Genomic DNA, 72089 nt, shown 5'->3' on the forward strand with positions numbered 1-72089 from the left:
TTCACTTCCCAGATGGTTGCAATGACAGGGACTGGGCCGGACTCGAGCCCCTGCCCGTATGGGATGACAGCATTGCAAGCAGCAGCTTAACCCGTTATTCTAAAAGGACTATTTTATTAAACAATAACATAGCACAGAGCCTAAACAAGATAATGGACTATGCCGGATATATATATATATATATATATATGTATATATATATATATTTTATTTATTTGACAGGTAGAGTTAGAGACAGAGAGACAGAGAGAAAGTTCTTCCTTCCGTTGGTTCACTCCCCAAATGGCCGCTATGGCTGGCGCTGCGTTGATCCAAAGCTAGGAGCCAGATGCTTCTTCCTGGCCTCCGATATGGGTGCAGAGGCCCAAGCACCTGGGCTATCCTCCACTGCCTTCCTGGGCCACAGCAGAGAGCTGGACTGGAAGAGGAGCAACTGGGACTAGAACTGGCACCCATATGGGATGCTGGTGCCGCTGGCGGAGGATTAACCAAATGAGCCAAGTTGCTGGCCTAGGCTGGATATATTAGAAAAAAAAAATACACTGCTGTGTATTACCATCACTGCTGTGATGGTAATGCTGATAATTTAGATATGAAGGTGAGTAAAAAAAAGAAATTAAGGTGAGTTCCTAGACTTTAATAGCTTGATTTTCTGTACTGAAGACATAAATTAAGAAGTTATTGGTTTACAATATCTGTGGTGTTTGAAGTAGTATGACTTAATAAAATCTCCCAGGCTGTGAGAATACTGATAGTTAAGTGAAGGCAGTTATGATGTGTTGTTGAGAATCACAATGATATCAACAGAAAATCTGTAGAACTCAACTTGTCCAGGAACCAAGGGAAGAAGGACTAAGCCAAGTTTCTGTAACTGGAACAAATTACTTAGAATATGTACTCTATTTGCTGCTAGACGTTCAGGAATCTGATGTCATTGGTCCAATTCTGAAAGCAGAGAGCTATCTATGTGACTGAGAATAAAGTCCCAGCACCCCGGCAGGAAGAGTTCAGATTGGTATCTAAATAGACTTAAATAAACTACTTATATACCTGAATTGGCATGGAATTCATTGTTCTTTATATCTATTTTGTGGTTAGGAGCATATTGAGCACATTTCTTTAAAACATGTTCTTGGGTGGGCAGCCCTGTGGCATAGCGGGTAAAGCCACCACCTGCAGTGCTGGCATCTCATATGAGTGCTGGTTCAAGTCCTGGCTGCTCCACTTCCAATCCAGCTTTCTGCTATGGCCTGGGAAAGCAGTAAAAGATGGCCCAAGTCCTTGGGCCCCTGCACCAGTGAGGGAGACGTGGAAGAAGCTCCTGGCTCCTGGCTTCAGATAGGCACAGCTCTGGCTGTTGCAGAGAGTGAACCAGCAGATGGAAGACCTCTCTCTCTTTCTTTCTCTGTCTCTCCTTCTCTCTCTGTGTAACTCTGACATTCAAATAAATAAATAAATCTTTTAAAAAACTACATCCTCTTAATTTTGGGGGGGATATTTATTTATTTTGAAAGTCAGAGTTACAGAAAGAGAGGGAGAAAGAGAGAAAGGGAGAGAGAGAGAAAGAGAGTGATTTTCTAACTGCTGGTTCACTCTCCAGATGGCCACAACAGCCAGCACTAGGCCACAACAAATCCAGGAGCCAGGAGCTTTATCTTTGTCTCTATATTTGGTGGCAGGGGCCCAAAAATTGAGCCTCTTCCACTGCTTTTTTCAGGCCATTACTAGGGAGCTGGATTGGAAGTGGAGCAGCTAGAATACCAACTGGTGCCCATATGGAATGCCAGAGTGGCAGGTAGTAGCTTCACCTGCTACTCCACAATACCAGCATCCATTCTTTCATTTAATAAATATTTTCCTTATGATTAAAAATATTTTACATGTTTGTTGATTTAATATAATTCAGTATTACAGAAATGCCATGAATTTATTTGAACAAGATGTTTAATCCTAGATTAAGGCATACCTTACATGCTAATAGAACATCAATTATTAACTATGATGAATAACAGCATAGTAAATCTCCTGTAGCAAAATTTGTAAACTTCTACGAGGTATTTCTTCATGGAAAATGCCTAAATGGAAGCCGTTTCAAGGTTATTAAACATATTTCAACCTTAGAAAAATTACATTATTGCAGTAATTTATACTTACCACATACTACCTAGGATGTAACCTAAGACCTGAAGCCATCAATTTACCAGAGAAAAATATGCGAGAAATGCTGCAAGATATTGTTCTGGGCAAAGATTTCTTGGATGAGACCCCAGAAACACAGGAAATAAAAACAAAAATAAACCAAGGGGATTATAGCAACCTAAGAAGCTCCTGCACAGCAAAGGAAGCAGTCAACAATGTGAAGCAAAAACTGACAGAATGTGAGAAAATATTTGCAAACTATGCATTTGGAAAAAGAGTAGTATCCATAATATATAAGAAACTCAACAACAACAATAACAACAGCAAAACAGTCCAGTTAAAAATGAACAAAAACATGAACGGGCCTATTCAAAGGATGAAACATAAATGGCTAACAAACACCTGATAAAAGGCTTAGGATTACTAACCACTGGGGAAATCCAAATAAAAAGCACAAAGCAGTATCACCGTACCCCAGTTACAAGAGCTATTATCTAAAAGTAAAAAAAAAATATTAGCAAAGATTTAGGAAAAAGGTATTGTAATACATGGTTTATAGAGATGTAAACTGGAACAACCTTTCTGGAAGAAAATTTGGACATTCTTCAGAAAACTAAAAAGAGATCAACCAGTCATCAAGCTATACCACTCCCGGGAATGTACACAAAGAAAATGAAATCTGCATATGAAAGAGTTACCTTTGTGTCCATGTTTATAGTAGTGCATGCAATTCACAATAGCTAAGATACCAAATCAAGCCAAATGTCCATCAACTGATGACTGGATAAAGAAACGTTTATATATATATATATATATATATACATATATATATACACACATATACATCTATATGACAGAATATTACTCAGCTGTAAAAACATATAAAATTCTGACTTTTACAACAAAAATGGATATGACTAGAGATCATTAGCTTAGTGAAATAAGACCAAAAAGATCAATATCACATATTTTCTCTGACATGGTTATTATAGAGAGAGCACAAAAAGCTTACTATATGTCTGTGAAATTGACATATTTACATCTGATTATTGTTTATAGCCATTGTCTATATTCCTACTGTGAACAGTTTTTTTTTCACTTTTCATTTGTTGAACTCTTTATTTAGTGTAGCAATAAGTATTTGACTACAAAGTAAATTAGAAAGATATTATCTCAAAAATAAAAAAGAAGGAAACAAATGAAGGAGCAACAAAAGGAAGGTAAGAAGGAAGACAAAAAGGAAAGAAAGAAAGGAGGGGAAGTGAGGGATGTAGGGAAGGAGGGAAGTATCATTATATTCTTAGAATTGTATCTATGAAGTACATTAAGTCTGTTCTTACATTAGTAAAACACTGAACAAATAATATTAGAGACCCATTTTACTTTTTATAGTCCCATTTTGTAGTCCAGTGAAAACAGTGTGGCATATTTTCTCAAGGAAATATATATATATATTTTTTTCTTTATTTAAAGGTAACAAATTTTATGTGTTTCACACATAGAGTTTTTTTTTTTCTTTCCATCCAGTTTTGATTTTATTGTTTAAGATTTCTTTAGTTATTTGGGTCCCTTGTGTTGTCATATGAGTTTTAAGGTAGTTTTTTCCATATCTGAGATGCAGGTCCTTGGTATTTTGATTGGAATCACAACAAATCTGTACATTGGTCTCTGTAGTATGGACATATTAGTGATATTAATTCTTCCAATCTATGAACATGAAAGATTTTTCATTCTGTGAGTCTTTTATTTATTTCCCTAATATTTTGTAATTTTCACTATAGTGATCTTTCATCTCCTTGGTTAAGTGTATTCCAAGGTGTTTAAATGTTTTTAGCTCTTGTGATGGGCTGAACATTACATGTTATTTCACAGCCATGGCATTGTCTGATTACACAGTCTATTGATTTTTTTAAAAAAAAATTATTTATTTGAAAGTCAGAGTTCCACAGAGAGAGAAGGAGAGGCAGAGAGAGAGAGAGAGAGAGGTCTTTCATCTGCTGGTTCACTCCCCAGATGACCACCACAGCTGGAGCTGGGCTCATTTGAAGCCAGGAGCCAAGAGCTTCCTCTGGGTTTTCCCACGTGGGTGCAGGGCCCCAAGGACTTGGGCCATCTTCTACTGCTTTCTCAGGCCATAGCAGAGAGCTGGATCAGAAGCGGAGCAGCTGGGACTCCAACTGGTACCCATATGGGATGCAGGCACTACGGGCAGTGGCTTTACCCACTATGCCACAGCACGGGCCCCTAGGATATTGATTTTTGTGTGTTGAATTCATGTTCTACAACTTTGACAAACTCTGAGTTCCAATAATCTCTTACTGGATTCTTTTGGTTCTCCTATGTATATCATCTGCAATCAGGGACTTCCTCCTTTCTCATTTGCATGCCTTTGATTTTTTTTTTTTTTGTCTAATGTCTCTAAAACTTCCGAAACTTTATTGAATAGTAATTGTGATAGTGGGTACCCTTGTATGGTTTTGGATTAGTGGAAATGCCTATAGTACTTTCCCATTCAATATGATGATGCCTGTGAGTTTGTAGTATATTGCCTTGATTGTGTTGATGTATGTTCTTTCCAAATCCTTAAGATTTTTTTTTAAAAAGGATTTTATTTATTCAAAAGCAGAATTACTAGATTTAAGGAAAGACACATGCACAGAGAGATCTCACATTGCCTGGTTCACTCCCCAGATAAACACAATGGCCAGAGTTGAGCCATGCTGAAGCCAGGAGCTCCATCTGGGTTTCCCTCGTGGGTAGCAGGGGCCCAAGTACTTGGGCTATCCTCTGATGCTTTTCCCAGGCCATTAGCAGGGAGCTGAATTGGAAGCAGAGCAGCCCTGATTCCAAGCAGTGACCATATGAGATGTTGGTGTTGCAGTTGGTAGTGTTACCTGCTATGTCACATTGTTCGACCATGTTTAAAGTTTTAATCAAGAAAGAATGATGTATTTTATCAAATGCTTTCTCTGGATCTATTGAGAGAGTCAAATGTTTTCTATTATTCTCCATTATTGTGATGTATCTTGCTTATTGATTTGCATTTGTTGAATCATCCCTGCAACCCTGGGATGACTCCCACAAGGTCTGGGTGTATAATCTTTTTGATGTATTGTAGTACTCAATTAGGTAGCATTTTCTTGAAAATTTTTGCATCTATGTTCATCAGGATATTGGTTTGTAGTTCACTTTCTTTGCTGTATCTTTTTCTGGTTTTGTAGTTAAGATGATTCTGGCATTATAGAAGGGGTTGGAAGGATTCTCTTCCTTTCAATTGTTTTGAAAATTTTTAGAAGAGTTGGTATTAATTCTTCTTTAATTGATTGGTAGAATTCAGTAGTGAAACCATCTGATCCTAGGCTTTTTGTTGTTGTGATTTTGGGGAGGGTCTTTATTATTTTTTCTGTGTCTATCTTGGTTATTGGTCTACTTTTGTTTTCTATGTCTTTGCATCTTAATTTTTGTCAGGTGTATGTGTCCAGAAATCTATTCATTTCTTCCAGAATTTCCCATTTGTTGTCATATAGCCATTTGAGGTAATTATTCAAGATTCCTTTTATATCTGTGGTGTCTGTTGTGTCATCTTTTTAATGTCATGGTATTAATTTGGGTCTTCTCCAATTTTTGGATTAGTTAGGCCAATGGTTTTTTAATTTTGTATATTCTTTTTAAAAAATGGGTTTTCGACCGGTGCCGTGGCTTAACAGGCTAATCCTCTGCCTTGTGGCCAGCACATCGGGTTCTAGTCCCAGTTGGGGCGCCGGATTCTATCCCGGCTGCCCCTCTTCCAGGCCAGCTCTCTGCTATGGTCCGGGAAGGCAGTGGAGGATTGCCCAAGTGCTTGGGTCCTGCACCCCATGGGAGACCAGTAGAAGCACCTGGCTCCTGGCTTCGGATCAGTGAGATGCGCCGGCTGCAGCGTCCATTGGAGGGTGAACCAACGGCAAAAAGGAAGACCTTTCTCTCTGTCTCTCTCTCTCACTATCCACTCTGCCTGTCAAAAAAAAAAAATTTAAAAAAATTTTTAAAAAAGGGGGGCGGAGCCAAGATGGCGGATAGTGAGGACGTGTGCCTTACTTTGGGAAAATAAACTTTCATAAAAGTGGAACTACTGTAGCCTCAGGAAAAGACTCAAGAAAAAAAATTGCAGAGGAAACGCTTCCGGATCTTGTGGATGAGACACAGAGGACTTACAGGGAACCCACCGCGTGGAAAACCAACCGAGACAAGCTGAGCGGCAGCTGCGGGAGCGGAGCCAGAGCCACAGAATCTCGCCAGCGCGGGAACCCAGGAGGGTAAGACAAAGACCTGAGAAGTCCGAGACATTGGGGGGAGGGGGGACAGAGGCCTCTCCCTTCACTCACCAAGCAAAACAAAGAGCACCGCGATTTTACATATGTAAAGCTCAGCCAAACTCAGTATCTTTAGCGAAACTGGAGAACACATTGAGGGCTGCATAAACTCTTTGTGTGGTCCCAGGGGTAGATCAAACGAATACTCACAGAGGCTAGATTTCAACTACCCTCAACTCCACTCCCAACTGAGTCAAAAGAAAAAAAAAAAAAAGAGAGAGAGAGAGAGAGAGAGAGTATCCCAGCAAGGAGCAAGTATTCTGGGAGAGTCGCTCTTTACACAGCCTTAAACCTCAAGAAACAAGCATAGCTCTCTGGCCACACCCATCACAGCCCCTAAGGCTCCAACTAAACAGACAGCTCACTTAGAGGCATAGTATAACGAGAGAAAAAAAAAACAAAAACAAAAACAAAAACACCACAAATTATCTCCAACATGCCAAGCAAGAAACATAGAAGCGGAGGTACCAAGAACAACGAAAGCACTATGACGCCCCCAGGTGATCAAGACACGCCAATGCAAGATTATGAAGATGAAGAGATAGAGCAAATGCAAGAAGCAGATTTTAAAAAATTCATAAGAACATTAAGAAGTTCTCAAAAACAAATTCTTGAACTACAGAAATCCTTAATGGACAAGATAGAAAATCTCTCCCGTGAAAATGAAATATTAAGGAGGAATCAAAATGAAATGAAAAAATTAGTGGAACAGGAAACTGCGATACTGGCAAAAAACATCAATGAAATGAAGAACTCAATAGATCAAATGGCAAACACATTAGAGAGCCTTAAAAACAGAATGGATGAAGCAGAAGAGAGAATATCAGAATTAGAAGACAGAGAACAGGAAAGGAAACAGTCAAATCAAAGAAAAGAAGAAGAAATCAGAAATCTAAAAAATACTGTCAGGAATCTACAGGATACTATTAAAAAACCCAACATTCGGGTTCTAGGTGTTCCTGAAGGCATGGAAAGGGAGAAAGGATTAGAAGGCCTTTTTAGTGAGATACTAGCAGAAAATTTCCCAGGTTTGGAGAAGGACAGAGACATCCTAGTACAGGAAGCTCAGAGAACCCCTAATAAACATGATCAAAAGAGATCCTCACCACGACACGTCGTAATCAAACTCACCACAGTGAAACACAAAGAAAAGATCCTAAAATGTGCAAGAGAGAAACGCCAGATTACTCTCAGAGGATCTCCAATTAGACTTACAGCTGATTTCTCATCAGAAACCCTACAAGCCAGGAGAGAATGGCGAGATATAGCCCAGGTACTAAGAGAGAAAAACTGCCAGCCCAGAATATTATATCCTGCAAAGCTCTCATTTGTGAATGAAGGTGAAATTAAGACCTTTCACAGCAAACAGAAATTGAAAGAATTTGTCGCCACTCGTCCAGCCCTGCAAACGATGCTTAAAGATGTGTTACATACAGAAACACAGAAACACGGTCACCAATATGAAAGAAGGTAAAGGAAGGAAACCTCACACCAAAAGATCACAGGAATCTCAAACCATATATTAAAAAATATCTTTGGCAAATGGCAGGGCAAAGTTACTCCTTCTCAATAGTCACATTGAATGTTAATGGCTTGAACTGTCCAGTTAAAAGACACCGATTGGCCGATTGGGTTAAGGAACAAAACCCATCCTTTTGCTGCTTACAAGAAACCCATCTATCCAACAATGATCCATACAAGCTGAGAGTGAAAGGCTGGAAAAATATATACCATGCCAACAGAAATGAAAAGAGAGCGGGCGTAGCCATCTTAATATCGGACAACATAAACTTTACCACAAAAACTGTTAGGAGAGACAAAGAGGGGCACTATATAATGATTAAGGGATCCATTCAACAGGAAGATATAACGATTCTCAACGTATATGCACCTAATTACAGGGCACCAGCTTATTTAAAAGACTTGTTAAGGGACTTAAAGGGAGACTTAGACCCCAATACAATAGTACTGGGGGACTTCAATACTCCACTCTCAGAGATAGACAGATCAACAGGACAGAAGATCAACAAGGAGACAGTAGATTTAAATGACACTATAGCCCAAATGGATCTAACAGACATCTACAGAACATTTCATCCTACATCTAAGGACTTTACATTCTTCTCAGCAGTACATGGAACCCTCTCTAGGATTGACCACATACTAGGCCATAAAGCAAGTCTCAGCAAATTCAAAAGAATTAGAATCATACCATGCAGCTTCTCAGACCACAAAGGAATGAAATTGGAAATTGGCAACTCAGGAATCCCTAGAGCACGTGCAAACACATGGAGATTGAACAACATGCTCCTGAATGAACAATGGGTCATAGAAGAAATTAAAAGAGAAATCAAAAATTTTCTGGAAGTAAATGAGGATAAAAGCACAACATACCAAAACCTATGGGATACAACAAAAGCAGTGTTAAGAGGAAAGTTTATATCAATAGGTGCCTACATCAAGAAATTGGAAAGGCACCAAATAGATGAGCTTTCAAGCCATCTCAAGGATCTAGAAAATCTGCAGCAAACCAAACCCAAACCCAGTAGGAGAAGAGAAATAATTAAAATCAGAGAAGAAATCAACAGGATTGAATCCAAAAAAACATTACAAAAAATCAGCCAAACGAGGAGCTGGTTTTTTGAAAAAATAAACAAAATTGACACCCCATTGGCCCAACTAACTAAAAAAAGAAGAGAAAAGACCCAAATCAATAGGATCAGAGATGAAATGGGAAACGTAACAACAGACGCCACAGAAATAAAAAGAATCATCAGAAATTACTACAAGGACTTGTATGCCAGCAAACAGGGAAATCTATCAGAAATGGACAGATTCTTGGACACATACAACCTCCCTAAATTGAGCCAGGAAGACATAGAAAACCTAAACAGACCAATAACTGACACAGAAATTGAAACAGTAATAAAGGCCCTCCCAACAAAGAAAAGCCCAGGGCCAGACGGATTCACTGCTGAGTTCTACCAGACATTTAGAGAAGAACTAACTCCAATTCTTCTCAAACTATTCAGAGCAATCGAAAAAGAGGGAATCCTCCCAAATTCTTTCTATGAAGCCACCATCACCTTAATTCCTAAGCCAGAAAGAGACGCAACATTGAAAGAGAATTACAGACCAATATCCCTGATGAACATAGATGCAAAAATTCTCAATAAAATTCTGGCCAATAGAATGCAACAACACATCAGAAAGATCATCCACCCAGACCAAGTGGGATTCATCCCCGGTATGCAGGGATGGTTCAACATTCGCAAAACAATCAACGTAATACACTACATTAACAGACTGCAGAAGAAAAACCATATGATTCTCTCAATAGACGCAGAGAAAGCATTTGATAAAATACAACACCCTTTCATGATGAAAACTCTAAGCAAACTGGGTATGGAAGGAACATTCCTTAATACAATCAAAGCAATATATGAAAAGCCCACGGCCAACATCCTATTGAATGGGGAAAAGTTGGAAGCATTTCCACTGAAATCTGGTACCAGACAGGGATGCCCTCTCTCACCACTGCTATTCAATATAGTTCTGGAAGTTTTGGCCAGAGCTATTAGGCAAGAAAAAGAAATTAAAGGGATACAAATCGGGAAGGACGAACTCAAACTATCCCTCTTTGCAGATGATATGATTCTTTATTTAGGGGACCCAAAGAACTCTACTAAGAGACTGCTGGAACTCATCGAAGAGTTTGGCAAAGTAGCAGGATATAAAATCAATGCACAAAAATCAACAGCCTTTGTATACACAGGCAATGCCACGGCTGAGGAAGAACTTCTAAAATCAATCCCATTCACAATAGCTACAAAAACAATCAAATACCTTGGAATAAACTTAACCAAGGACGTTAAAGATCTCTATGATGAAAACTACAAAACCTTACAGAAAGAAATAGAAGAGGATACCAAAAAATGGAGAAATCTTCCATGCTCATGGATTGGAAGAATCAATATCATCAAAATGTCTATCCTCCCAAAAGCAATTTATACATTCAATGCAATACCCATCAAGATCCCGAAGACCTTCTTCTCAGATCTGGAAAAAATGATGCTGAAATTCATATGGAGACACAGAAGACCTCGAATAGCCAAAGCAATCCTGTACAACAAAAACAAAGCCGGAGGCATCACAATACCTGATTTCAGGACATACTACAGGGCAGTTGTTATCAAAACAGCATGGTACTGGTACAGAAACAGATGGATAGACCAATGGAACAGAATAGAAACACCAGAAATCAATCCAAACATCTACAGCCAACTTATATTTGACCAAAGATCCAAATCTAATCCCTGGAATAAGGACAGTCTATTCAATAAATGGTGCTGGGAAAATTGGATTTCAATGTGCAGAAGCTTAAAGCAAGACCCATACCTTTCACCTTACACAAAAATTCACTCAACATGGATTAAAGACTTAAATCTACGACCCGAAACCATCAAATTATTAGAGAGCATTGGAGAAACCCTGCAAGATATAGGCACAGGCAAAGACTTCCTGGAAAATACTCCAACAGCACAGGCAGTCAAAACCAAAATTAACATTTGGGATTGCATCAAATTGAGAAGTTTCTGTACTTCAAAAGAAACAGTCAGGAAAGTGAAGAGGCAACCAACAGAATGGGAAAAAATATTCGCAAACTATACTACAGATAAAGGATTGATAACCAGAATCTACAAAGAAATCAAGAAAATCCACAACAACAAAACAAACAACCCACTTAAGAGATGGGCCAAGGACCTCAATAGACATTTTTCGAAAGAGGAAATCCAAATGGCCAACAGACACATGAAAAAATGTTCAAGATCACTAGCAATCAGAGAAATGCAAATCAAAACCACAATGAGGTTCCATCTCACCCCGGTGAGAATGGCTCACATTCAGAAATCTACCAACAACAGATGCTGGAGAGGATGTGGGGAAAAAGGGACACTAACCCACTGTTGGTGGGAATGCAAACTGGTTAAGCCACTATGGAAGTCTGTCTGGAGATTCCTCAGAAACCTGAACATAACCCTACCATACAACCCAGCCATCCCACTCCTTGGAATTTACCCAAAGGAATTTAATTTGGCAAATAAAAAAGACATCTGCACATTAATGTTTATTGCAGCTCAATTCACAATAGCTAAGACCTGGAACCAACCCAAATGCCCATCAACAGTAGACTGGATAAAGAAATTATGGGACATGTACTCCATAGAATACTATACAGCAGTAAGAAACAATGAAACCCAGTCATTTGCAACAAGATGGAGCAATCTGGAAAACATCATGCTGAGTGAATTGAGCCAGTCCCAAAGAGAGAAATATCATTTGTTTTCCCTGATCGGTGACAACTGAGCGCCAAAGAGAAAACCTGTTAAGTGAAATGGACACTATAAGCAACAATGAACTGATCAGCTCCTGTCCTTACTTTAGATGTACAATGTAATACTCTATCCTTTTTAGTATTTGTTGTTGTTGTTGTTGTTCTAGTACTATTGGTTGAACTCAGTAATTAATACACAATTATTCTCAGGTGTTTAAATTTTAACTGAAAAGTGATCCCTGTTAAATCTAAGAGTGGAAAAAGAGAGGGAGGAAATGAACAATTAGGAACATGCTCAATCGGACTGGCCGCAAATGGTGGAGTCAGAAATGTGCAGGGGATTCCAACACAATTCCATCAAGATGGCATGTACCAATGCCATCGCACTAGTCCAAGTAATCAATTTCAGCTCACAATTGATAGCTCCGATAGGTCTAAGAGTCAAAGAGATCACACAAACAAGACAAGTATCTGCTAATACTAACTGATAGAATCAAAAAGGGAGAGAAAGATCCAACATGGGAAGTGGGATACACAGCAGACTCATAGGATGGCAGATGTCCTAGACAGCACTCCGGCCTCAGAATCAGCCCTCAAGGCATTCAGATCTGGCTGAAGAGCCCATGAGAGTATAGCAGGCATGGAAAGCCAAGATATCATGGAAAAAAAAAAAAAAGACCTAAATGAATGATCTCTGTGAATGAGATCCCAGTGGAAAGAACGGGGCCTTCAAAGAAGGAGGTACCCTTCTCCGAAGGGAGGAGAGAACCTCCACTTTGACTATGACCCTATCGGAACAATATCAAAGTCAGCGAAATCTAAAGGCTTCCATAGCCCTGGCAACTCATGACTAGAGCCCAGGGAGATTACTGACGCCATGAACAGGAGTGTCAAATTGTTAAGTCAGCAACAGGAGTCACTGTGTACTTACACCCCATGCGGGATCTGTCCCTAATGTGTCGTCTAAAGCCAAGTGATGCTAGGACTGGTACTGAAAGAGTATTTTTATACTTTGCGTTTCTGTGTGGGCGCAGACTGATGAGGTCTTTGCTAATTATATACTGAAGTGATCTTCTGTATATAAAGAGAATTGGAAATGAAAAAAAAAAAAAAAACAAAACAACCTGGTGTTAAAATGGAAATGGCATAGAAAATTAATTATTTTGAAAAAAAAAATTATGTAGGATCTCTGTCTTTAATGTGCTGTACATTGCTAATTAATGCTATAATTAGTAATCCAATGGTAGTTTTTTCACTTGATGTTGCTATATGGGCAAAATGTTGAAATCTTTACCTAGTATATACTAAACTGATCTTCTGTATACAAAGAGAATTGAAAATGAATCTTTACATGAATGGAAGGGGAGAGGGAGCGGGAGGGGGGAGGGTTGCGGGCGGGAGGGAAGTTATGGGAGGGGGGAAGCCATTGTAACCCATAAGCTATACTTTGGAAATTTATATTCATTAAATAAAAGTTTAATAAAAAAAAAAGAAAGAAAGAATAAGCACAATTCAGTAAGGCATTGCATACTGTTAGGAATAAGGATATCTTCCTCTAGCAAGTGGGAAAGAAAAAAAAAAAATTTAAAAAAAGGGTCTTCATTTCACTTATCTTTTGTATTGTTACTTTGATTTCAATATTATTTATTTCTTCTATAGTTTTTATTCTTTCCTTTTACTACTTTGGGGTTTGGTTTGTTCTTATTTTTGCAGGCCCTTAATTTATCCATTGTTAGATCATTTATTTGATGCAAGGCCTCATGAGTTCAGTTCAAATTGAGTCATCCTATGTTTTTTCCAGGACAGTGCAGACAGATTTGCTTTTGAATACCAACCAACTACACTATTCTAACTAAATTAATTAGTACAAACTTAATGTCTTTAAGCTTAATTTTTACTTGTGACATAGAATTATGATTTGCTTTATTTACAATAGATTTGTTTTTCTTAATAAACAAACCATTAGACAGAATCATATTTCCTGTATGAAGTTGTTCTGAGCATAAATTAGAAAAATGCACGTAGTTATACAGTGCCAAGTACATGGTTACATGCACAAAAAATATCAGCTATTAGTAGTTTTACTGTAATATTTTAATTAGTCATTAGCATTTCAGGCATGCCTACCTGGAGGTTGCACAAGGGATCAATTATTTTATTTATTTTTTTTCTGTGTACAGCAAGATTTTTTTTTTCTCTTTGTCTCTCTAGTGAGGAAAAAGAAACTGCATGGCAGTGGGCGTGTTTTCCTCTGAATGAGTTTCAGTTTCCTTTCCTTTCTTGAGCCCTCAAAGATAGGATCTCTCAAGAATCCTGTCTCCAAACTGTGGCTGTTTTACAACTCTGACAAAACTGGGAATTCGCTGTTTGAGTCTGATCTAGCTGTTACAAACAGGTAAGTGACTCTCCGCTATCCAGTTCCCTAACCATGTGTGAAGAAAATAGCTGGCTTTCATTTCTTGGAAAAAAAGAGCATTGAAATGGTTGCTAATGGTCATATTTCTTTCTTTCTTTTGCTCATTTATTTTAATGAAAATTTCACACATGGATAACTATACAGAAAAAAAAAAACTGAACTCTAATCTCAAACAGGTTTATCAGGTTTGTCGATGATTTGTTTTATTTAATTAGAATGGATGTTTTTTCTTTAGAAACAGAGCCTAATACATAAAAGGGAAGTGGTTTGGTTCTCTTCTTTTCTGTCTTTCCTTCTCAGAGGGAAACACTCTGCAGACTTTATTGTCATGCTTGTTTTTATTTTATTGTATATATGTGTGTGTATATAAATACAATCAAGAGTATTTATGTGTAACATTTTATGTAAATCTATTATATTAAGTGACTTATTTTCAACTTGTTTTTCATTAAGAATGAATTATTTGAGCTTTATTCATGTTAATACAGTAGTTCTAGTTCAGTCTTTTCTACTATTAACCTAGTATTTTACTGCATAGATATTCCAAAATTTGTATTCTCAATTTTCACATGTCATTACAGACACTTGTTAGTATGAGCATACTTTTCTCCAAAAAGTGCCCATCTGAGTGAAAAACAAGTAAGAAACTCACACAATTCAATAGAAAAAACAAATAATGTGGTTATGAAATAGGCAAGAGATCTGAATTGACACTTCTCAAAAGAAGACATATAAATGGACCTCAGGTTTATGAAAAAAATGTCCAACATGACTAAATTCAGGGAAATGCAAATTAAAATCACAGTGAGATATCATCTCACACATTTAAAAATGTTATTATAAAAGATTAAGGTTAAATGCTGAAGCAACTATGAAGAAAAGAGGACCCTTGCATACTGTTGGTAGAAATGTAAATTAGTGTATTCTTTATGAAAGACTCTAAACTCTAAAACCAAAATGACCACATGAATCACCAATCCCAGTATTGGGCAAATATCCAAAAGAACTGAAGTAAGTAAGGGAGATAGCTGCATGATTATTTAGAATAACCCACAGTAGCATCAACTTGAGTGCACGTTGACAGATGAATGGATGAAGAAAATGGGGTAATATTGACACAATGAAATATTAATCCGCAATTAAGAAGAAAGGAATCCGATGATTTACAATAACATGGATGAACAGAGAGGCATTATGTTAAATGAGGAAAAAAGGTATATAAAGACTTCATGTATATATAAAATAATTTTTAAAAAATGTAGAATGCTGGTTAATAGAGGTTAGGGGTTAGGGGACATGGGCAATAGGGAGATATTGACCAAAGGATACAAAATTTTAATTAAACAGAAGGAGTATGTTTTTGAGATCTATTGTATAACATGGTTGCTATAAGAAATAATGATATATATTTTGATATTGCTAAAAGGATATATTTTCAATATTCTTGCAATTAAAATGATATTTGTAATCTATTAGCACAGAATGTCTTCATAGTTGTGTGTTCAATTTCATTAACGTATTGTTTTCAGTGTAGGTCTTTCACTTTTTATTTAAATATACTTATATTAGCGTAAAAATAAAATACTTTGGAGTACATAAATGGTATTGTTTACCTAATTTATTGTGGGGGTAATTTATTGCTAGTGTACAAAAACTCAATGGATTTTATATATTTTTATATCCTGAAACATTACTGAATTTGATCATAGTTCTGGCAGTTTTTTGGTAGTTGTCAGGGTTTTCTGTATATAAGATCCTGTCATTAACAAACAGATGTAATTTTGTTTCTTCTTTTCCTGTTTGGATGTCTATTATTTCTTTTTCTTCCATAATTGCTTTGGTTGAGACTTCCAGTGCTATATCAAATCCAAGTGATGAGAATGAACCTTCTTGTCTTTTTCTTGACTGTAGGGCAAAGTCTTTCCACTTTTCACAGTTCGGTGTAGTGTTATATATCAGATATTTTATGTGGCTTTTTATATTGAGGTACATTCCTTTTATACCTAGATTGTTGAGAGTTTTTATGAGAATGAGTGTTGAATTTTGTGCAATGCTTTTTTCCACTCCTTTGAAATGATTGTTCGGTTTTGTTCTTTATTCTCTTAATATAGTATGCCATTTTATTAATTTGTGTATTCTGAAGAATTCTTATGTTCCTGGGACAAATGTTACCTGGTCATAATTTATATTCACTATGAATATGAATTTCTGTTGGTATATTCAGCTTGCTAGTATTTTATTATGAAAATCTGTATCTTCATTAGGGATATTCACTAATCACCATTCCTTGTATTTGGTCTGACAGTAGTTATTAGGATAAGCGGGACTCATAAAATGATTTTGGAGGTATTCTCTTAAATTCTGTTTTTGGGAAGATTTTGAGAAGGATTAGAATTATTTACTATTCAAATATTAGATAGAATTCAGTGTGAAACATCTAGTCCTGGGTTTTACTTCACTGAGAGACCTTTTATTTTTTTTAAGATTTATTTATTTATTTGAAAGTCAGAGTTACACAGAGATAGAAGGAGAGGCAGAGAGAGAGGTCTTCCATCTGCTGGTTCACTCCCCAGTTGGCTGCAATGGCTGGAGCTGTGCCAATCTGAAGCCAGGAGCCAGTTTCCTCAGGGTCTTCCCTCGTGGGTGCAGGGGCCCAAGGACTTGGGCCATCTTCTACTGCTTTCCCAGACCATAGCAGAGAGCTGGATAGGAAGTGGAGCAGCCAGGATTTGAACCCTGCAGGCGGCGGCTTTACCCGCTGTGCCACAGCGGGAATTTATACGATTTCCCTATTTTTTCAAAAAGCAATTTATTTATTTTTCACTTCTTAATCTGAAAGGCACAGAGACAGTGCGAAAGAGTCAGAGAAAGACAGGTGAGATAGATCTGTCTGTTGATTCACTCCTCAAATGACTGCAACAGCTGGGGCTGGGCCAAGCTGAAGCCAGGAGCTCAGAATTCATTCTAGATCTTCTGTATAAGTGACAGGCAATGAAGTCCTTGAATTATCACCTACTGCATCCCAGGGTGCACATTAGCAGGAACCTGGAATCAGAAGTGGAACTGGGATTCTAGTACTGAGCACAGAATCCCAAGTAATGTCTTCATGGCTATGCTACATACCACCCTTCCTTACCTGATTTCTGACTATTCAGACTTTCTACTTTTTTCATGATCCAGTATTGATAATTTATATATTTCTAGGAATTTGTTCATTTTCGTTAGGTTACCTAGTGAGTTTTTGTGAATAGTTTTTACAAAATTTTAATTTCTGTGATTTGGTTGTAATGTATCATCTTTATTTTATCATTGTATTTATTTCTGTCTTTTTAGTCTAGATAAGGGTTTATCAACTTTATCTTTCCAAAAAACCAATTCTTGGTTTAGTTGATCTTTTTCAAATGTTTTTGTTATTGTTGTTGTTGTTGTTTGTTTTGTTTTGTTTTTTGACAGGTAGAGTGGACAGTGAGAGAGAGAGACAGAGAAAAAGGTCTTCCTTTTTGCCATTGGTTCACCTTCCAATGGCCGCTGTGGCCGGCGCATCGTGCTGATCTGAAGCCAGGAGCCAGGTGCTTCTCCTGGTCTCCCATGCGGGTGCAGGGCCCAAGCACTTGGGCCATCCTCCACTGCACTCCTGGGCCACAGCAGAGAGCTGGAAAGGAAAAGGAGTGACCGGGACAGAATCAGGCGCCCCGACCGGGACTAGAACCCAGTGTGCAGGCCCCGCAGGTGGAGGATTAGCCTAGTGAGCCACGGTGCTGGCCTCTTTTTTTCTTTTTTTAAAAGATTTTATTTATTTACTTGAAATCCAGAGTTACACAGAGAGAGAAGGAGAGGCAGAGAGAGAGGTCTTCCATCCGCTGGTTCACTCCCCAGTTGGCCACAACTGCCAGAGCTGGGCTGATCCGAAGCCAGGAGCCAGGAGCTTCCTCGGAGTCTTCCCATGTGGGTGCAGGTGTTGTGCCATCTTCTACTGCTTTCCCAGGCCATGGCAGAGGGCTGAATTGAAAATGGAGTAGCCGGAACTCAAACCAGCTCCCATAAGGGATGCCAGCACTGCAGGCAGCAGCTTTACCCTCTACATCACAGTGCTGGCCCCTCAAATTGTTTTTCTAATCCCTGTTTAATTTATTTCTGCTCTGATCCTTAATTTCTTCCATCTGATAACTTTGGGTTTCTTTTTTTATAATATCTGTATTTTTAATATTATTTGTAAAATATTATGAGGTATAATATTATGCTATTTATTTGATATTGGTTTTTGTTGTTGTTACAGGCATTTATTGTGGGAAACCTCCACCACAGAACTGTTTTTGTGGTACCCCATAGATGTTAGTGACAGAGAGGTATTACACCCACTGTTTCACTCCCCAGTGGCTGGAATGGCTAGGGATGGGCCAGGCTGAAGCGAGGAACTAGGAGCTTCATCTAAATCTCCCACTTGGGTGCAGGTGCCCAAGCACTTGGACCATCTTCTGCTGCTTTTCCAAGACCATCAGCAGTGAGCCAGATGGGAAGATGAGCAGCTGAGACACAAAGCACCCATATTAGATGCTTGTATCATAGGTGGCGGCTTTACCCACTACACCACAACCTCAGCCCCTCTTGGTTTCTTTATATATAAAATCATGTCATCTGCAAGTGGGAATAGTTGAACTTTTTTTTTTTTTTTGTCATTCACATGTCTTTTCTTTCTTTCCGTTGCCTATTGGCTCTGCCTAAGAATTTCAGTACTACGTTGAATAAGAGCAGTAAGGGAAGACATTCTTGTTTGGTCCCAGATCTATGAAACTATTATATGCTTTTCCCCATGTAATATGATGTTGGCCGTGGGTTTGTTGTATATAGCCTGAATGACGTTGTGGCATTCCTTCTATTGTTAATTTCTTCATGAAAGATCTTGATTTTCATAGGATATATCTTTGGCATCTGTTGATATGCTCATTTGGTTCTTATCCTTCATACTATTGATGTTGCATTACATTTATTGATATGTGTATGTTGAATCATCCCTGTATCCCTGGGATAACTGCCACTTGATGGTGGTGAACGATCCTTCTGATGAACTGTTGGATTCAACTGGCTGGCATTTGTTTGAAAATTTTTGCATCTAAGAAGAACTTTCCAAATGTGCTTGAAAATGTGCATTATCCTTGAATTCCATTTTCCATAAGTGTTGTGACATACCCTTATATGTCATTGAGCTCTAATTTTCCCTTTTAGTTGTTTCCTTGTCTCACTTTGGTATCAGTTTAATACCTGTTTCTTAGAATGAGTTTGACAGTTCTTTCTCTTTCAATTTCTTCGGGAATAGTTTAAGAAGAATTGGTGTTAGTTCTCTATAGAAGTTTGGTAGAATTCAACAATTACACTATGTAGTCCTGGGAGTTTTCTTGTTGGGAAATTTTTTTTCCAACTCAATCTTACTACTTATGATCAGTTTGTTCAGATTTTGTGTGTCTTCATTTTCAACTTTGATGAACTATTTGTGTATAAATTCCTCATGTTTGTCTTCTGATTCATGGGATGTGAAACTCTGGCTTGTGTGTCCGTTATCTATCCTTGTAAACAATGTTTTACTGCAACATAGACTTCTTCAATTCTTTATAAATTATGGTAGCCCTTTTTTGCCACCACCATTAGGTACCTGAGGTGGATTAAAACTGTGGAAAACAGAGGTTTATTTAGCTCAAAGTTCTGGGCATTCAAAGGTGTGGCACCAGCACCAGCTCAGCTCTGAAGAGAGCCTTCTTGGCTGCATTACATTGTAGCAGGGTGCGTCTTTGTGTGAGTGCATGTGTGAAGAACAGATCACATCACTAAACAAGCCAGAAACGCTGGATGAGGTCAGGTCCAGGACTTTATAACTGTCTTGTTTAGAACTTAGCATGGCCCCATGAAAAGTACCTAAATCCCTTTTGAGGGCATGCTCCCAATTTACCTAAGGACTTTCCTCTAAATATCACTTCTTAAATGTTCCATCTCTTAACGTTGCCACACTGAGGATTATGACCAAAACATATGAATCCTGGTGGAGAAATTACATTCAATCACAAAGCATATTGGTTGCAGCTGGTGCTATGGGGTAGTGGGTAAAGCTGCTGCCTACAGTGCCAGCATCCCATATGGGCTCCGGTTTGAGTTTCGGCTCTTCCACTTCTGATCCAGCTCTCTGCTGTGGCCTGGGAAAGCAGTAGAAGATGGCCCAAGGCCTTTAGCCCCTGCACCCACATGGGAGACCTGGAAGAAGCTCCTGGCTCCTGGCTTCGGATCAGTGCAACTCCGGCTGTTGTGGTCAATTGGGGATTGAACCAGCAGGTGGAAGACCTATGTCTCTCTCTTCCTCTCCTTCTCTCTTTTGTGTAACTCTTTCAAATAAATAAATAAATAAATAAATAAATAAATAAATATTTTAAAAAAAGCATATTGGCTGTGACTGATTTTTCATTATAGTGGCAAACATGTAGTTGTGGCTTAGCCTATATAGTCTCCAAACATAACATAAATTCATTTAGAAAATTTGTTAACTACTATTCTAGCTTCTAGCTTCTTTTTCTTTATTCTTTATTTAGTCTGATATTTACCTTATTAAGCAGTGTTAAAATTTATTGATATGTGCCATTTTTAAATGACCTATTTTATACCTTTATTATATTCCAATTTATAATTTTTATCATGTCTTATAATTTAAGTAGTGTGTTTTATTTGGATCAGAGAAAAAATACACAAAATAGAAAGAAATTACTTTAAGCACTATGTTTTACTAGCCTCACTTCCGGTGATTGTTTTTCCTTAGATAGAGGAAAATGCCAGTGACAACGAAACTGACCTGGGATGAAGAAAGATGCCTGAAAAACCAACTTGGAAATGTGTCCTTGAGTCTTCTTTACAAGTCTAGTGTTCATGGATATAGCATGAGCGATATGTTTCAGAGATGCACTCGTGAAGAACCAACTATAACGATGATTTATTTTAGTAATTCTATTGTTGGTGTTTTAATGCTTGGGTGTTATCCTGAGCCACATGAACAAACCGGAAAGCCACATTCTTTCATCTGGTTTACATTGCGAGGACAAGAAAACATAATTGAAATGCCAACTTTACTTTTAAATACAGTACTAAAAATTACTCCTGAAGAAATGAGTTTTTTTTCACATGATGAAGTTATTTTCTCCGTAAATTTGAAAAAAAGAAGCATTTTTCTAAGTTGTGAATTAAATTCTAAATTAAGATTAAGATGTTATGGTAGAAATAGCTATTCAGAATGTGAAGTTTTTCGAGTTGAAGGTATGTTAAATAACCCTGGATTCTGCATTCATATTCTAATTTTTATGTTTTATAGATTGTAATTGATCTTCAAAACCAGGAAAATTGAGAGAAGCAATCAGATTTCATGCCAGTTGATACACTCAGATAAACTCTTAAATGGAATCCAAGGAACATAAAAGTTACAAGATGTCACCCAGAAAGTGTAGGCTGCTTTGAGAAAAGCAAATTGAGATTGTATATGTGGAGGCAGAGACACAGGAGAAAGAAATGGCGAGAGTGAGAGAAAGAGCGAGAGCGAGAGAGAGAGAGAGCAGAGAGAGAGAAGAGCGAAGCTGGTCTGTTTTCACACATGACCTAAGGATCAACCTCAAGAGCTACAAGCATAGTTATTTGAGAGTTTCCAGATAGACTTAATATACAGAGAGGATAATTTTTCTTCCTCCTCTTATCCTCTCAATTCCAACTTCTAACTGAACAACTTTGCCATTTGTAATGCAAGAAGACTCAATGGCCTTTATATAAGATAGATTTGGCCACCTTTGCCTAGACAGGTTTAAAAACTCATGCTGTTTATTATCCACAGGAATCAAGGATAATCGAGACTACCCAATGAGGATAACAGAAGCCACACAGTAAGTGAGATCTTGGACAATCTATTAATCATTTTATTTAGAATAATTGTATAAAGGGTGCTGAAAATGAAATAGTGAGAAAGATAAACATTGTATAATTTGGAATAGTAACAATTAATTAAAGTTTTATTAACATAAAATAAAATGTTATTGACATCAAACAGGTAGCTTAGAACAATAGTAAGAGAACCATTATGCACTGTGAAACTTTAAAAATCTATTTGATGACAACTGACCAATTTGACTTTGTGTTTTACTTTGGATTTCTTGGATACAAAGTTTTCCAAGTAAAGTTTATATAACCCTTTCAGAAAATTCCTTTGAATATCTGCATTAAGAATATTGTTTTTGAGGAACTTTGATAATATTAGAAAAATAGAGCCCTCTCCCCAATTTATAGATTTTTATGCTGCATATATTTTAATTTCTTTTTAATACAATATTTTAATAAAAATAATAATTCATCTGCACTGTTATTGATATATTAAATTTATGTGTTCTAAGGCTAATAAACTAATGGTGGTTTGGTTGCTGGTTAATGTTTGATTATAGTCATATATGGATAAATGAATTTTCTTTAAGCAGAAATATGTAACTTTAGACATTTAAAACCATATTATAGAAGATGAGTTCTTCAAGATAACAAATAAATAATTAAAACATACCCTTACATGGAAGAAGCAGCCACTCCAGATTAAGTGTGCTTTTCTTTCTATTGAACTACTTCATTTTAACAGGTACAGAAATAAGCTCCTATCAGATCTCAGGGCCTACAAACCTTATGCAGACTTGGTTTCGGAAATTCGTATACTGTTGTTGGGTCCCATTGGATCTGGAAAATCCAGTTTTTTCAATTCAGTGAAGTCTGTTTTCAGAGGCCATCCAACTCAGCAAGCCATTGTGGGGTCTGATGGTACCACCAGTATTACTGAACAGGTAAGTTTTTTCAGTTTTCCTTGAGGATTTTGTTTTATAGATTGTGATTATAGGGTTTTTTTTTCATTTCCTCATCATTTTCTCTCAGAATATATGACACCTCTAAATTTATAACCAATTAAATACTAAGTCTAATGTAAAAGGGAGTAAGGTAGAATCAGAATCACCTCCTTTGAGTAATATTATCCATAGAAGCTTTTAATTTTTATGAATGCAAGAAGCAGTTGCCTAAGAGTTCTTTGGTATTCTTGTAAAAAACAACAAAATTTTAAAAACTGTGGAAATCTTTGTCCATTGTATTTGGTGTCCATTTTTACACATGACCATATGATTTTACCTGGATGAAATAGTTTTCTGTTCTTTATAATACAGTAATGAGAATTATATCATAATTTTGCATTATGTAAGACCTTTATGTAAGAAATTGCAATAAAACAATAATTTATTTTTGTGGATCAATATTTGAAGGATAAATCTATCTGTACTATTGCAACAGCTATCTTATTTGCCAACATATATTAAGGAAATACGTACTAATACATGTTTACCTATTCATGCTCTAATTGATACATAAACTAGAGTGCAATATTTATCTAGAAATGTCCCCTGGTATATGCTTGTCAATTTTATCACACAATGAAATAAAAATAGAGAATAATACAACAATTCAAATCAATCTTTTTCTATAATTACTGTATCTTAATGTTGCTCTATGATGGGGAATATGCTGTGTATTGTCAATGAAAATTTGGCATACTGAAAAGGTGGTAATGGTGCGTTTTAGTCTTTATGTCACATTCAATAACCAACATTTTCTTTTTTGTTTAAAGATATGTTTATTTGAAAGGCAGAGTTACAGACAGACAGACAGACACATATACACAGAAAGAAAAAAAAGGAGAGAATGAGAGAGAAAAACTAAGAGAGAGAATGTGTGTGACAGAGAGAAAGCTTTCATGCACTGGCTTACTCCCCAAATGACCACTACAGCTAGGGCTGGGTCAGGTCAAGTCCAGGTGCCTGGAACTCCATCTGGATCTCTGACGTAGGTAGCAGGGGCCCAAGCACTTGGGCCGTGTTCTCAGTGCTCTCCCAGGTACATTAGCAGGGAACTGGATAGGAAATGAAGCAGCCAGAACTCCAGCTGATATTGATATGGGAAGCTGGCATTGCAGGCGAAGCCTTAACCAAACCACTATGCCACAACGCTGGCCCCAGATCAATGATTTAGTTTTAATGTCATAGATTTCACATTGCAATTAACATTTAAGAAATCACCTGTTCAGCTTTGGTTTATTATTAGTAAGAATATATGCAATTATCTGAAAGCTATTAAATATTACATCCTAATATGACATAAATGAAAGAGCTGTGTGAGTGAGATCCTGGTGGAAAGAAGGGGCCATCAAAGAATGAGGTACCTTTCTCTAAAGGGTGGAGAGAACTTCCACTTTGATTATGGCCTTGTCTAAATAAGGTCGAGTTTGTGAACTCAAGAGGCTTCTGTAGCCTTGGCAACTCATGACAAGAGCCTAGGGTGATTACTGATGCCATAAACAAGAGTGTCAATTATTAAATCAACAACAGGAGTCACTGTGCACTTGCTCCCCATGTAGGACCTCTGTCCTTGGTGTGTTGTACTATGAGAATAAACTAGTAAAACTAGTAAATGTATAGGTGAGTGCCGGCGCTGTGGCATACCAGGCAAAGCCGTCGCCTGCATTGCTGGCATCCCATATGGATGCCAGTTCGAGTAAAATTAGTCTTCAAACGGTACTTTATACTTTGTGTATCTGTGTGGATGTAAACTGTTGAAATCTTTACTTAGTATAGAGTTGATCTTCTGTATATAAAGATATTAAAAATGAATCTTAATGAAGAATGGAATGGGAGAGTGAGTAGGAGATGGGATGGTTTTCAGGTGGGAGGGTTGTACTTTGGAAATTTATATTTATTAAATAAAAGTGTTCTATAAAATATTACATCCTTTTTCTATAACACATGTGTCTGAGACTAAATTTTCTTTATATATTTATGCATCACTTAAAAATGAGGATATGTTTTGAGAAATATATTGTTAGATGATTTCTTCATAAGTGTGAAAACCATAGAGTATATTTACAGAAACCTAGATAGCTTAATACATGCTTAGGTGATTTAGTATAGCCTGTTGCTCCCAGGCTGTACATCATCACAGCATGTTATTTACTGAATATTATAGGTGATTATACAGGATATTAAGTATTCATGTATTTAAACATATCCAACCTAGAAAAGGTATTATAAAGATACAGTATAAAAGATAAGTTGCATACCTATAAATGGTAGTCACTCAACCTAAACAGACCTTGCAGAACTCTAAGTTGCCCTGATGAGTCAGAGAGTGAACGGTGAGTAAAAGTTAAGGCCTAGAAATTTATTACAAACAATTGTAAACTTTCTAAGCACTGTATACTGTTTTTTTAATTAATCAATTTATTTGAAGGGCAGAGTTACAGAGAAAGGGGGGGAGATATATATATTAATATATATATATATATATATATATATATAGAGAGAGAGAGAGAGAGAGAGAGAGAGAATATCTTCCATCTGTTGGTTCACTACCAAAATGACCACAGCAGCTTGGATTGGGCTTGGCTGAAGTCAAGAACCCTGAACTCCATCCAGGTCTCCTAAATGTATGGCAGGGCCCTGAACACTTGGGTCATTTTTTGCCGCTTTCTGAGGCACATAATCAGGGAGCTGGATCAGAAGTGGAGCAGCCAAGATTGAATGGGTACTAATGTGGGTTGAAAGTGTCTCAGGCTAAGATTAACATGCTATACCCAATGTTGGCCAACACGGCAAACTTCAGATACACTAAATTTATTTTTAAAATTCCAATAATAAGCTAATCCAAACTTATTGAAAAATTTTTCCTTTGTAAAGGTTAAAAATTAATTTTTTTACTTTAAAATTTTAACTTAGCTTAAAACACAAACACAGGCATTGCACTGTGGTTCAGTGAGTTCAATCATCACTTGTAACCTCAGCATTCAACATATTAGAAATTAAACCTGTACTGGAGCATTGGTTTGAGGCCTGGTTGCTCTGCTTCTGATCTAGCTCTCTGTTAAATTACCTGGAAAAGCAGTACAGGATGGCTTAAGTACCAAGCCTTGCCACCAACACAGGAGAACCAGATGGAGTTCTGGCTTTGGTCTGGCCCTACCCTGGCCTTTGTGGTTCTTTGGTGTGTGAACCAGGAGCTGGAAAATTTCTCTCTCTCTCTCTCTTTCTGTTACTTTCTCTTTCGAGAATATTAGTACCTGATGAAGGTTTAATATCCAAAAAATACAACAAACTCAACAGCAAGAAAAAAGGAACCACAACTGTGGCAGAGTGGGTAAAGCTGCTGCTTGTGAGACTAGTATCCATCTGGGCACTGACTCATGGCCCAGCTGTTCCCTTTCCTGTCCAGCTCCCTGTTGATGACCTATAGAGAGCAGTGGGAGATGACCCACGTGTATGGGCCCCTGCCACTGATGTGGGAGACCCAGATGAAGCTCCTGGCTCCTGGCTTTAGCCTTGCTCAGCCCTGGCCCTTGGGACTACCTGGGCAGTGAGCCAGTAGATAGAATATCTCTGTGTGTGTGTGTCTCTCTCTTTAACTCTGACTTTCAAAACAAATTAATAAATAAATCTTTTTTTAAAAAAGGCAAGAAAACAGACAATCTGTTAAAAATTGGAGAAGAGAACTTAAATAGACATTTCTCAAAAATAGACACAAATGTCCTGTAGGTATGTGTAAAAATGCTAACATCTTAAATCACTAGGGCAGTGCTAATTACAGATGTAATGAGATATTATTTCACATTTGTTGGAATAACCACTATCAGAAGCACCTAGGATAACAAATGTTGGCAAGGGTGTGGAAAAAAGCTAAACCTTGTGCATTGTTGGTAGGAGTATAAACTAGTACCACTATTATGTAAAAGAATGTGGAGTTGTTAAAAAAAAATCTAGAACCATATGATTCTTCAATCCTATTACTGGCTATATATCCAAAGGAAATGAGAGCAGTGTGGCAAACATTTATCTATACTTCCAGATGACTGCAGAATTATTCACAGTAACAGAATATGGAATAAGCTCAAGTGTCAATCAACAGTTAAATGGATAAAGAAAATATAGCATTTATATATAATGAAATATTATTCAGGGATAAGAAGAAAATTCTATCATTTGCATCAAGCAGCGTTGATGAGCCTAGAAAACATTTTGCTAGGCCTAAAAATAGGAATTCTGCATTATCTCACTCATATTTGGAATCTAAAAATTTTTGTCTCATAGAAGTGGAGAGTAAAATGCTGGTTACCAGGGACTAGGGTGGTTGGGGAAGAGGTTTCAGTTAGAAGGAACAAGTTTATGAGAATTGTTGTAGAACACAGTGATTATAGTTAGTTATATATTTTATTCTAGAAAAACAATAGAAACTGTATATAAATTTTTCTCCCCAAAAAACTGCAGTAGCTTATGTATCAGCTACCTAGATTTAGTGATTCCCAAATGTATGTATTCAAAACATCACTGGAAACAGTAAGCACATACGATTTTATGTGCCTACTGAAAGAAACATTTAAATCATTTGGAGGTTTAATTTCTAATATGTTCAGTATCAATAGATGCAGTACATATAAATAGCATATCTTTTTTATTCTCAGTAATTTTCAAGAATCTAAATGATTCCTTCCAGAGACCAAAATGGTTTTTTTGACAATGGTGTTAAAACAAACAGTGTCTCTTCTCCCTATTGTCATATACTGAATGCTGGTTAAAAAATGAACTTTAATATTTGATCTATGTCTACTTATCTATCTCTTTCTGTATTTTTTACAGTATAGGATATATTCTATTAAAGATGGAGAACATAGGCAATATTTGCCATTTATGTTGTGTGACACAATGGGACTGCATGATTCAGAAGGAGGAGGACTATGTGTGGACGACATACCCCACATCTTAAAAGGCTGCGTACCAGACAGATATCAAGTAAGAGTTCTTCAGCTCCAACACATTTTACATCATTTTAATCATTAATTTTTATTGAATTTTTACCCCACAAGGAAATTTCCGCTGTCATAATGTTTTTCCAATATTAATTAACTACTTTGAGTGATTTAAGTATTCATGTGAGAAAAGTAGAGTGACTGTTGTCCGTTTCTATTGAGAAACAAAATCAAAAGGATGGATTATTTCCATTCAGGAAAAAGCCATGGAGATATTGTTGATCTTTGCAGTGATGCAAACTAACAAGAAAGCAGTAGGTTAACCTCTTGCCATTTTCAAAACATAGACAAAATATTGGAACCGTTATCCACTTTCTGTTGAAATGTGATACCATGAGTGCTAGAATTCATTGCTAAGTACCTAGATCCAAAGGTGAGCTCTGCCATTAATTAACTGTGTACCCATAAACATGTTATTTGCTTATTTTTTCTCTCTTATTTTAAAGTATGAAATATGGGTATTAATAGTAAACATCTCATAGGATGGCTGAGGTTTAATGAGATGAAACACTCTAAGTATTAAGAGTTAACCATTATTGTCAGCATTCTTTTAGATATTTATTTATATATGTATAGATATATATTAGATAGTATACTATAATAGATAGTATAGATAGTATATATTAGATAGTATATTAGATAGTATATAGATATATATTAGATAGTAATAATAAATATATTATTTGTAGAAGTATCCCTAATTTACAAACAGTGACTTCCTTTGTTTCCCAACTGTGTCTTTTTTGGAAATCTTCCGTATATATACACTTATTCATCTAAAAATCATGTATTGAAAACTTATTTTGTGCCAGTTATTAAGATTGTTAAATAACAACACAATCCTCCTGCTCAAGGGACCCTCAATCAAGTCATGGATAAAAGGAGGAGGAACAGAAATAGGAGAAGTGGTAGAAACTATGAGAATACTACAACTTTTGCTTCATAGCAAAGGGTCAGCATGCTTAATGTGGCATTACAGTATGTAGTTAAAATCATACCTTTCCAAATTCACTATATTTTACAATCTATTTTATCAATATTCAAAAGATTATTGTCCTGTGGTAAAGAGATACTAACTTAAAGAGTTGGTATTTCTTTTGTTCATTTTCCTTTGCAAAATTAAAAGAAATAACAGTATGTTTGTTTAAATGCCATTTTCAATATATTTCTCTCACACGCTCTCTCTCCTTCTCCCCTCTTCTCTTTTCCTTCTATCCACCATTTCTTCTAGTCATACAAAATGCTTAAAGAGGTGTCTTAAGCATGCAAAAGTGCTATTTATTTCTGAAGACTGGGAGTTATTACATTAGCTTTTTTAAAAAAGCATCCTTTGCATTTGTAATAATTACAGTGGAAAATTATTTTTAACAAAGCAATGAAATTGTTTTCCTGTAGGAGGCATTATGATCATATGATCATTACATAATGATGGCATTATTATCACAGTGGAAAGTTCTCATGGAAAATTACTACTAGGCCGGCGCTGTGGCTTAACAGGCTAATCCTCCGCCTTGCGGCGCCGGCACACTGGGTTCTAGTCCCGGTTGGGGCGCTGGATTCTATCCCGGTTACCCCTCTTCCGGGCCAGCTCTCTGCTATGGCCCCGGAAGGCAGTGGAAGATGGCCCAAGTGCTTGGGCCCTGCACCCGCATGGGAGACCAGGAGAAGCACCTGGCTCCTGGCTTCGGATCAGCGAGATGCGCCGGTCGCAGCGGCCATTGGAGGGTGAACCAACGGCAAAAAGGAAGACCTTTCTCTCTGTCTCTCTTTCTCACTGTCCACTCTGCCTGTCTAAATAAAAAAAAAAAAAAGTTACTACTAGACAATCTGGGAAAAGACTCACTGGGGGCAGAATGGAAAGTTTTAGGTTAGAGGTTAGTTGTGGTAATGTTTGAAGCATGAATTGTGTATTAAAAACTTAAGCAGAGACTCTGTGAATTATGAATGTCGTCTCATATTTCTATAACAGTTTGATCCCTGCAAACCAATTACATCCAAGCATCCTACCTATATCAAATCTCCATCACTGAAGGACAGGATTCACTGTGTGGCTTATGTCTTAGACATCAACTCTATTGACAACCTCTCCTCTACAATGGTGGCAAAGCTGAAACAAATTCACAAAGAAGTATTAAATTGTGGTAAGTCTTGTTGTACTTGTCAATTGGGGGGGATAATTATATATTCACAGGAAGTTTCATAGAGAGTTAAGAGGGGTGACATTGTTGCATAGTGAATAACTTATCTGCCTGTGATGCTGGGCATCCCATATGCGTGCCAGTTTGTGTCCCGGCTGCTTTGCTTCAAATCAAGCTCCTGCATAATGAACACTGAATGCTAAGTGTATAAGCGAATACAAACATTTAATAGCTTTAAAATTATGGTAGATTTTGAATAACACTTAGAGAAGTGCTAAGATTTGAAATGAGTTTTCAACAGCATGTAGGTGGCTACACATCATGTTGAATGACAACAGGTAATGTTGGTAACTGTTTACTTAGGACCTCTAAGAGGACATTGCACTAAGCTTGAAAGAGAATAAATGCATTGGAACAGAGATTGAAAAAGAAATTATGTGTTTCAGTTGAGAACTGCACTCTACTGGAGGTGTTCCAATTTTAGTATATGTGCTGCCGAAGCGAGCACATACCAGAGGTGTTAATTGGACAACTTTGCTAGTTATTTGTCTGGGACTTAAATGAAGAGATCACACTAAAGGCAATCATTTAGTAAAGTCAATCAATTTTTGTAAGAGGACAGAAGGACCTTTTTAAGCTATGGCTTACCTCTTTCCCATTTCCCTGGGATGACCAACACCTATCCCTTCACCAAAGAAACTGGCAGCAATGCCTAGGAAGAGTAATGCATAATAGCACCAAATCTCTGCTAGGGTGAGAAGTATGAGAGCAGGGGTAGAATGGCCAACTACCCTTGGATCGTCACTCCTGTGCCCCTTCTTCCAATGGTCCAGATATAATGGGATCACAATGTAGGAAGACTTCCTCCTCTCCCAGTGGTGTTTCATCACACTTATTTAAGGGCAAAACCCAAATCAGATGATCTGCGTGGTGCAGTGGCAGCACAGGGAGCATTAATTGTAGTTTTGGAAGCCTCGGGATCTCTATCAGATTATCAGAATTATGTTCAAATTTGCTTTTATTTAAAAGAGACTTCTCATGTTGGAAGAAAAAGATCATTTTTTCATTACAAAAACTTCAGGCTACATATTGAGAATTATTGAGAATAATTCATGCTGTCAAATGTGGGATCACTTCACAGAGAATTGTTTTCATGTTATATAGTTTCTTGGCTGTCCCCTTATTATTTATGATATAATTTATTTATTTTTATATAGGTATAGCACATGTAGTCTTGCTTACAAAAGTGAATAATTATGATGAAGTTCTTGAGGTCAATTTTTTAAATGTGAATAAATCTACAACTTCTCAAAAACAGGTAGGGGATGCTGTTTGTAATCAGATTCTATTGTAAACTATCAAAATCATAGTCTACATATGTATATGTGTGCTATTACAAAATAGTCACAGATGAATAAAAATTATATAAATTGTTCTGTTAATTCAAATGTATGTCCCAACTTAAAATGATAAATATTTGAATTATATGTATGTACTGAAGATAATTTTTGAAGCCCTTTTTTTCTTGAGTTTTATTTACAATGCAGTCAATTTTCAAATATGACTTACATGTCTTAAATGCATTTTTGCACAGGTAATGAATGTCAACAAAATCCTAGGCATTCCTATTTTTAATATCTTGATCATTGGAAATCATACTTCCAAGTGGGAGTCAGACCCGGAGGAAGACATTCTGGTTCTCTCCGCACTGAGGCAGATGCTGCGGGTGACAGATGACTTCTTGGAGGATTTGCCAGAAGAGGACACCAGTAATTCGACTCCTTTCTGTTCTGCTCATCAGTAACCAATGTCTTTCGAAGCAGCCTAAGCTACGTCTTGGTTGGGTGGCTGGAACCCATCTTTCTGTATCATCCTGACAGCTATGTTAGGATATGTGCTTCATTTCTATTGTTGTTTGTTGTCTGATAAATTTGCAAAACTTAACTAGTTCTCTAAGTGCTATTGTTTGCCTTGATTCTGACACTTGGCCCAAAGCTGGACTGGCATGTGTTGTTGCTATGGCTTGGGAAAGCAATGGAGAATGGCCCAGGTCCTCGGTCCCCTGCACCTGCATGGGAGACCGAGAGGAGGCACCTGGATCCTGGCTTCAGATGGGCGCAGCTACGGCCGTTGCAGCCATCTGTGGAGTGAACCAGCGGAGGGAGGACCTTCTCTCTATTTCTACCTCTCACTGTCTGTAACTCTACCTCTCAAATAAATAAACAAAATCTTTTTTAAAAACAAGAATCCATCTGTTTAGAATCCTCATTCAGAATCTACTATTGTTCATCTTCTGCCTCCTTGACAGCCTCTAACTGATGGGGCCTTCTATGGCTAATCATTCCTTAAGCTCCAAAGGCAACCCTTCGAATATGCTCTGCCACAGCCCGCCCTATATACACTGCACTCCTTACCATTTAGTTTCTGTGACATGTTTCTAAACTTCCTCATGCAAATTAACTATCACTTTACTTTCTCTTCTATATAGCAATGTATGTAAGGACTAACCAGATTAAATAATGATTATGTAATGATGATATAGCATCTACTTTCCTAAATAGATTATAAATTCTTTGAGACAAAGGATTTAGATTCTACTCATCTTTGTAATAACAGAAATTAGCGCACTGCCTGCTAAAGAGTACACACATATGCCATTATTCTTCTCTCCCGCTCTCTTTGGAATGGCAACAGTGACTATGTTTTTCTCCATGTGAAAGGGAGTGGATGAAATACTGAGCTGAGGAAACAGAAGTAAATAAGAGAGAGTGTTTTACTTACCTTTGGAAGTAAATATAAATGATTTTAAGTGAGAAGGATATTTCTTAACAACTTGACATTGTATTTCCATAAAAAAAAATAAAGTTTCTCTAATAATCCCATGCCTGCTTTTCATTCATGGAATTCCAAACCATCCTAGCCATGTCTCCAGGTTGGAATGAACAAAGAAAGTTACTAGTGCAAGTCGATGAAAAGGTTGGGGCAGACATTTGGTGTCACACTGAAGACATTGCTTGGGACACTTGCATCCCATATCAGAGTTACTATATTCATTTCCTATCTCTGCTTCTGAATACAAGGTCTTGCTAGTGTGCACCCTGGAAGATAGTAAGTGATGACTCAAGAACCTGGGGCCCTGCCTCTTGGAAGTAGAGGCTTAATCTACCATGCCATGCTTACCTCGTTCCAGCTTCTTTTAAATAAAAATGTATGAGGGTATTTTACAAAACGTATGGGAAAATGGAGTTAAAAGATGTTTATTTTGAAATCAATGCATATGAGGGGTCTTCAAAAAGTTCAGGAAAATAGATTTTGATAAAACTATGCATAGATTTAAACTTTTCATGATAAAATCAATTTATTTTTAAATGCTTTTCTACAGACATTTTAAAGTACCCTCATGCATGTTTTCCCCCTTATTTCCCTGAATCACTCTCGTTGTCTTCTTGAGGACTAAGATTTTTTAAACCAAGGAGTGAAAACAAATTAAACCCAAACCAATCAGAAACAATGCTCAGGCTTCTGCTCTTTTGGAGTGGATCCTTGAAAGTCAAGGCCAAGAAAGAATCTAACATATAATTTACAGAAATTAGGGGCCTGCACTGTGGCATAGCATTAAGATACCATCTGCAGTGCTGATATCCCATATGGGAATAGTTTGAGTCACGGCTGTTCCCCTTCCCATCCAGCTCCCTGCTAATGTACCTGGGAAACCAGCAGAAGATGGCTCAAGTGCTTGGGCCCCACCACCCACATGAGAGACCTGGAAGAAGCTCCTGGCTCCTGGCTTCAAAGAGGCCCAATGCTGGGCATTGTGGCCATGTGGAGATTGAGCTAATGAATGGACGATCTCACTGTCTGTCTCTCCCTCTCTCTGTAATTCTGATTTCAAATAAAAAGATCTTTAAAAAATAAGAATTTATAGAATTTTTGGATTGAAAAGGTAATAAAGAGATAACTGCCCATCTTTTCTGTTTCTGGAACTACAACAAGATAGTCAACCATCTTGGGATGAGAGAGGAAAGAGAAATTGGGCATAACTCTGGTAGAAGGAGAGGAAAGGAACAGAACTGGAGAGACCAGTGAGAAAAGAGATTAACGGAGAGTGGGAGGCTTCCAAAGACTACCTCATGTGGCAAGGGTCAGAACGCCACATGAAAGCCAGGTAACATTTGGGAGCCTTCATTCTCATTTGAGGAAAATGCGTACCTCATCTGCTAGGGAAGAAATGTTATCTGTAAGTCGTGTTGATGTGGCCTCGGTGTGTCCCATTGATAATGACCTTACTGCCTCCCATAGGGTATTTTATAGAAGGAGGTACATCTGATTGAAACTTATATAGGGAAGTCTGAACAATTAGAATATATGCCCTTTTTAAAAAATATTTATTTATTTGAAAGTCAGAATTACATTGAGAGAGAAGGAGAAGCAAAGAGAGGGGTCTTCCATCCACTGGTTCACTCCCCAGTTGGCTGCAATGGCTGGAGCTGTGCCGATCTGAACCCAGGAGCCAGGAGCTTCTTCCGGATCTCCCATGTGGGTGCAGGGGCCCAAGGACTTGGGCCATCTTCTACTGCTTTCTCAGGCTGCAGCAGAGAGCTGGGTCAAAAGTGGAGCAGCTGGGACACTAACTGGCGCCCATATGGGATGCCAGCACTGCAGGCCGCGATTTACCTGCTATGCCACAACGCCGGCCATAGAATATATTCCCTTTATACATACCCAGAAGATGTAAAACATTCCCAATATCTAGTGTGGGTCCTGGCCAGGGGAACTCTGGAAGGATGAGTCTGACCTCTAGTCTTGGTAGAGCTCATCAATTCACTGGAACTCACACAGAGCATTTGTTTTCCAGACAATCAATAAAAATAGAGCTGGAAATAACAGGTACTGGCTCATTTAAGTGACATAATTTTACTGGGAATACTTTATATCATGATGAGCAAGGTCTACCTAAATAAGTAGATTATTTGAAAAGAGAGAAATTTGAACATGTGCTCTAACAAATGCAGTTCACAGCATCTCTTGAATGATGCTCCCATCTCCATGTGTGACTCCTTGACTGAGTACTCAAACTTTATTTATACTTGGTTTACCTCAATCATTCTCCCAGCATACTCATCCCTATAAGTAGTCCCAACATTTATCTAATGTTCAAACAAAAAATTCTGGGGGTCATAAAAAATTCTCCTGCTTCCTTAATTTATCCCTACTCCCTGCCATATCATATAGACTCCAATGGTAAATTATTTTCACTTTCTTTCATACTTAAAAGATATTGTGAATCTGACAATTTTTAAATACTTCTAACAGTATCACTCTAGTGAACAGCTTACCTGATATTATGGTAGCCCTGTAGTTGTCTCATACTTTTTTTCTTCTTATACATGGTTTTTGTATAATCCACATTCTACACATTTTTCCACTTATAAACAGAAATACTTCACTTTTACTTTGTAAATAATTTTTTAAATATTAAGAAATGTATGACATAGAAAATTGCACATATTTATTCCTCAAGATGGTGGAATAGAGAAAGGATGTACTGCTTCAGGCTAAGGAAAAACAGTACCAAAAATAGGGGAAGAAAGGCATTCCCAGGGGAGAGTTGGAGAGAAATATGCAGTGGAAAATCTACAGGACAGGGATGCCATGGATTACTGTGGGAGGTGTGGATGCACCTGCAGCTGAGAACCAGAAGAGTCGGTTTTGGAGAATGAGGTGAGAGCAGACTGCAACAGCCCATGCCACTGGCATAATAGTCAGAGGGAGAACCTCGTATGAGTCCAGCCTGGAGCTCTAAGGGGGACAACGCACTCCCTATCCCAGTGAAGAAAGACACATTTCTCTTTCCCTTTCCCTCAAAAAGGGCACCGAGCAACTGACTGGGAAGGGGCACCATCTTGACACAAGTAGTGGCTGTAGGAGCTAAGATGCACACCTAGCAAATGGTGGGGAGAAGCCGTCATTTTGAAATGATTAATGGCAGTAGTGGCTCTTGGGCATGTGTATGATCCAGGGATTTTACTGGAGGGAAAAGTCTGCATTCCCCACTGATTTTGAGTCTGCTTGAGTGGATTGGCAATCCATGTTGGACTGTGAGGTGCCCCCAGCCTCTCAACATCTCACAGGCTCCAGGGCTCAAAGCACCAAAGCAAAGCACCCACAGGAAGCTGGCCCTGGGAATGTCTCTGTCACTCCATGGACAGGATAGGCTAACAGGGTGTGGTGGATACTCTGCACCCTGTGACTGTGGGAGCCTTGTGTGCTGATATTGTGGGAACTCTATGACTACATGATAGGGCACAGGGTGTAGCTGGATCTCAGGGCAATCACTGTGTGGAGCCAAAGGCTCCCAGCTCTCTGACTGCTGGGTGGTTCATTGTAGCAGGATCTGTATTTACATGAGGACTACACAGATCCATTATGTGTTTAATGTGGCAGCATGACTGAGTTTGTACCCTCTGTGGGCTAATGCCTGGCACTGATCACCTTGGAAGAGAGGATGTTAGGGTTGATTATGCCAGCAGAAATATTTGACAATAGTACTAATCTCCAATTTTGAAATATGTTTAAAAACTGTAGCACCTCTTTTAATTGGTGACATCGTGTCAATTTTCTACTCAGCTCCTGTAAGTTCTCTTCTCTTCCTTAGGTCTGACTCTCTTAAATTGTCCCAAGTTATGGGATGATCTCATGTGCTAACTGGTAGTCAAGGCTTTTATTTCTCATCTTGGAGACAGATCAAAGAAGCATTGATTTTTTTATCCTACTGAGGTAATATTTGTGTTCTCTGTCTCTGTTAAGTATGATTTTAAGAGCAGCTGAGTTTCCTTTGTTTACGATTTCTTCATTTATTTGAGAGTCAGAGTTCCACAGAGAGAGAAGGAGAGGCAGAGAGAGAGAGAGACGTCTTCCATCCACTGGTTCACTCCCTAATTGGCGATGATGGCCGGAGCTGCGTCAATCCGAAGCCAGGAGCCAAGAGCTTCCTCCTGGTCTCCCAAGTGGGTACAGAGGCCCAAGGACTTTTACCATCTTCTACTGCTTTCCCAGGCCATAGCAGAGAGCTGTATTGGAAGTGGATCTCTCAGGACTGGAACCGGTGTCCATACGGGATGCTGGAACCACAGGCAGCAGCCTTACCCGCTATGCCACAGTGCCTGCCCCTAGCAGCTGAGTTTTAAAAGTTATGGTTTAAGTATGTACTTATTCTAAAGTATTTGAGTGATCACTTTATAACAATGATAAAATCTGGCCTATATCATGCCATGATGCTAAGAGATCTTATTTCAATCAGATATTTTACACCTTCTTGGCATCTTTGCCAGGCATTCAAAAAAATCAAAGTTCTAATCTTTGGACTTTGATATTTCCAGTTGGGCCCCTGGAAATTGCAAAGGACTTATCTTTTTTTTTTAAAGATTTATTTTATTTATTTGAAAGACAGAGTTACAGAGAGGTAGAGACAGAGAGAGGGGTCTTCCATCTGCTGGTTCACTCCCCAGATGGCCACAATGGCTGGAGATTTGCTGATCCGAAACCAGGAGCCAGAAGCTTCTTCCAGGTCTCCCGTGCAGATGCAGGGCCCAAGGACTTGGGCCATCTTCTATGCCTTCCCAGGCCATAGCAGAGAGCTGGATCGGAAGAGGAGTAGCTGGGACTAGAACCGGCGGCCATATGGTATGCCGGCACTTCAGGTCAGGGCATTAACCCACTGCACCACGGTGCTGAACCCTAATCTTTCATCTTGTAGAGACACCAAATTATCAGGCTATTTGGATTATACTAGAGGTAATGTCTTCCTATCATTGTGAAGCCAAATTCACCAAGCATTGGATTATTCACCCAGTAAAGATACCATCAAGATGCGAAGTGGTGCCAAAATTATGCTAATACAAGATGTTACTGATATAAATGTCCAAAGTTAGGAGAATCTAATGATCTTATTGAATAGGTATTGGTTACAATGGTTATCTGAATAAAAAAGGCCCAGTGGCCTAAAAGGGATCATTTTTTTAAGATTTATTTTATTTATTTGAAAATCAGAGTTACAGAGAGGCAGAGGCAGAGGCAGAGAGAGAGAGAGAGAGAGAGAGAGAGAGAGAGAGAGAGAGAGAGAGATCTTCCATCCTCTGGTTCATTGCCCAATTGGCTGCAATGACTAGCACTGTGCCAATTTGAAGCCAGGAGCCTGGAGCCTCCTTCGGGTCTCTGATGCGGGTGCAGGGGCCCAAGGACCTGGGCCATCTTGCACTGCTTTCCCAGGCCACAGCAGAGAGCTGGGTTGGAAGTGGAGCAGCCGGGGCTCAAACCAGTTGCCCCTATGGGATACTAGGGCTGCAGGTGGCGGCTTTACCCGCTACCCCATAGTGCCTGCCCTGTTTTATAATTTTAACCATTGCTATTGAAAGTTTTTTGTCATCCACAGTTTTGTATTCTTCTTTTAAAAAATTACATTCAGATTTATTGAAAAGACTAACAAATGTTCTCAAATGCAGGTTTTCTGACAACTTAGAAATCAGTTGTATAGATAAGAGGTTTCAAAACTCTGAGATAAAAAAAAATATAAAAACAACATGCTCTTAAAAATTAAAACATTGTTGGTTCTCTATTCATATGCTTCCTCTTCTGCCCCTGCCCCCCCCCCCCAAACATTTCTATTGTGTTCAGTACCTTGGGACTGGTCTTTAAACAGATAAAACCTAAGTTTAACAATGAACTACAGGTTCCATCTAAGAAAAAATATGGTTAATTCAGGTTACTGAGAGCACAAAAATAATTCTAATCAATTGAGGCTAATTTTTAAAAGCAGTTAAAGATTTATGAAGCTGTTACCCAAATGGCTTTGTTATTCTGTCCTATAATGTGTGTTATGCGCTAGATCCAAATGCATGTTAGGGTTAATTATTGGTGTCACTCTGCCTATCATAGGAATAATTTCGACTATGCATACCTCTGCAGTGGCCCTAGCTCAAGAAATACAAATGCATACTTCTATGGATAACATGGTAGTAAGTTCCTTACAGCTGTGGCAAACTCAGCAGCATTTGGATGTTGCCTTCAGGGATGAATTAACCAGTCTTAAAGATGCTGTTTTCTAGCCTGGACTGTATTTGGATGCTATGCCTACTCAGATTTGTCATGACATTTTATTATGACTACATACTGTATTATTCCTCTCATATAGAATGCAACTGGGGCTGTTGAAGAGCTTAGTGTGTGAAGCTGCCACCTGCAGTGCCGGCATCCCATATTGGCACCTGTTTGGGACCCGGCTGCTCCACCTCCAATCCAGTTCTCTGTTATGGCCTGGGAAAGCAGTGGAAGATGGCCCAACTCCTTGGACCCCTGCACCCTTGTAGGAGACATGGAAGAAGCTCCTGGCTCCTGGCTTCAGATCGGTGCAGCTACAGCTGTTTTAGCCACTTGGGGAGTGAACCAGTGGGTGGAAGATCTCTCTCTCTCTTTCTCTCTCTCTCTCTCTTTCTCTCTCTCTGCCTCTGCCTCTTGTAACTCTGCTTTTTAAAGAAATAAATAAATCTTAAAAAAGATATAATGCATCTGAACATAATTGGAATCAGGTAAATGAGCATGTTTTAGGTGCTATTCCATATTCCTCCTTTCCAACTTTATTTATTCCTCTTGATTATTTTTAAAAAGTGTTTTTTTTAATTTTAAAGGCATATCAATACATAGACTCAGAGAGATGGAGAGAGAGAGACAGAGGAGGATACAGAGAGAGAAAGAAGAGAGAGAGAGTGTGAGTACTTCCACCCAGTGGTTCACTCTCCAAAGATCCCTAAGAGTCAGGGCTGGACCAGGCTGAAGCCAGGAGACAGGAACTTCATCCAGATCTCTCACATGGATGTCAGGGACTCAAATACTCGATCTGTTATCTGCTACCTCCCAGGTGCATTAACAGGGAGCTTAATTGGAAGCAGAGGTGTAGGAGGGGCTCAATCCTAGGCATCCTAATATGGGATATGGGTGTCCTAAGCAGCCACTTCACCTGCTGCATCACAGCATCCACTGATTCTTTTTCTTTTTCCTTCTCCAACTGTATATTTTCAAATAGACTATCTTTGACTCCGTGGTTCTTTCTTCTATTTCATCTATCTTGCCATTGCTGATTTCTATCATGTTTTCAATTTTGCTTAGTGTGCTTTTAAGTTGAAGTATTTCTGCTTGGTTTTCTTTAAACATTCCCATTTCTCTGTCAAATTCCTCAGTTAGAATAATTTCTCTGTTCTCTTGGATTTAATCTAGTTTTCCTAAAAAAAAGTCCTTTGAAATCTTTACCCATGCCCTTGAAAATTTCAATTCCTAAATGGTTGGTTTTTGGCACCTTATTTCACTGTTTAAGTGAGGTCATGGCTCCATAGTAGTTCTTGATGCTGTTGGTGAGCAATGTCATTAATGCCTTGAGGGATTAGTTTTAGTAATCTGACTTCATCTATGGTTATCTTTCTAGGGATTTTAAGCAGTCTGTTTGTTTCCTTTTAGCCTGTGGATACTTTGCTATGTAAGCACTAGCTGTCGATTGTCCCTGGTCTGCTCTTGATATATTTTTACTGAATCAGATCTACAACACTCTATAAACTCAAGTTTTTCCTGCATCTGCAGTTGGTGTGTTGTTCTATATGAAAAGGTACTTGCCTAAAAGGTGAATATTCTGTTCCTAAAAGCCTCTTTCTGGGCTTATATTAGGCGTGGACTCTGCCATGTGTCCATGAGTACCTCACATCAAGAGCCCACAGTTCAGCAAGACCAGTGCACCCTGGGGTTAGACTGAAGCCAGCCTTGCTATTGTCTGAGGTGACTCCTTGCCTGATACTAGCAGGCACTGGTGATGCAGCTGGGGTATTGGATTTCTCAGCCAGGACTATGGAAGTCCACTGGGCTTACAGCAGAGGCTCTGTGGGTGTGCATTGGCTTGGGGATAGGGACCATTAGGATCTACTCATCAGTGCTGGGTTCTGTCAGCCTGGAAGAGTCCCAGAATTGTTTGGTGATTCCTGGTTGTCTGTGCAAGGTTGAAAGAAGGGTGATACAGGAATCCACTCAGCTACTCAGACAGGCCTTTTGTGAGTAATACACCAGTCTCACAGTCAACAGTCTCTGGACAATCTTAGGAGTTTATATTAAGCTTGCTAGATGCTGGTGATGATACACATTAAAACAAGTTTGTCGCACCAGGATGCTGGTATCCAGTTTATACTGGAGTAAGTCTAGAGATTGTGCTCATAGGCATTAGACTCTGTCCAGTGTTGGACTTTACCAGCCCACTACTAGTTTCCAGGGCATAGTCTCATGGATGCCTGCAGATTGGCCCCCCACTGGTCACACTTTGGTCTCACAGTCATTGGGCCCCATGACATCCCAGGTGTGCCCCCAGACACACAGAAGGCTGACAGTAACACACACCAAAATGAGTCCCACTCACTGGAGTGCAGGTGTCCGCCTGATGCTGGGACAGTCTAGTGGCTCAGTCTGTGAGCACTGGCTGGTGGGGGCGGGGAAGGGCACAGGTAGGGGTCTTTGGACTTTTTCAGGTGCCAGGTCACAACATAGTATACCAGACTCTGAGCTCCAAGACATGGTCCTAAGCTTATTCTCCTGGCCTGTTCATATGCCTGGAGTTTTGCTTTCTGTTAGTTGTTTGGGGGGTGGGGTGTAGCAGAGGTCTTCTGGCTATGGATGTTCCCAATATTTACTTCACAGGAATGTACCTGCAGAAAGGGAAATCAGGGCTCAGTCTGGTCGAATTTTTTCACAGTGGGCCTCACACTGGATTTCATTCTCTCTCTCTCTCTCTCTCTCTCTCTCTCTGGAGGAGGGTTGACATTGGCAACCTTTTCCTTCTTGGCTTCTTAATGAGACTTTTCTTATGATTATACCAACACAAAAACTGTTTCTCATCTGACTTCTGCAGCTCTAGTGAATGTGACTTGGTGTGTGTAGAGTGGTTCACACTGGTGTCTCTGGGAAGGTGATCACTGGAACTTCTTACTCAGCCACAGTCTTAGTTCTACATCTTCATGTTCCATGCTTTCCTTTTCTTTTTTTTTTAAAGATTTATTTATGTATTTGAAATCCAGAGTTACAGAGAGGTAGAGGCAGAGGGAGAAAACAGTCTTCCATCTGCTGGTTCATTCCCCAGATGGCTGCAAGGGCCGGAGCTGCACTGATCCAAAGACAGGAGCCAGGAGCCAGGAGCTTTTTCCAGGTCTCCTACATGGGTACAGGGGAACAAGGACTTGGGTCATCTTCTACTGCTTTCCCAGGCCATAGCAGGGAGCTGGATCAGAAGTGGAGCAGCCAGGACTTGAACCAGTGCCCATATGGAATGCCAGCACAACAGGCAATGGCTTTACTTGCTACTCCACAGCTCAGGCCTTTATGTTTTCCTTTTAATAGTCTATTTTCCACACAGGAGCCAGAGTATTCACAGTCATAATTTGTCTCCAAATTTTGCTTCAATAATACTGACCATCTTACTGCAACAAATTGTCATTCAAGGATGTTCACACTTGGGCTGGCTCCATCTACAATGCTCTTCCCCTACTTATTTTCATAGAATTCTCCTTTACTCCATTCAGGGCTCTCCTCCAACATCATCCTCCTGACAATTTTACTGGGGCCAGTGTTGTGTTATGTGGGTTAAGTAATCACTTATGATGCTGGCAGCCCATTCCCTTGGCTGATTTGAGTGCCAGTTGCTTCCCTTCAGATCCAGCTTCCCGCTAATGCCCCTGGGAAGGCAGTGAATGATGGCCCAAGTACTGGGGCCCTACCACCCATGTGGAAGACCAAGACTGAGTTCCAGGGTCCTGGCTTCAGCCTGGTTCACATCTGTTTGTTGCTGCCATTTAAGGAGTAAGTCAGTTGGTAGAGAATCTCTCTCTCTCGCTCACTCTCTCTCTCTCTTTCTGTCTCTTCCTTTCTGTCTCTCTCAGTCACTCTTTCAAATAAATCAATAAACAGGTCTTTTAAAACTACAATATTTTTATCTCAATGACATCTGTTTGTTGATTTCCTGTCTTCCAGAAAAGAACACGGCTTCATGAGGACAGGAATATTGTCCGTTTTGTTTCCTGCTGTATCTCTAGCCTTGAGAACAGTGGAGGCATAGAGTTGCCATTTAATAAATATTTATTGAAAGAAAGAGCTTTAACTTTTAGCACAAATAAGTTTACATTGCATAACTAGTGACAGTAGAGTTAACCAATAATTAATAACTTCTGAGAAGGAGCTTTCATTCAAGCGGGATGTTAGTGACCTCTTAAGTGTTATTTTCTTCATTTTCCTATTGATGAATACATAATTTGAATATAATTAGGTATGTTGTTGCCTTTAATCAGTAGCCAGGTAGCTTAATAGTGTTACAAAATCTCTCACAACAAGGCCAAGCAGAGTAATTTACTGTTCAGAATTGTGAACTTTTTTAAAAAACTAGTAAGGTACAGTTGACAGACAATAAATCGCACATATTGAAAGTGTATAGTTAAATCAAAATATATGTGCCTTTAAATCCATCATCTCTGCACAAATCTTGGGCCTACAATTTAGTAGAAGAGTGCATTTTTATTAATTATTTAACTCTGATATTCTATTTATGTATTTGAAAACTGGTGGTAATATTTGTCTCTTCCTCATAAAGTTACTGAAATGCAGAAGTGAGAAACATGTAAAGTGCCTATAAGGTTCAGGTTTTTTTTTTCATTTATGAAACTTTTATTTAATGAATATAAATTTCCAAAGTACAGCTTATGGATTACATTGGCTTCCCCCCCCATAACTTCCCTCCCACCCGCAACCCTCCCCTTACCCACTCCCTCTCCCCTTCCATTCACATCAAGATTCATTTTCAATTCTCTTTATATACAGAAGATCAGTTTAGTATATATTAAGTAAGATTTCAACAGTTTGCCCCATATAGCAACACAAAGTGAAAAAAATACTGTTGGAGTACTAGTTATAGCATTAAATAACAGTGTACAGCACATTAAATACAGAGATCCTACATAATATTTTTTTAAAAATTAATTAATTTTCTATGCCATTTCCAATTTAACACCAGTTTTTTTTCATTTCCAATTATCTTAATATACAGAAGATCGATTCAGTATATAATCAGTAAAGATTTCATCAGTTTGTACCCACACAGAAACACAAAGTGTTTCAGTACTAGTTATAGCATCACTCCACATTAGACAACACATTAAGGACAGATCCCACATGAGATGTAAGTACACAGTGACTCCTGTTGCTGACTTAACAATTTGACACTCGTGTTCATGGCATCAGTAATCTCCCTAGGCTCTAGTCATGAGTTGCCAGGGCTATGGAAGCCTTTAGAGTTCGCTGACTTTGATCTTATTCCGATAGGGTCATAGTCAAAGTGGAAGTTCTCTCCTCCCTTCAGAGAAAGGTACCTCCTTCTTTGATGGCCCCGTTCTTTCCACTGGGATCTCACTCACAGAGATCTTTCATTTAGGTCTACTTCTTTTTTTTTCTTTTCCATGGTATCTTGGCTTTCCATGCCTACAATACTCTCATGGGCTCTTCAGCCAGATCCGAATGCCTTAAGGGCTGATTCTGAGGCCAGGGTGTTGTTTAGGACATCTGCCACTCTATGAGTCTGCTGTGTATCCCGCTTCCCATGTTGGATCTTTCTCTCCCTTTTTGATTCTATCAGTTAGTATTAGCAGACACTATTCTTGTTTGTGCGATCCCTTTGACTCTTAGACCTATCAGAGTCATCGATTGTGAACTGAAATTGATCACTTGGACTAGTGAGATGGCATTGGTACATGCCACCTTGATGGGATTGTATTGAAATCTGCTGGCACATTTCTAACTCCACCATTTGGGGCAAGTCCGATTGAGCATGTCCCAAATTGTACATCTCCTCTCTCTCTTTTTCCACTCTTATATTTAACAGGGATCACTTTTCAGTTAAAATTTTAACACCTAAGAATAATTGTGTGTTAATTACAGAGTTCAACCACTAGTACTAGAACAACAACAACAACAACAACAAAATACTAAAAAGGATAAAGTATTACATTGTACATCTAGAGTCAGGACAAGAGCTGATCAGATCATTGTTTCTTATTTTCCCTTTTCATCTCTGATCCTATTAATTTGGGTCTTTTCTCTTCTTTTTTTAGTTAGTTGGGCCAATGGGGTGTCAATTTTGTTTATTTTTTCAAAAAACCAGCTCCTCGTTTGGCTGATTTTTTGTAATTTTTTTTTTTTTTGGATTCAATCCTGTTGATTTCTTCTTTGATTTCAATTATTTCTCTTCTCCTACTGGGTTTGGGTTTGGTTTGCTGCAGATTTTCTAGATCCTTGAGATGACTTGAAAGCTCATCTATTTGGTGCCTTTCCAATTTCTTGATGTAGGCACCTATTGATATAAACTTTCCTCTTAACACTGCTTTTGTTGTATCCCATAGGTTTTGGTATGTTGTGCTTTTATCCTCATTTACTTCCAGAAAATTTTTCATTTCTCCTTTAATTTCTTCTATGACCCATTGTTCATTCAGGAGCATGTTGTTCAATCTCCATGTGTTTGCACGTGCTCAAGGGATTCCCGAGTTGCTAATTTCCAATTTCATTCCTTTGTGGTCTGAGAAGCTACATGGTATGATTCTAATTCTTTTGATTTTGGTGAGGCTTGCTTTATGGGCTCGTATGTGGTCAATCCTAGAGAAGGTTCCATGTACTGCTGAGAAGAATGTAAATGCTTTATGTGTAGGATGAAATGTTCTGTAGATATCTGTTAGATCCATTTGGGCTATAGTGTCATTTAAATCTACTGTCTCCTTGTTGGTCTTCTGTCCTGTTGATCTGTCTATCTCTGAGAGTGGAGTATTTAAGTCCCCCAGAACTATTGTATTGGGGTCTAAGTCTCCCTTTAAGTCCCTTAACAAGTCTTTTAAATAAACTGGTGCCCTGTAATTAGGTGCATATACATTGATAATTGTTATATCTTCCTGTTGAATGGATCCCTTAATCATTATATAGTGCCCCTCTTTGTCTCTCCTAACAGTTTTTGTGGTAAAGTTTATGTTGTCTGATATTAAGATGGCTACGCCCGCTCTTTTTTCATTTCTGTTGGCATGGTATATATTTTTCCAGCCTTTCACTTTCAGTCTGTATGCATCATTGTTGGAAAGATGAGTTTCTTGTAAGCAGCAAAAAGATGGGTTTTGTTCCTTAACCCAATCAGCCAATTGGTGTCTTTTAACTGGACAGTTCAGGCCATTAACATTCAATGTGACTATTGAGAAGGAGTAACTTTGCCCTGTCATTTGCCAAAGATGTTTTCTAATATATGGTTTGAGATTCCTGTGATCTTTTGCTGTGAGGTTTCCTTCCTTTACCTTCTTTCATATTGGGGACCATGTTTCTGTGTTTCTGTATGTAACACATCTTTAAGCATCTTTTGCAGGGCTGGACAAGTGGCGACAAATTCTTTCAATTTCTGTTTGCTGTGAAAGGTCTTTATTTCACCTTCATTCACAAATGAGAGCTTTGCAGGATATAATATTCTGGGCTGGCAGTTTTTCTCTCTTAGTACCTGGGTTATATCTCGCCATTCTCTCCTAGCTTGTAGGTTTTCTGATGAGAAGTCTGCTGTGAGTCTAATTGGAGATCCTCTGAGAGTAATCTGGCGTTTCTCTCTTGCACATTTTAGGATCTTTTCTTTATGTTTCACTATGGTGAGTTTGATTACGACGTGTCGTGGTGAGGATCTCTTTTGGTCATGTTTATTAGGGGTTCTATGAGCTTCCTGTACTAGGATGTCTCTGTCCGTCTCCAAACCTGGGAAATTCTCTGCTAGTATCTCACTAAAAAGGCCTTCTAATCCTTTCTCCCTCTCCATGCCTTCAGGAACTCCTAGAACCCGAATGTTGGGGTTTTTAAGAGTATCCTGTAGATTCCTGACAGTATTTTTTAGATTTCTGATTTCTTCTTCTTTTCTTTGATTTGACTGTTTCCTTTCCTGTTCTCTGTCTTCTAATTCCGATATTCTCTCTTCTGCTTCGCCCATTCTGTTTTTAAGGCTCTGTAATGTGTTTGTCATTTGATCTATTGAGTTCTTCATTTCATTATGGTTTCTTGTCACTATCACAGTTTCATGTTCTACTAGATGTTTCATTTCATTTTGATTCCTCCTTAATATTTCATTTTCACGAGAGAGATTTTCTATCTTGTCCATTAAGGATTTCTGTAGTTCAAGAATTTGTTTTTGAGAACTTCTTAATGTTCTTATCAATTTTTTGAGATCCGCTTCTTGCATTTCCTCTATCTCTTCATCTTCATAATCTTGCATTGGGGTGTCTTGTTCATTTGGGGTCATCATAGTGTCTTCCTTGCTCTTGTTACCTCAGTTTCTACGTTTGTTTTTTGGCATGTTGGAGATAATTTATGTGGTTTTTTTTTTTTTTTATTCTCGTTATACTATGCCTCTAAGTGGGCTGTCTGCTTTGATGGATCCTTAGGGGCTGTGATGGGTGTGGCCAGAGAGCTCTGCTTGATTCTTCAGGTTTAAGGCTGTGCAAAAAGCGACTCACCCAGATTGTTCTCTTCCTTGCTCCTTGCTGGATCACTCTCTCTCTCTCTTTTTTTTTTTTTTTTTTTGACTCAGTTGGGAAGTAATTCCACACAGCTGAGTGGAATTGAGGGTAGTTGAAATCTGGCCTCTGTGAGTATTCGTTTGATCTACCCCTGGGACCACACAAAGAGTTTATGCAGCCCTCAATGTGTTCTCAAGTTTCGCCACAATCCCAAAGTTACTGAGTTTGTGTACTAGTTGCCGCTTTACATATGTAAAATGGCGCCTGCTCTTTGTTTTGCTGGGCTTTGTTAGGTTTGTGGAGAGAGAGGCTAGTGTCCGTGCTGGTTTCCCTGATTTATTTGTGTTTTTTTTTTTTTTTTCTCTCCTCCAGTCAGCCTGGTGATCTTTGCCCAGTGGGGCCTCAGGCCTCTGCCTTTCCCTGCCAATGTGTCGGGTTTCTGAGGTTTTTGTCTTACCTCCCGTTCCTGCGCCGGCGAGATTCTGCGGCTCAGCTCCCGCGGCTGGGCTTCCACGCGGTGGGCTCCCTGTAGGTCCTCTGTGTCACATCCACTAGATCCAGAAGTGTTTCCTCTGCAGTTTTTTTCTTGAGTCTTTTCCTGAGGCTACAGTAATTCCACTTTTATTAAACTATATTTTCCCAGACTATCAGTGCACGTTCTCACTATCCGCCATCTTAGGGTTTTTTTTTTTTTTTTTTTTTTTTTTAGCTAAGTAAATAGTGTCCACAGACTGCTAAAAGTTTTTTTTTTTTTTTTTGAATTGGATAAAGCTATTATACTTTATTAGTCCCAATAATTAAAATTCTTTTCTGGGACAAACAAGTAGTTTAGATTCATTAGAACCAGTCAGAAAGTAAGCAGGACAAAGGAGAGCTGGAGAGAAGCTACCCACAGATAAAAACTATCCACATGAAAAATTTTGAAAAAAAAAAAAAGCAAGCAATTGTGTGGACCCCAGTAAAAGAAATCTGGATGTTGTAAGTGTGTATCTATCTACTTATCTATCTATCTATCTATCTATCTACCGATAGATAGATATCCCAAGATATATATGTATATATATAAATATCAAGATATATATGTGTGTGAACATATATATCTTGATATTATATATATATATATATATATATATATATATATATATACACACACAAAGATTGCGACCCTAGTGACTCTAAGGAAAGATTTTAGCGTGGAAGTAACGTGACTGGGTTTACATCTCTCCCTCTTTCTCTTTTTTAAAAATATTTATTTATTTATTTATTTGAAACTCAAAGTTACATGCAGAGAGAAAGAGAGGCAGAGAGAGAGAGAGAGATCTTCCATCCCCTGGTTCACTCTCCAATTAGCTGCAAGTTTGTTGCTGCGCCAATCCGAAGGCAGGATCCAGGAGCCTCTTCCAGGTCTCCCACATGGGTGTAGGGGTCAATGACTTGGGCCATCTTCTACCGCTTTCTCAGGACAGAGCAGAGAGCTGGATCAGAAGTGGAGCAGCTGGAACTCAAACAGATGCCCATATGGGATGCTTGTACTGCAGGCGACGGCTTTTCCTGCTATGCTAAGGCGCCGGCCCCGGGTTTACGTTTCACAAATTAAGCTGCTTCATTCTGCTTTGGTGAGGAAAATGAATTGGAGAAGAGAAGAGGCAAGCAAAAAAGCAGAGGGGCCAGTTAGGAAAATACTGTAATAATCTTCAGAAGGAAGTACATCCATTTGGAATAAATTGATTGCAGAGACCTGGAGAAATGGATGAATTCGAGACATGCTTTCTGCAGGTGGAATTGACAGAACTTTTTTTGTTGTTGTTGTCCATATACTGGGTGCATTTTTGTCAAAAAAAAAAAAAGTCAACTCAGTGAGCTGTCATGTTTTCTTTCTGACTTCAATTCTTTGATTCTTCTAATATTATTAATTTTAAAACATTTATTTATATAAAGAAAACAGAATTCATGTAGTCCGCTGATGCCGATCTAGTATGCTTTTGCTGTGTCGTAGCATGATCAGTTACTGCTGTTTAGCTCAGGGAGGTTGGCCCAGAGCCAGCTGGGCGGTGCTTAGTAAGTTTCAGTTTCCTTTCTCAGGGCTTCTTGGAAGCCAGTTCTTCAGTTTGCTGAAGGATTTTCTGCTCCCGTTTTGTGGCTGACGTGAGCAGCCCTCAGCAGCTCCAGACCTTGTTCAGATTCTTCAGACAGGTAATTGACTTGCTACTTTAAACTTTTCCTACGCTTGCAAACTAGGGTCTCTCCCTCAAGTTTTTAATGTAAAAAATAATCATTCTGAATGAAAATACAGGTAATGCCTTCTCTTACTATTTCACCTTATGCTTTTCATTTTCTGCGTCATAGTAAATGAAAGGAATAATTGTGTTTTATGACAGAACATACTATCCATTTTCAAAATTTGATGGAAAATATGTTGGATGTCCCACTAGGTTGAGAAGTATGGCAGTGACAACTCGTCTGACATGGTTGCAAAAAAAGATCCTGCAAAATCATTTTGGAGACAAAAAATTTAGCCTTCTCTACAAGGCAAGTGTCCATGGATCCTCAACAAAAGATCTACTTAACAGATGCTGTAATCAAGGACCTATCGTAACAGTGATTTATGGTGAAAATGTTGTTAGTGGAGTGTATGTGGAAGACAATTATCGGGAAGAAACAACTGTCTCCATCATTATTTTTGTACTTGGAGAGACTGAAATTTCAGAATGTAAAATTTCAGAATGTAAAGCAGAATCATATGGATTATTTGTGAACCATCATAATAATGAAGAATACCGTATAAATCTACAGTCTGGAAGGGTACTTATCCCCCCAAAAATAGCTAAAAGTCTTGAACTACCTCCAGGACATCAATGTTCCTTCCAGGAGTGTGAAGTTTTCCGATGTGAAGGTAGGTTTAATCAGATCATCTTTTGTGGCTGTTTCCCTGTGTGGTTTCCAGCTGACCCATCTGTTTAAGGAAAAATGATCTTTTTTTAAAAAAAGATTTATTTATTTATTTGAAATCCAGAGTTAAACAGAGAGAGGAGAGGCAGAGAGAAGGAGAGAGAGGTCTTCCATCAGCTGGGTAAACCCCCTAATTGGCCGCCATGGCCGGAGCTGTGCTGATCCGAAACCAGGAGCCAGGAGCTTCTTCTAGGTCTCCCACGTGGATGCAGGTGCCCAAGGACTGGGCCCATCTTCTACTGCTTTCCCAGGCCATAGTAGAGAGCCAGATCGGAAGTGGAGCATCTGGGACTCGAACTGGTGCCCATATGGGATGCCGGCACTGCAGATGGGGGTTTAATCTGCTACACCACAGCGCCGGTCCCTAGGAAAAATAATTGTTTCACTGGTTCTTATCTCTGGATAGATGGCCCGCACTACAATTTGGTCACAAATTATTTACTAACACAAAACCATGGTCAAAAACATACTTTTGTTAACATTTAGCATAAGATTGATCCTCTTAGCAAATATTTAAGTATAGTATACAGTTCTGTTAACTATAGGCATTGCTGTATAGTGGGCTTTAGGTATTAATTATCTTGCACAAATAAAGCTTTTTTTTTTTTCCAAGTTAAACTTCTTTTTTTTTTAACTTTTATTTAATGAATATAAATTTCCAGTGTACAGCTTATGGATTACAATGGCTTCCCCCTCCCATAACTTCCCTCCCACCCGCAACCCTCCCCTCTCCCACTCCCTCTCCCCTTCCATTTGCATCAAGATTCATTTTCAATTCTCTTTATATACAGAAGATCAATTTAGTATAAAGATTTCAACAGTTTGCACCCACATAGAAACACAAAGTGAAACATACTGTTTGAGTACTAGTTATAGCATTAAATCACAATGTACAGCACATTAAGGACAGAGATCCCACATGAGGAGCAAGTGCACAGTGGCTCCTGTTGTTGACCCAACAAATTGACACTCTAGTTTATGGTGCCAGTAACCACCCTAGGCTGTCGTCATGAGTTGCCAAGGCTATGGAAGCCTTCCAAGTTTGCCGACTCTGCTCATATTTAGACAAGGTCATAAAAGACAGAGTGAGGATAGTAAAAATGATCCTAAGAGTGGCATTTACCAGGTTTGAACAGTTATACAGCATTAAGTGGGGAAGAGGACCATCAGTACACACAGGTTGGGAGTAGAGCCATTGGTGGTAGAGTAGAGGTTATAATTACAAAGGAATGAGGCCCAAGTGCACTAGACAGGGTCTAGAACAAAGGACAGAGTCATTATTAGAGGAGCTAAGAAAGGTGCTGTCTAAGCTACAAGTAATTTTTCTGATTGAGAGGCAAATAGAACCTGATAGAAGGGGCTTGATAATAATCTGGTGGGCTTTAGGCCTTGTAAATTCAGAGGCCCAGGCCTATCTATCTCTTCACATGGGGTATATCCTAAGGGAGGTGTGAACCTCCTAGGGGAAGGCACTCTGTTGACTTTTGTTACTTGGCTGGCCTGGGAGGAGAGCTGGCCAGGTAAAGGCAGGGGGCATCTCTAACAAGAAATTTACAGTTCTGCCTGCAATGTTGCTGACCCTACTTGACCATCCCCTCAGCTGCAGTGGTCACTTTGGAAGTTGGGCTGAGTGAAGGGCTTTTCAGCTTAGAGCCAATAAGATCTGTGGCTCTGACCTGGGCATCCTTTGACTCCAGGGCAGGTCCATTTCCAGTGATCCAACTCTTGGCAGAGCTGCCAGGGCTCTTCACAAGCTGACTTCTGCTGAAGCCCAGGCTTACCACATTGAAAGTCACTGCAGTGGACTGGCCTGTTGGGTCTCTTTGAGGCAGATCACTGTACAGATCTGCCATTAATAGGCCTGCCACCCATTGCTTCTGATGCCGAGCTTTCTTTTCCTCCTGGTTTGTGTTAAAGCAGACCAGAGGATGCAAGTCAAGGGAGTGCCCGTGTCCCATCTCTAATCTTCGGTGGCCTGAACTACAAGTCTATAGTCACAGGCATGTTCTGTAGTAGTTTTTCTAAGGTAGACAATGCCCATGAGGAAAATTATATTCTCACTTTAAAACTTTCTTTCTCTTTGGTCTGAAAGGGAGGTTTTTTCTACTTACTGTATACTTCGCTGATGGCGAAGTGAATCTAGCTATGAGATTATTATTTAAGTTCTTATTTTGGCTATGCTATTATGGAAAAATGTTAGCCATCTCTTTTATAAGGTCTAAAGATTAAATTGTGCATCCTACAGATTCCTTCATAATAGAATTAGTTTCCTACCTTGAAGAGAATAGAGAAATGAAAGAACAAGTTGGGCTTAGAATAGAGAAATGAGGGAGCAAGTCCTAGATCGCTTGCTGACAATAGCAATATCACATGAATACTTAGCAAACCGTTTCAACCATTAGATAACAACTTAAGGAAACATTTACCAGAAGGTCCAATGCCTTCTATAAATTTTAAGAATCATGTATTTGAAAACACCTCTTAAATATCTAACATGGTGTAGTTTGTTTAACCAGTAAACTTAAGCACAACCATCTAAAATGTTTTTAGTTTCTTTCTACCAACACGTTTAAAACATAATGATACACAGATTCAGGTCACTCAAATTAAAATGTATATTTGATTGATTTTAGCAGCTTAAATTTATGGACAATCTTATCTATAAGCCATTTAAAATAAAACTCTTAATAAAATTTCCCCATGTGGACATACAATATGTACACACATATAATATAGCATAATAGACCAATATAGCAATTTTAATAATAGCTTTTAAAATCTTTAACTCTTTTTGTAGATTGCCAATTGATTTGAATTGCTTTTTGTTTTTAGTAACCTCAGTTAACCATACTTTCTCTCAGTTGGTACTGTTAATACATTATTGGCTTCATCTGTTTACAGAGCCATCCCAAAGTACTGAATACAATAAAAGTGGCTGGAAAAACTCCATAGGAACCTATAGGAGGACAGCTAAACACAGAACCAACAACACTTTAGTTTTATGAGCAGCATATCATATATAACTGTGGATGACAAAAGACTTTAAGTCGCCATGTTTAAAATTATAAACTCATCAACCAACAAGAGGCACTTGCTTACTTCACAGTATTTTTTAAAGCACCCGTAGGATTTTACAAGTATTTAATGCTTTAGGCCTCTGGGGCTTTCTCATTAAAATAACTATCATGTCTAGTAACACAAGATCATTAGACTTTTTAATTCTCAAACATTTGTATTAATAGCATTTTCCATTATAGAAACTTAAAGTCTGGTACCACATCACATCTTGACAGTCCTTCTAATATAATCCAAATAGACTGATTAGTTGGTGTCTCTATAAGATGAGAGACATAGGTCCTTCGATTTTTTAAGTTGGGCCCAAACTGGAAAAACCAAATCCAGGATTTACTGGAAATTTTAGAGACCAGATTGTTTGAAACTTTGATTTTTTGAATGCCTGTCAAGAATGCCAAGAAGGCTCAAAATCCAAAATATCTGGTTGAAATAAGATTTCTTAAAATCATGACATAACATAGACCGAATTTGATCATTGTTACAAGGTGATTATTCAAATTTTTGAAAATAAGCACATATTTAAATAACCCATAGCTCTTAATAAAAATTCAGCTGTTTTTGAACAATTAGAATTTAACAGACATCAAGAGAACATAATAGATTACTTTAACACATTGCTTTAACAGAGCATCAGAGTTCACTTCTATGTCAAAGAGAAATTGAGCTTCCTGTGATCTTTTGCTGTGAGGTTTCCTTCCTTTAAAGATGTGTTACACACAGAAACACAGAAACATGGTCACCAATATGAAAGAAGGTAAAGGAAGGAAACCTCACAAATAAAGCTTTATATCTTTTGACCAATGCCTCTCTCTCTCTCTCTCTCTTTCTCTCTCTTTGTCTCCCTCTCCCTCCCTTAAATCACTGGAAACCTCCATTCCAACTGTTTGATTTTATGAGTTTGACTATGTTATATTTCTCATTTGAGAGGGATTATAAGGTATTTGTCCTTTTGGGTCTGGCTTATTTCACTAGAGTAATATATCTAAAATTCATACATATTGTCACATATGACAGGGTTTCCTTCTTTCCTAAAACTGAATAATATTCCATTGTGTGAATTTATCATTTTTTAAAAGCCATTCATTCATCAATGGACATTTAGTCGCTTCTATGCTGTTTTTGTCCAATATATAATAAGACCATAATTAATATACTTACTTTTCTATTGAAGAAGATTTTGTTATTTCCAACTTCTGCTGTTGAAAACAGTGTTCCTAGATAGCCCTATGCTCGTAGGTGTGTGGAAAGAAATACTTCTTTATGGTGACTTCCTGGAAGTGAAAGTGCTTTTTGAGGGTTACATACAATTGTATTTGGACAGATACCTTTCAAATGCGTCAGATGTGTACATTGTCTGCAGCAGTTTTATAAAAGGGCCTGTTTCCCTGTATTTCGCCAATTTTTTATATTATCCAACTTTAGAATATTTGCCAATTTGAAGGTCAAAAGATGGTTTCTTGTTTTCATTTTGTTGATCCTCGACGACATGTTTACATGCATTGGCCACTTATTTTTTTCTGTGAATTACTTGTTTATATCTAATCACTTAGAGGAAGGGCTCCTGGGAGTAGTATTTCTTGAGTATTTGCATATTCCAAACTAATTTTCTGTGATGTTTATACCTGAGTTATTAATGATCAATGCACATACTTCTTGCATCGTATTTTATTTGGGGGGACGTTGTAATTTTTCCACCCTATTGATGTTGCTATGGGAAACATAAGGCCAGTGTTATTTATTATTACATTTTGGGTTCCCTTTGAAGGATTTGGTTTTAAAAATTGTTGAAATATGGTAAATTTACTTGAATGTGTCATAATGTAGGCTATCCTGGATCAGTTAAGTAAACTTTTTATCAAAATGTACACATAAACACAGATGCACACAATTTATAAGTGTAGAACACATTCCTGCAACCATTACTCAGATGAAGAAATACATTATCACTATTATTGTTATTATTTCAGAGACTCCTATGTGATTATTCCCAGTTATTAACAACCAAAGCTAGCTATTGTTCTGCCTTATATCAGCAGTAGCAAACATTTGAATGTTAGGTATATAGAACCATACCAGAGTTTGCTCTCTTGTGTCTGGAACCTTTCATTCAACATCATGTTGTGACGATGAGCTAATACAAGGGATTGGCTTAAAAATCTGACATCCACATATCAGATATCAAACTATACCAATAATTTCAAACATAAGGGCAATAAAAAGGTCTCAGGGGCCAGCACTGGGACATAGTGGGCTAAGCCTCTGCCTATGACGCCAGCATACCACATGGTCACTGATTCTAGTCCCGGCTGCTCCTCTTCTGATCCCAGTTCTTTGCTGCTTTCCCAGGCCATAGCAGAGAGCTGGATTGGAAGTGTAACAGATGGGACTCATATAGAATGCTGGCATTGCAGGCAGCATGTTTACCAGCTATGTAGGGGGGAAAACATTTTATAGAATTCTAAGTCTTTTGGGACGGTACTATAGCACATCGGGTTAAGCTGCCATCTACATTACCAACATCCCAACTGGGTGCCAGTTGAGGCCTGGCTGCTCCACTTCTGATCCAGCTCCCTGCTATTGTGCCTGGGACAGTAGTGGAAGATGGCCCAAGTCCTTGGGCCCCTTGACCCATGTCAGAGACCAAGAAGAAGCTCCTGGTTCCTGGCTTCAGACTGGCTCCAGCCATCATGTTCATGTGGGGAGTAAACCAATGGATAAAAGATCTCTCTTTTTCTGTCTCCCTTATCTCCCCTTCTCTCTAACTCCACCTTTCAAATAAAATAAAAAGATATTTCAAAAAAAGAATTCTAAGTATGTCCTTATCCTATCCATGGACCCTAGGTATTGCTTCTCTAGCTCCTAGAGTACTCCTGCAATCAAGTGGCATCTTCGAATGAGCCACACACTGCTGATGAGTAACTGGGTGAAAAAAATCCTGCTGACACTATACAGTCTTCAGTGCCTAACTTGCTTTTAGATATAGCTCTTCAAATGAGATGAAAATGAGGTTTGCTAGCATTTTCTCCATTTACTTTTTGCTGTACTGCACTGCTCTCATGAAAGTTTATTTATGTATTTGTCCTTAGTGAATTCATGGATCTTCAGTCAGACTATCATTTAACTACTATTAATATATATTATTCTTTGATTATTTCCTTTAGACTCAGTGGATGAAAGAAAGATACAAGGGCTCACCCAGTAAGTAAATGTTTTTAATACTTTGTCAGTCCATTCCTTATCTTTTTTTTTTTTTTTTGACAGACAGATTGGACAGTGAGAGAGAGAGACAGAGAGAAAGGTCCACCTTTGCCGTTGGTTCACCCTCCAATGGCAGCCACGGCGAGCGCGCTGTGGCCGGTGCACCATGCTGATCGGAAGCCAGGAGCCAGGCGCCTCTCCTGTTCTCCCATGGGGTGCAGGGCCCAAGCATTTGGGCCATCCTCCACTGCACTCCCTGGCCACAGCAGAGAGCTGGCCTGGAAGAGGGGCAACCGGGACAGAATCCGGCGCCCCGACCAGGACTAGAACCCGGTGTGCCGGCGCCGCTAGGTGGAGGATTAGCCTAGTGAGCCACGGTGCCAACCTCCTTTCCTTATCTTTATTTATGATAATTTCCATCAACAAAATTGACAATGCAAATTAGAAAATGTGTGGTTAATTAAGAACAGACTGCCTCTAGACCTATAATCAGAAGATAATTTGATAACAGTAATGTGGCAACAAGAAAAAAACCTAAATTGAGGCTATTTCCAATGTTATTAAATACAAGAAGGAAAATATTCATTTTCTCATGTCTGTTGTTTTGCGTGTCTATGTTTTTGCTTAGAATTCTTGCAGTTAAAGTTTCAGTTACTTTAGAGTATTGTTGTGGAGAGTCGTTATCATGTGGCAAATTGCTGTAATGAACTTCAACTACAAATTAGAAACATTCTATTTTCATAAACTTCAAAAGTCATAGGTTATATTATTATTTTTGAAAGTTACTATTGATTAATTTATCTTCATATTGAACATAACTCATATTTACAATCTTAGATTTATATGGCTTAAGTCTGAAAAATTTTTGTCTGATTTGCTTTAGTTACAAATATTATTTTTAGTTTTCATTCTTTTACAGTAGACTTTAAGGTAGAGTAGTCACATGCTGTTATGCAAAAGGCAAGATGCAAATAAAAAAGAAATGAATTCTAGGAAAATTTATGATCAGGTATTGTGAACTAAATCTAACCTCAGTCAACTGTTAAAAATTGTTGTCTAAACAGGCTCAGGGGCCACTTATTGTTGGCCATGAGAAATTATAAACCATATGGAGACTTGGTCAACCAAGTGAAAATTCTGCTTCTGGGTCCGATTGGAGCTGGAAAGTCTAGTTTCTTCAACTCTGTGAAGTCTGTTTTCCAAGGCTATGTATCACATCAGGCTTTGATAGGCAATGATACAACTGGAACCTCTAAGAATGTAAGTATATTTTCAGATCATGCAGCCTTTGATTCTTCGTCCAAATTAATTATCTTTGAAATGTTTTGCTGATCAGCTTCATCCCACATGTAGACTTGATCTTAAAATATAAGAAAAAATAAACTTAAAATTGCTTTTCTCCCATCTGCAGTACAGGGTCTATTCCATGAAAGATAGGAGCAATGGTGACTCCCTGCCATTAGTTTTGTGTGACTCCATGGGGCTGGGTGAAGATGAAGAAGGCCTGTGCATGGAAGACATACTCTCTATCATAAAAGGCCATATTTCAGACAGATACCAGGTAAGACTTGGTTAATATTAAAGAAATTGTAGTTAATTTTTAAATAAAATGCTTGTTTTTGCTGACTATCCATAACAATGAACTCTTATCTATCTTAACCTATCAGTATTTATCTTCTGAAATTATACTAGTTCCAGGCTTTCTTTTTTTGATATTTGAAGAATAGAAATGATATCTATAGGATTCTCCTGTCATAGCTATCTTCAATTGCTTTTGTGTTTTAAGGTCAATCAAACAGTTTCTCTATATTTACGAATATAAATATAGAGTACTTGTTTAAACATTTTATTTTATATTAATCTTCATCTTTCATATGATTCTAAAGTAAAATCCGTAGAACAAAGTATAATCAAAGAATCTATTTTTTTATTTGCTCCCTCCTAAAGTTCCTCCTCCTTCTGTATTAGGCAGATAACATTAATGACTTACTTTCCTTTTTACTATATAGGAAATGCTTTCATATTTGTGTTCCTGTATTTCTTAGGGAAGTTTTAGAATATTATCTTATTGATGCTCTGGACATTTTCTTCTACAAATATTTCTTCAGATAATTGCCTTATACATACATTGCTTTGTATTTTTGACACTATAATTGTGGAACTAGTTCCAGCAGAGCCACTGCTAGCTCAAAAGTAAAAGCATTTGTCTTATCTTGAACCACCTTCTTTCCTTGTACTGTGTATGACATCAACTCTCCTCTTGAGTACATTCATGTCCAGTTTGGTTCACGTTGCTTTTGTCATTTAGAATATTTTTTGCCATCTCTCTATCTCCTTTATCAAACTAATTCCCCCTATTTTTAGCTCTTAGCTCTCATGTTCCTTCTCAAAGAATCTTACCTAACTAGGCAAAAGGACTATTGCCTAGTTGCATCTATTGTCTTAGCCACAGTTAGCTTCTTAATATTTGGTATCTATTTTGATCACTTATACAGTATCTGGTACGTAGTATTGCTCACAAATGTCCATTGGATCGATGCATTGCTTTATGTTTACCTTACAGTTTAATTCCATGAATCCCATCACATCAAGTCATGTTAAATATATAGAGTACCCACAGCTGAAGGACAGAATCCATTGTGTAGCATTTGTGTTTGATATCAATTCTATTGAACACCTCTCTTACGAGATGGTAGCAAAGATTAAAAGAATTAGAAGAGAGATGATAAAGTGTGGTGAGTCTCATTTCATTTTGCTCCTAAGGGTAACTTATTAGACTATATTGTAGAATGGCTTTTGGACAGGATGAAGAACTGAAGTACTTGCCTATTTGATTATTCCCCGACTCACTAGTTTAATTAAATCCAGGAAGCACTCACTAGCTCTATGCCGTTGTGCCGATGACTTAAATTTCCTGTGCCTCAATTTCCTAATCAGTACAATTAGTATAATGATACATATTTCTAAGATGTTTGTAAGAATTAAACCAAGTAAACTAAGAAAGAGCCAGTTTATCCACAACTTTAACTTAGAAGTAAGACATGATTGCTTACACATTCGCTGAAATGTAAAAGACTTTGCAGAGTGGTTACGGAGAGGTGTTTATTAACATTGTGAAATAGAAAAAGCTTGTTTATGATACTCAGACACATTCTCATTCCTCCTTCAGGCTTCTTGCCCCCATATTATTTATTAGTTTTTTGATTTTTGCTGCAGTTTCCATAAAAACATAACTAATAGGACAAGAAATCACAGATATATTATAGCACATATTTTCGTTTCATATTCCAAAAGGTGGTTTTATTTGAAGCTTCATTTCTTATCATGGGAGGAAATGGAAGGGCCTTCCCATGTCAAAGAAATTCCAGGAAGTAATGAACAATTTAGGGGGGTTTCTTGAGTGTGGGAGGGGAGCTAAAGCAGGATGTAGGGGGATATTTCTACTTCAACATTGCTCCATAAGTAGACTATTGCACAACTGTTAGCAGATTAACTAAAAATACTGATGCTGTGTATAATGATGAAAACTGTGTGCATCTGTTTGACATAGGCATGCTACATGTAGTTTTGCTCACTCATGTGGATAGTATGAAGCTGATTACAAGGAGTGACCTAATGGACATATACAGCTGTGTTCCTGTGAAATTAAAGGTAATGAATAAATCTCTTTGTAAACACACTTTCTGGAATATGTCATTATAATTACATGATATTACTATGTATAAAAATAAAAACAGACATATTAAGCTTAAGGAGACTTACAGGTGAGAGTTTGACATCCCATGGTATGCCCACATCCCATATCAATCTCAAATCTACTGTTTCAGCCACTGGCTTACCTGATGTTAGTGTTATTAACACGATGTTAATACATTCATGAACTGTCCATTGAATACTGGAAGAATTGTATTTCCTGGTGAAATACCATTCGAGGTTTTACACATAGAAATTTGGAGACTGGTGTTGCGGCATAGCATGTTAAGTCTCCTCTTGTAATGCTTGCATCCCATATCAGAGCACAGTTTAAGCCCCAGCTTCTCCAGCTCCGATGCAGCTCTCTGCTAATGTGCCTGGGAAAGTAACAGAAGATGGCCCAAGTACCTGGGCCTCTGCCACCCATGTGGGAGACCCAGTTGGATTTCCAGCAACTGGCTGTGGCCTGGCCTTGACCTGGCTGTTGCAGACATTTGGAGAGTGAAACCAGTGGAAGGAAGATGTCTCTCTCGCTCTCTGTCTATTGCTCTCTGTAACTCTGCTTTTTAAATAAATAAATTAATTAATATTTTTAAAAAGAAATACACAGATGATGAAGAAATTCCCACTACTATAAGAGGCTTATTTTTTTTTTAGGTGAGAATAAGGGGATAGGATCATATGATAAGAAAAAAATGACAAAGGACTATGGTAGATTAAGTATGATAAATATCATGTAATGATTAAACTCAAGTGCTATATATGTTTAGAGTAGGAAAATTAAGGGATGTGAATTTTATTAATGGGTGGCACTTGTAAAAGAATTTAAAGGAGGAATATTTTAGGAAATGATAAGGAAAACGAAAAACATTCAGGCCATAGGGACAGCATAAGTCAATATATTCATGTAGAAAAAAAATCAGCATATCAGGGAAGCTTGGAGTTCAGCTTAGTGTAGGACTGGATCTTTGTAAGGGGAGCTAAGAGAAAGGAACATTTGCATGAGTTGACATTGCAGAACTAGCCCCATTATGCGGAACTATAATGATTTTTTGAAACAGTAACAATATGATCAAAATTAAACTTTACAAAAATTCATCTGTCACTTTGTGCAGAATAGATTTGAGTCCAAGGAACCTGAGGTGGGAACACCAGTTGAGAGGGTATGATGTAGCTGTTATTTGTGGAGCACAACATGTGTGATGGATTTTCCTATTGCATACAAATAATAACCCTATAAAAAGGGCACTGTCATTATTCCATTCTATGGGTAAAGACCCAAAAGTACACCATTTAAAGTAGTTGCCAGGGTTAACACACAGTGTGAAGAAATGACGAAGGCCTTTTTTAAGCTCAGGTATTCTGGCTCTAGAGATAACCTAGTGCAGGTAATAACTGAACATTAAACTAATCAAAAATTAGCTTATCCCATGAATAACTTTTAAAAGGAAACAAGAAAACTGTGGATTTTAGTGTAAGAGTGTTACAACTGCTTCAATTTCATAGCAGTTTCTACTAGTTACCTTTTGTTCCTGATAAACATTGACCATTATATGTATTCTAACTGAAAATCAGCAGTGATATTAGAACTTGTTATGTGAAGGTCTTTTTCCCCCTAAACATGTATTTATTTATTTGAAAGGCAGGAGGGAAGGGTGGAGAGACGACTGAGAGACTGAGAGAGAGAGAGAGAGAGAGAGAGAGAGAGAGAGAGAGAGAGATTATCCAACTGCAGATTCACTCCCCAAGTGGCAACATCGGCTGCGAAGCCAGAAACTTCATCCTGGTGTCCCATATGGATGTAGAGGCCCAAGCACTTTGGCCATTCTCCATGGCTTTTCCCAAGCATCAGCAGGGAGCTGCCTCAGACATGGAGCAGCTGGGATATGAACCAGCACCCTTATGAAATACTGGCATTGTAGATGATGGCTTAACCTGTTGTGCCAGCCCTTTTAGTGAAGTTCTTTAAGAAAATACTTTGTAGGACAAGATTTCCATTTTTACCAACAGGGCAATCATTATCAAGCTTGTACTTTATTATTATTATTTTTACAACTTACATTGTGGTAACGTAATTTTTGACTGTTTTATGGTCTCTGAGTTTTAATTTCTATTTTGCAGATAGATGCAGTCCATAGCAATCTTGGATTTCCTGTTTCAAACATCTTGGTGGTTAGCAATTATAGCTCAGAGTGGGAACTGGATGCTGTCAAGGATATCTTAATCCTTTCTGCACTGAGAAGGATGCTGTGGACTGCAGATGACTTCTTAGAGGACTTTCCTCTTGAATAGACAGGTAAATGAATTTGCTTGTGTCCAGCTCCTTGGCTATTTCCTTCCTGGATCTATTGGATACCTAGTAGTTCAGTGGCTTGTGGGTTATTGCTTATAATTAGTCCTGCCCTCTAACCTACTACCTCGATTCATTTGTTTCCTCATCTTTCCTTTTTTTCCCACTCTCTAGACTTCACCCTGGAGGATCTTCAGTACTTCTGTTTCCCCTAATTTTAAGATGGCATATTAGAAATAATACATCCCTGTCATCATAACTGTGGACAGTTGAGGCCATGTCCTGGGCCTCCTCTCTCAGAATATGCTTTTTTGCTTGTGTCCTAGAATTGGGTTGAATTATCATAGCATATCAGAGGTGGTCTTTGATTATTTGCCTCTTTCATATATATATATATATATATATATATATATATATATATATATGCTTTGGCCTTTTTGATCTTTTTTGGACTCTTCTTGCTCTTCACGCACTGTGATGAATGCTAAGTAGAGGAATGATTTTGGCCTCTGAATGTGACATTATGTACATTCTTTCTAACCAGCCTGCACACAGTACATTTTGCATTGTTACAATCAAAGATTGTATAGAATTTTCAATTTATCATACTGTAATGTCACTTTAGTTCTTGGGAAGTCAAATTAGAGCATGCTATCGTTTTAAATTTTCTTACTCTCAAATTACTAAGTCTTATATACTAATGTTGCCATCCTAACTCTGCCTCTTGGTTTCTCCATCTCTTCTCTTCCTCAAAAGTATACTAGCTCTTCAAGCCAGGCTTGGTTTAGAACACCAGTGCCTGAGCATTCTTCTCCTGGCTGCTTTTTCCCAGATAATTCACCAAGAATATTTTATTTCTTTTTTCTCAGAGATCAGTGAAAGAAAATTGTCAAGTGTGTAAAAAGAATAAAACATATATGTGAGCACTTCACATATTATCAATTTTGTCACACCTTGAAGAGTGAAATTGAGGAAGACTAAAACACAGAAAAAGAGAAGTAACTGAGGACGAAGGGATGTATTGTATCTAGGATGAAGATCACATATAAAGTTGTAGTACCTATAAATAACTTGGAACAGCAATATTTAAAGTCATTAACTGTAAAATTCAACTTTAACTCTCCTTGAATTTATATTCTGTATCTCTGAAAATAAAGTTTATTCTTATAAAACCTGGGTCTAACCAGAATCTCTCTCTCTCTCTCTCTGTGTGTGTGTGTGTCTCTCTGTCTCTCTCTTGTTTTTGTGTGTGTATGATTTTAGAAACATCTTATTTTAATAGGACTTGACAGAATCTTCTGATATTCACCCCTTTTGTCTGAATTTTACCTTCTGATTTCTAAACTACTTTAAACTCTTTGGATCCTCACTTAATGTTGTATTCTTTAATATAATTCAATTTTTGCTTAATATCTAACCCTCTTCTTGGATGTGATAAATTTAATACAGTTTCCTAGTACTAAAACTGAAAGAGATTATTGTTAGTTACTTTGTCAATTATGACTATTTTAGTTATATGTAGGAAAATGCAACCTGAACTACATGCATAAAGAAGGGGACTATACTACTGGATGATAGAATCAAACCAAAGAAATGGCTGAGACTGAATTGGCCTTAGAGGTGACTGAATGTAGGGATTAAAAAACTATTCTTTCTCTGTAAACACATGTATCATCACTTCTACCCACCTGCACTGGTCAAACCAAGGCACGGACCTAAAACAAATTCAAGAGCCTGCACAATTCAACTAATTCACAATGAAGTCATGTTAAATGTGTGCTTGCAGAAACAGTGAAGAATTGGGACCGGTGGTGTAATAGCTATCTCTTTATCTATTGTCCCTCTATATATACTAGTATAAACATAAAATAACAAGATGCACAATTTCCTTCTTTTGCTTTCTTTTCCGTTCCAATGTCAAAAGAAAGCCAATTACTCTCTCATGGGAAGAACAAGATACATTCTCTACTCTGCTCCAAAGGTACCTGTATTTTCTAGTAAATTATCATAAAGCAGTGAGATAGGATTTATACTTGATCATTTTCAAAAGTAAGCTGACCCTTGGGCCAGCGCCATGGCTCACTTGGTTAATCCTCTGCCTGTGGCACCGGCATCCCATACTGGTGCTGGGTTCTAGTCCTGGTTGCTCTTCTTCCAGTCCAGCTCTCTGCTGTGGCCCAGGAGTGCAGTGGAGGATGGCCCAAGTGCTTGGGCCTCTGCCCCCGCATGGGAGACCAGGAGGAGGTATCTGGTTCCTGGCTTCAGATCGGCGCAGCGCACTGGCTGTAGTGGCCATTAGGGGAGTGAACCAGTGGAAGGAAGACCTTTCTTTCTGTCTCTCTCTCACTGTCTAACTCTGTCAAATAAATAAAAAAAATTATTAAAAGTAAGCTGACCCATTACAAGGATATTGTACTGTTAACTTCCCTATTGGGAATAGAACCAAAACAGAAATAGATACTCTGATTTTCATTCAGTTTTGAGGAGAAATCTTGGACTGGGATATTGGGAGATTTTCCATAGAGTAAGTAACATATATGGTTATGTACTGTCTTTGTATGTATATACTATATTTTTGCCAGGCTGTACTAGCAAAAAGAGGCACAATAGCTTGTGGGGTTACCTGGATTGTGAAGAATAAACATATTGCACCCAAAATAGTGTTGACTTTTATTAATCAAGTGCTCAAATAGAAAAATGAATTGGAATGAGGTCTGGAATAAGAATGATTTTGGCTGGCGCCGTGGCTTAATAGGCTAATCCTCCACCTTGCGGCACTGGCACACCAGGTTCTAGTCCCGGTCGGGGCGCCGGATTCTGTCCCGGTTGCCCCTCTTCCAGGCCAGCTCTCTGCTGTGGCCAGGGAGTGCAGTGGAGGATGGCCCAAGTGCTTGGGCCCTGCACCTCATGGGAGACCAGGAGAAGCACCTGGCTCCTGGCTTCGGATCAGCGCGGTGCGCCGGCCGCAGCGTGCTGGTTGCGGCGACCATTGGAATGTGAACCAACGGCAAAGGAAGACCTTTCTCTCTGTCTCTCTCACTGTCCACTCTGCCTGTCAAAAAAAAAAAAAAAAAGATTTTGAGAGATTTACAGAGGAGGACTATAGCCCAAGTAGCAAAATCAGAACCAGGTAATGCTGATACAGAAATTATTGAAATTATTTTGGAGATACTATGCAGACACAAACAGATTTAATTCTCTGGTAGTCTGTTTCTGCTCCTAGTTGGTGGCTATTGGGATAACCGAACTTTCAAATTACCTATCAGTAGCTAGACTATCACTTCAAAGACAATTGTTGTTCTGAAGCTGGGCTTAGGTGAAGATAGCTCCCGTGATTGAAGGGTATCAGATAAGTCTAAGGCTCCAAATGTGAATAATGCCATGGGTAATGTCAGAGAGATTTTCCAGTAATGACGGATTAGCTCTCATGGTGGATAAAAAGGAAATGGAATGGTAAGTGAAGGTGACTTTTTGTTAAGTTTTTCTCTTTTTTTAAATAAGATTTTATTTAAGGTATGGAAATTTCATGCATTTCATTTATACAGATTTAGGAAATAGTGATTCTTCTTACCCTACTCTCCCTCCTGCCCATGCCCCCACCCTTCTTCCTTCTTTTTCTTTTATTCTCACTCTTAATTTTTACAAAGATTTATTTTCAGTTTACTCTGAAGGTGACTCTGAGAAGGGAGCAGTTTGCAGCTCTGCCTTTGGGATTGGTAATAGAATCACACGATTTGCCAGTTTCTATTGATGCAAAATCTAAATGTATGATTCTCACCCTACTAAAGCAATGCAAGCTTCCTAGTTTCCTAGGGGAAGTCTCCTAATTGAGATAGATTAGGCTTGATGGGAATTTTATCTATTTCATTTTGTTGATAATAAAATCTTGGTTTAAAAAGGCAAAGTTAAGTCTGCACAATGGATAGAACTGCAGGCAGTATGAGAGGGTCTTTAAACATTTGTGGAAAATATGTATGATAAAAATTATGCATAAATTTAAATTATTTTGTACCAAAATAAACTTGTATTCTAGGTTGTCTTTTTTCTGTGAATTCTCATTAGAGCATAGAATAAAACTAAACTGTGCAGTCATTCTGGTATATATAAAGACTTACACTGTGGTCAGTGACCTTCCGTGTAGTACAAATTGTTTGTATATGATTGAATAATTGAGTACATTGGGAGGAGAATTAAATAAAATTCTGTGAAGTGGGCTATGTCAATAACCACCAGGTAAAACCTGGTTCCTGGATAGTAAGAGATGAGAATGCAAAGGCTAATGCACTGCTCTATTGCTGATATGTATCTACTCGTGCAAAAAAATGAAATCAACAGAAATATTATTACTTAAGCAATAAACATTGGGTGGAAGTATATAATTTCTTTTTATGGAAACTGTTAATGTGGTAACACACTTTATGGAATGCTAATAAGAAGCAAATTTCTAAAAGATAGTTTCGGGTTAGATTCCTCCAGGGCGAAAACCGGGGCTCCTTCTTAATAGTTCCAGGTGATTGCACTGGGTCCTGACTAGAATAAATGCATGTTGGACTTTGACTTTGCATATTCCTTGAGTGTAGCAATGGTTTAGGATACTAATAACTATTTGGAACAGCAGAATGTAAATAAGCTCTATCTCCTCAGTTATATTTCATCAGATCAGAGTATTCATATTACTGTTGTTGATGTATAAAAATGAGCTAAAAGACAAAGTTGGACTTGTCAAATTCTGTATTGCTAATATAGCAGCAGTTTTGTTAAGAACTAGAATGGGAGTGGTAATTTAGGAAATGTTTAACGTGAGAGACTTGCATCCCATATTGAAGGGTCTGGTCTGAGTTCTGGTCCTCCACTTCTGATCCAGCTTCCTGTTAATGTGCACCCTGGAAAGCAGCAGTTTATTGCTCAAATAACCTGGGACCCTGCCACCCAGATCGAATTCTAACCTCCTGGCTTTAACCTGATCCAACCCTGGCTATTGTGGACATTTGGTGTGGGATTCAGTAAATGAAGATCTCTCTCGTGCTCACTCTTGCTCTCTTGCTCTCTAGCTCTTTCACTCTTTTCCTCTATTTCACTGCCTTTCAAATAAATAAAAAAATAATTTTTTAAAAGCTGATGATAATGTGAACATGAAGGACTGGCAGGCTTGATTAATGATTATAAAATAGGAAAACCATCAGGAAGATTTTGGTGTATGATTGTGGGAATAAAGAGAACAGTGATGAGGCACTCATACAACTTTACCTTTCCAACAAATGTTCTTGTATCTTGCCATATCTATTCATATCAGGTTTGGGCTACAATAACATACATATTTCAGCATAGAGAGACTTTGCTGCTCAGAATATACTTGAATTTGTGTGAATTTGACTTACATATTGATAAGGAAACAGTGGCTTTGATAGTGCTTCACCTATGACTGACTGTAAGGGCTTCTCTGTTGTCTGCAACTGTGTAGGGAGGTGTCCTCCCATTTTATTTATCTTTGTAGTCTTTCTTTCTAAAAATGGAAAACACTGGAAGGGTTATTCCCACTTATTACCCATAGGTGTAACTGTAAAGACATACCTAAGCCAGAAAATATGGTCATAAGTAGGAAAATCAAATGGAAATCAAAGGGCTGAATTGTGGCATATGGGAAGGAAGTGCACAAAATGTGTAATGATTTTGGGAGCAGATGTATCATGCTTTTCCGAGAACAGTGTTTCAGGAACAGAAAAATATTCTGTAGGAGATTAGCACTAATGCTAAGCCACAGGAACGACCCAAGAAGTCCAGTTCATGTATTTACTGATAAGCCTTCAACTACCCTTGATGACTTATGTCAATATTAGCTGTTTGGAATTTTCATTTGCGTCTCATTTTGTTGATTATGCTTATATGGTTCTATTTTAGCCTAAAAAGAAACCCTACCTTTTAACTGAACAGGATGCATATTGTGATTCGCAGATGGAAATGAGTGTGAAAGAAAACAATGCAACTTTTTATTTCCTGTAGGTTGATGTCCCCTTGGTTTTTCTCACTGATACATGTGAATGTGGAAAACATCTTATACATTTAGAACATCAGGTTGGTGTCCCTGAGAATCATTTGGTATTATGATCAAATATCACTGACGGATTTAACTGTGAAAGAGATGCTTTCTATTAAGCCTGATGCATATTAAATTAGACTGTATTTAAGAGTCAATATGTTCCACTGACAGTCTCCTCGAGTACCCATGTTTCAGTACCCATGGTACAAATACTCGGTGGCAACTATATCTGCATTATATTAACCCCAAATTGCCCCATATATCTATAGGAATTTGAGAATTGGGAATTGAGTTTGATGTGTTGAATCAAGTGTAGCTGCCTTCTCTGGAGACTCACCATCATTCCGAGACAGATGGGGACACTAGATGGATTTTTCTCTCAGGAATCTTGCCCATGCTGTGAAGGTCAGTTGGAAAATTTGATAAAACTATATGAAATGTAAAAAGCAAGAGGATAAATAGGAATGGTGTGGAGAGAGAAGAGAGTGTGTGAGAGTGAGAGTGAGAGAGAATGAGTGAACAAGAGAGAATGCAAACAGTAGTTGGGTGAACAAGAGGCTTAAGTTACTAAAACCTTAGGACCAGCCCACCGTGGCAAGGAATTTTTGAGAATGAAGTATTTGTTGATACTTTCTCACAACAAGAATGGCCCAAGGCTGCACTCCCCATGGTGAAATTTAAGATTGGATAAGTTAAGAATCAATGTGATTTCTTCCTTATGGGAATAAAATGCTACCTAGAAGCCTCTATTAGTAAATACTCACTCATTGATGACTGGAATGTTTTTCCTTTTAGACTAAATGGTACCCAGAATTTACCGAACAGTAGCCTTTGGTGACTACCCCAGTTAAGGGAAAACACATGGCATATACTAAATGACCTCGTTAGTGGTATGTGTAGAAAATGGTAGCATTATTGATGTGTGCTGTGCTAATCATCATTTAAAATTCTCTACCATGACTGTATAACGTATTCCCCATTTGATAGAAACGAACTGGCCAAAAGAATAGGTAAATCTTGTTTTGGAAAAGTTGAATGCCTCCATGAATACTACATGAATATACAGTCTTTATAGGTAAATTATGAATAAAGAAGGAACAAATAGTCTCTGGTAAGGGAATACGAAACCACTTGTAAGGTGCATGTTCAAGGTAAACATACTTTGCTGAGTTTAGACAACTCTATATTTAGTGATGCAGATTTTGGTCACCTTTTTTGTTTTAGTACTTCTTGTTTTGTATAGTAGCCATTATTAAATTGCTTTAATAAGCGTTTTAAGAAAATGCCTCACAAGTATGTCGCAATGACATATCAACAAGTTTCAGAAAGGGAAGGGTTAATAGCTGGTGCCATTCTTCCAATTTAAAGGATTTCACCACAGTTCAATTTTCTTTGTAAAGAAAAACAGAATCCAAGATAAGTGAGAATCTGTTTAAGAACTCAGAAGCAGAACAAGGAATATTATTGAGTAGTAAGTAAACATTATTGATGAAATGTAGCTTTCATAGAGGCTGTGGGTGAGTGTGAGTGTGTGTGTGTGTGTGTGTTGGGAGGTCAACATGACTAGTTGCTACAAAAGATAAAGGGGGCCGGCGTTGTGGCGTAGCAGGTAAAGCCGCCGGCTGCAGTGCCGGCATCCTATATGGGTGCCAGTTCGAGTCCTGGCTGCTCTACTTGTGATCCAGCTCTCTGCTATGGCTTGGGAAAGCAGTAGATGATGGCTCAAGTCCTTGGGCCCCTGCACCTGCCTGGGAGACCCAGAAGAAGCTCCTGGCCCCTGGCTTCAGATTGGCACAATTCCAGCCATTGTGGCCAATTGGGGAGTGAACCAGTGGATGGAAGACCCACCCCACTCCCCTCCCCCCCCTTCTCCTTCTCTCTCTGTGTAACTCTGACTTTCAAATAAATAAATAAATCTTTTTAAAAAAAAGCCTTCCTTCACAGAGAAAAATCAACATTAACAGATGAATTACTGCACTTCCAGGTGAATGTCCACGGGCTAACAAAGGAACTCAGCAACAGCTACAGGCAATGCAATAGGACACTCAGACCTTGGAACAGTGACCCCAGACCCATGGTCAGGAAGAATTCCCATTGCAAGGAAAAGAGTAAATAGGAGAGCCCTAGCAGATGCCATTTCCAGGGACTTTGGATATCAACAACTTTAGCTACAGGGTGGATCTACAGTCATTACAGGCTTGGAGCCCAGCAAGAGGAGGTACCAGGAATATACATGATAACTTTTCTTTGGAAAAGTAACTCACATTTTCTCTGCTCACCCCACTGCTCTTCCCTCAAACACAGTATGTGTCAATGGGGCACCATCTGGAAAAGGAGTCTTGTAGAATCCAAACTGCCCTAGTAGACAGAAGCACATGCATATCCCCAACTTGGGACCCCACGGACATTCCCACACACTAGCAAAAAGTTCAGCATCACAAACCCAACTGGACCCAGCAGCAAAAATGACCCCATCACTTTAACTCAAGCAGTGTTCTGTAGTACATGGGGTAGGTGGTGCGGTGCAGCAAGGCTGGTATTGCTTCCTGGACCTTAGAATATAGGCTGCTTTTCTCTACAGATGTGAAACCTTCATTCTGAACACCTTCACTTCCTGGGAGGCAGTAGTTAGTAATCATGGAGTAAGGCCAGCCTGCCATGGTGTCCTTCTTGAGCCTGTCTTAGACTTGATGGGTGTGGTTAGTCAAGCACACTTGCCCAGGCTGCAGGGTTCCCATCTCTGGCCTTCTCTGGCTTCAGTGAGTGCCCCAGACATCAGTCCCACCACCATCTGGTGATGGACAGCTGATTGTACATTCATGCCTCTGATTGGGCTCAGAACTGCCATGACACTATCACCAACAGTGAGAACTGTCCATCTCTGCAGGGATCGAGAGGAACCTCCCTGCCACACACACACACACACACACATACACACACACTCTCTTGAGGCCACTGCCATCATTAACAGTGGAAGAAGATATGGGG

The 72089-nt window shown here is 38.5% G+C and overlaps 2 protein-coding genes across 3 annotated transcripts; both read left to right on the top strand.

The window, feature by feature from the left end:
- The first annotated feature begins 14086 nt into the window (after positions 1-14086).
- Positions 14087-33160, top strand: IFI44L (interferon induced protein 44 like). Of its 2 annotated transcripts, XM_062191610.1 has the most exons (8): positions 14087-14221; positions 21039-21529; positions 22095-22143; positions 22881-23079; positions 27961-28113; positions 30100-30271; positions 31486-31586; positions 31863-33160. In XM_062191610.1, the coding sequence occupies exons 2-8, from the start codon at positions 21049-21051 to the stop codon at positions 32070-32072; spliced, it is 1365 nt and encodes a 454-aa protein (XP_062047594.1). In that variant the 5' UTR covers positions 14087-14221; positions 21039-21048; the 3' UTR covers positions 32073-33160. The 2 variants fall into 2 exon arrangements, with proteins under 2 accessions (XP_062047594.1, XP_062047595.1); XM_062191611.1 differs by lacking the exon at positions 21039-21529 and having other exon boundaries at positions 14090-14221.
- Positions 33161-49945: 16785 nt separating this feature from the next.
- On the top strand, positions 49946-65745 carry IFI44 (interferon induced protein 44). Its single transcript, XM_062191612.1, has 9 exons — positions 49946-50052; positions 50292-50752; positions 57045-57081; positions 58146-58341; positions 58493-58642; positions 59645-59816; positions 60632-60732; positions 62896-63070; positions 63934-65745. The coding sequence occupies exons 2-8, from the start codon at positions 50302-50304 to the stop codon at positions 63064-63066; spliced, it is 1278 nt and encodes a 425-aa protein (XP_062047596.1). The 5' UTR covers positions 49946-50052; positions 50292-50301; the 3' UTR covers positions 63067-63070; positions 63934-65745.
- Positions 65746-72089: the final 6344 nt, after the last annotated feature.

This window comes from Lepus europaeus, chromosome 5 (assembly GCF_033115175.1).
Source record: "Lepus europaeus isolate LE1 chromosome 5, mLepTim1.pri, whole genome shotgun sequence".
Lineage (NCBI taxonomy): Eukaryota > Metazoa > Chordata > Mammalia > Lagomorpha > Leporidae > Lepus > Lepus europaeus.

Excerpts from the sequence above, each read along its gene's own strand:
- IFI44L (XM_062191610.1), top strand. The coding sequence starts at position 21,049 with ATGCCAGTGACAACGAAACTGACCTGGGATGAAGAAAGATGCCTGAAA. Across the intron at positions 21,530-22,094 it reads TGAAGTTTTTCGAGTTGAAG|GAATCAAGGATAATCGAGAC; the intron begins GTATGTTAAATA and ends TATTATCCACAG. Across the intron at positions 22,144-22,880 it reads AGGATAACAGAAGCCACACA|GTACAGAAATAAGCTCCTAT; the intron begins GTAAGTGAGATC and ends TCATTTTAACAG.
- IFI44 (XM_062191612.1), top strand. The coding sequence starts at position 50,302 with ATGGCAGTGACAACTCGTCTGACATGGTTGCAAAAAAAGATCCTGCAA. Across the intron at positions 57,082-58,145 it reads AAGATACAAGGGCTCACCCA|GCTCAGGGGCCACTTATTGT; the intron begins GTAAGTAAATGT and ends TTGTCTAAACAG. Across the intron at positions 59,817-60,631 it reads AAGAGAGATGATAAAGTGTG|GCATGCTACATGTAGTTTTG; the intron begins GTGAGTCTCATT and ends TGTTTGACATAG.